This window comes from Protopterus annectens, chromosome 5.part1, assembly GCF_019279795.1.
Source record: "Protopterus annectens isolate FY-2018-M chromosome 5.part1, PAN1.0, whole genome shotgun sequence".
Classification (NCBI taxonomy): Eukaryota; Metazoa; Chordata; order Ceratodontiformes; family Protopteridae; genus Protopterus; species Protopterus annectens.
This window is the reverse complement of record NC_056736.1, coordinates 108,209,896-108,281,984: the sequence shown is the minus strand read 5'-3', so window position 1 is coordinate 108,281,984 and position 72,089 is coordinate 108,209,896.

Genomic DNA, 72,089 nt, shown 5'->3' with positions numbered 1-72,089 from the left:
CGATATCAAGGTATGCAGAATACTAACTGTATGTATAGTATGTTCCGTATTAAGTTATGTCAGTGTATGCATAGCCTGGTTTGCAGTAATTAAAAGTGTCCACCATGCATAAAGTGGGAAATGGTATTTATGTAGTGATGTCTTGCTGATCGTACTAACGCTTGTAGAAGTTGTGCATCCAGCAGTGGGCCACAAGGTAAACAGCACAGACACCACAAGGGATGCAACATGACGGCTTTAAACAGAACAATGTCATACGACCCACCGTCAGTGGCAGGGTATGTCCAACAAGTACGTGCCATAGCAGGGGATAGTATATGTGGATATACTGTAACAGTACGCATGTGTATGGGCATATAACGTCAATGACATGTCTAAGGTGGTCCCGCTGTGCAAGTATGCTTTGAATTATGGGATACCATGTAACATATGTGTAATGTATAGTACAGTAGATTGATATGTCAGATATGCTACACAGGAGAACAGGCATATGATGCATACCAAAGGTATCGTATAGTGATGTGAGTAGTATGTAATTAATTTATGTATAAACAGTTATGATGAAATAAATAATGTAATCCACTCTGTGCATTTGCAAAGGACGCAAACATTACTCCCATACTAGAATAGCAGAAGAGATGTAACAGACAAAGAAGAACATGAATGGCGTGTACAATAACAGGATATATATGGCCTGTAGTCACGGGACATTGTAATAGCGTGACAGCTAATCTAAATGGAAGGGCTATTCCAGTAACCATGCACAGAGGACATGTAATAGCTCCACAGGTTCATAGTGGGGTACCATGCAGTCTGGCAAGTCTATGTGTAACAACAACTACAGTGTGCACACCAGTGGCACCGCTCTAGGGTAGTATCCTGTGAACAGAAGAGCCATGTGTAACCTGCATCTCTGCACAGTACATCCACTGCAGTGATCCCTGGCATGCATGTGTCCACCATCCACCAAGTGAGGTATCACATGAACACTACTACTGACTGTCCATGTGTGATGTACAGAGGAAACTTGTCCCAAAGCATGGTGAGTGTCCGGTCTGGGAATGCAACCCCCAAGCACATCCCACACACTGTCGCGTGTGTGCACATATCCATGAGCATCATGCTCACAGTGGCTATTGTGTATGTCGCGTATGCGGAGTATATCCATTAACATATTTGCAAACATGGGCCCTGTCTTTGCAGCAGAGGTCACCCCTGAGTATGTAGTCCGCAAATGTGTACAGGTGTGGTGTCTGTACTTCAGCCGCAAACTTTAACTGTCGTAGCTCAATAAACGTCATGGCGTTTTAATGTTGAGTGATGTAAAGCTGTAGCTGTTGTGTAAGGTACACCCTAAGCGGGGTGTTGTACCCATGGATGTGTGTATAAGTCCGGTGTTCAGAGGTACAATAGGTGCCTATGTACTAGCTACACACCCAGTACAGACAAGTGTGGACACGTAGAAGGATATCCACGCCACAGTGGCAATGTGGTAATCACAGGAGAGTGTGCGACATACATATGTAGTATGAACACGTACAATGCAACATGTATGTAGGGGACTAACACCTATGTGATAACCAGTGGGTGGATGGTGTACTGCAAAGGTGATGGTCATACCAAGTTTCATGCAGGTTGAGGCCATGATGTTCATATCAGGTATCTGTCACAGTGACACCCGTATGGATGGGGTGTGTATCAGCTGGTGGATCAACAACGGCACTTGGTATGCAGTGGTCTGTAAAGCTAGGCAGGGAAGTCCCCTCAGTGGTAGCCTGTACCTCAGGGAAGCATATACCGAACATGAGGGCCCCATGACTGAGGACTGTGGTATGCCAAGTGTAACTGGAATGCAGTATGTGATATGGTATGCCACCCTCAGTGTGTGTGTCCCGTCCATTAGCCACGTTGCATAACATCCTGAGACATATGTTTTGATGTGCAGGTGGATGTGTATGTTGTCAATACCAGAATGGAGAACGGTGCTGTAAGGCAGTGAGAGGACAACGTAGGCTGTGTGGACCCCCATGTCGTCATCAACTACTCTGGTGACTGTATGAATGGTGCTCAACAGGTGTAGGAGGCATGCTGTGGCCCCAAGACCAACCCAGCTGGCATCAAAGGACCGGAGCACAACAAAGACTCAGCTAATTATGTCCATGATGATGTGCCCTATAGCCGTGCAGAACAGTCCAGTGAGGTGTGTAGGGCAATAGTCCCAGTCGTGCATTGTGGCACCACCTGTGTGGAGTGTAACTGTCGCTGTGTGCCAGTCAGGGGCCACAATGTCTGGTACAAGGCTATTACTGAATATGGTGTCCCAATGGGGAGACATGTCATTCAGAGGTCTGTGGACATCACAGCCTGGGATTTTGTAGGGTGACAAGGGGCCAGTGTCCTAGGACATATAGAGTGCAGGTCAGTACTGTGTAGGTGTGACCACAGGTACACCGCAATGTTCCTGCAAGGAATGTGGCCCTGTAGGGAGTGAGAGGGTGTAATGTTAGCATTGAAGCCATCAGACAGCATGTTGCCAACATCACCAGTTACTGTCATGTTCCAGAGTGACAGTTGTATGTGTGAGCAGATGTGGGTATTGCATACGACTACTGACATACCACCATAATGCCTTGTGGTACATCTCGGAATGTGTCACAGTAATGTGTATGTAGCTGGTTATGGAGTATGTGATGAGGGATCCCGTGGCCCTACCAAGGCTGACCAGTGAGTTACCCCACCCATGGGAATGTACACCACTGTGCAACAGCCCCCACCTGTTGTAAAGTATGTCCATGGCACCGCACCCCCAGAGTGGCATCTGTTATCTGGTGTGTACCATCATGGCTCTGTGTGGAATAGCATGATCCATATTGTTGTGTATGTGCTAATGAAGTGCACTGGGGTATGTCTCAGCATTTGTATGTGCATTGTCCACCTGCACGTGTGTCATGACGTCAAGTACCGCTGTCATACGACATCTGTAACAGGTGTTGTAGTACTCAACTACTGTGTATGCCGTGAAGTATGTGGTGCCGGTACATGGCTAACAAGGGTGAGTACCATATGTTCAGACTCCACCAATGAGGGGATAACCCCAGGTGTGGAACAGCAGTCACATGTTGGTAGTGTCCATGTCAAGGATATTGTTGGTCTTGGAGGTGGTGTGTATGGGTCGAACCAGCCTTGCGGAGGTTATGACTCACGGACAGCGTACGCCTAATGTGTCGGTACATGTGCGGCTATCACAGTTAAGTGTGGGTTACTGTCAGTCTCACATCAGTAGCAGCAGTATGAGCCCAACTGTCCAGTACACCATGAAATGAGGTCTGGTAACCATGGGGTATGTTGAATCTGCAGCTGGTAATACTGTGAATAGCAGTTCCGGATGCAGTTAGTTGCATGTGGAACACCTGTGATGCATTGTGCTAAGTAACCAGCCGGGATGTGTGTACAACATAGTGGAATATGGGGACACCTCAGACGTGGGTGTGCCAGTCCAGGTACGTGCCTGAGAGGTACGGTCTGTCTATAACCAGTCATTGCAAGTGTGCTCTGCAGAGCCAAGAGGCAGGTCCCAGTCACTGCAGAGATATTGAAGTGGTGCAGTATCAGGTGTGCCTTGCCTGCGTGCATCACAGAGGATGATGTCAAGCATTGTGTTACATAACCACATGTTTCGCTAACTAGTTCCCATTCTGGTGGTGACTGTTACTGGACACTGTTGAAGACAAGCAGTATAAAAGCAGCAAGAGTCCAACGTGTGATCCGTACTCCCAGGGCTGACAGGTGCAGGTCAACTGTGCCACAGCATCATGTTGTTTGACCAGGTCTGTCAAAGTGGACGTATAGCAGATGCCTGTGGAATGACAGCAGAAGCATGGACAACTGTTGGGAGTGACACAGTCGCTCGTTGTACAGTGGTAACAGGTCCTGATGACCACAAAATGCTCCCCAGGGCTCGGACCACACCATCAGGGCTACAACACTGGTGTGCTATTGCATGTCCCTGCACATGTAGTCTGTGCCCTGAGATACAACCTCAGTCACACAAACATGGAAAATGACAGTCACATCGTACCTGCTGAGTTGTGGCATGTGTGCACAGGTTATGTTGCAGAACCAGTTACCTGACAGCAGGATGTAAGTGACTATCGCCTTGTGTAGCCTGCTGAGTAGAACAGTAGTGTGACTGCCGACAGTCACCTATGGCAGGTGTGTTGTGTATGTTATGACACCCTATTGGCTGTATGTGATGGGCACACGTGTCTGTGGGCTATAGGTTGGTGGGGTTGTGTTTGGTGATGTGGGCTGCCATTGGTGCCCACACAGAGTATGGAGGGGTACAGTACAAGGAGTCTCCGTATGTGTGGCCTGTGTTGGGGATCATGTGGGACTATGTGATGAGTTGGCTGTGTTGCGAATGTTGCACATCCCCACATGACTGTCAGGTGCAGTCAGGGTTGGTAACAGTATAACCCCCAGCAGGGCTGCATATGTGCATCCCTCACAGGCTGTACTGTTGTATGTTGGGAGGTGTGCATTGACTGTGTACATCAGAATAGCTCTATTGCCACATGTACAACATAGTCATCATAGTGACAGGCAATAGCACTGGTACGTGCCAGTTGGACATGCCTGGATATAAGTGGTACGTGCCAGGTGGACACACCGTATAAACCACCATGTCTCACGAGATATGTGAGTGATGTATGTAAGACAGCTGTTGTACTGTAAGCAAGCTGAAAATGTATGGACAGACAGTGTACCTGTGAGGACTGGTGTGAAATGTGTGCTAAACTAAGCAGTAGCTCATAACATGCCAAGAAGCTCTGAACAAGTGCCGAGCATGCCCATACAATACAGATAGGGTGTTGGATAATATCAACCCACACGTGTTGACGACAGTCATGATTGGTGGCGCCGCATCTGAACACTGCCGGGTATGGTCTGCAAGTCCATGAATCATTATCAATGTAGATGTCAGCAGTACAGATGTACAAGACAGTACGGATGTTTGACTACAAATGCCTTTGTATGTCACAGGAGTGTTCTACTAGTGGCCTGTTGACAGACTCACAACTACTAAAGGTGCTACAGGGACATGTGCATATCACACGGTGTCAGCGACAGTAAACCAGGGTTAATGTGCTGTACCCCACCCGCATTGTAGCCCATACCACACAGACAAATGTCAGCCATCTGTGTATGTGAGGATGTGAATGGCCATGACCTATGGGCAATAGTTGTCACAGTGTTGTGAACAACATACAGAATGGGCTGTGTGTGTGAGGTGTGTGACATATGTGCACATTCTGGTGGATGATATCAGCAATGACACCACTAGGGGAATACCCCTGTACCCATTAAGTAACACCTAGGCTGTGGTCAACATTATGGACACTGTGTTAGGGATGGTGTTGTGCAGTACACCACCCTGAGCTGGAGACGTCTCCCTGGCCCTTTAGGTAGTCATACGAGGTACCTATGACATGACAGGGTGGTATCCATGAGCACGGAGATCATTGGACAGGCATACACAGCACCCATGTGACCAATATTGGAACACATTATCACCCACCAGGGGTAGGGCCCATGCGTGGATGGCCGATACCAGCTTCCACAATACTCACCTCCAGTATGCAGCATGCTATCCACCTTGCATACAGACATATGCCACACTATGCTGTTGGACATGCTACATGTCCATAGCCTGATCTGAAAGACATACGTCATGGACAACCACCGTCCTACGACTAGGATGGCCACATGCTGGACAGATCCCTGTGCCATACCTGTGACATACTCCCGCCATACCATGCAGCCCTGTCCACATAGCTGCACATATCATCCCTGTCATACATGGTGTGATGGCCATATGGTATATGTAGTATCAACTATCTGGATCAGTAATGTGTCACTGATGCCCCTCGCGGTGGCGTAATGGGTGTCGGATACAGCTAGTAAACCCAGCCCATACATGCTATAGCTGACAACCTTACCTGAGAATGACATCCGACTAGCCATTGTCCCATATCTATCTCATGTGCAACACAGGCGATCCATGGCAGGATGTTGAACAGCTGTACAGTGCAGTGTAGATGTCTATGGCAAAACAGATGCATGTACAAGTTTCCATGCGTACTTGGTGCATTGTCACTGCCCAAGTCCATTAAGGCTGTGTCTGTGCTGATATGTGACATATACACAGCATCAAGGTCAACAGCATTACCATGGATACATCCAGGCATGTGCAGATAGGTAAGAACACCAGTACAGGCAAACAGACATGCCCACATGAAGACAGATGTCACATGCAGTAGGATCACTAATGAGGTGACACACATATATGGGGATGATATCCAATGCATAATGGGTGTTACATGTGTGTGACACATACATGCCAGTCGTGTTAGTGTCATGTTGATTTGCAAAGATAACTGTGCAGATGTACTAGAAATGTATGTGCAGCAGTATCACTGTACATGTCTGTAAATGTGACCTGTCACCTTCATGTCTTACAGATAATGCCTCGTACACACCTACCAGCATACAGCCAACAGGAGGATGATGTCCTAATCCCGTACCTCCATGAGAACTACGAGGTGTTACTTAGCCATGTGCCACAGCACGCACAGCAGCGGGACGACCTGTGGCAGGATCTATGCAGGAGGGTCAACGAAGTGGGTGGCCACAACCGCACCTACCAGCAGGTGCGCAGGCACTGCACGGACTTGATACGTCATGCAAAACAGCGTTCCACTGCAATTGCCAGGGAACAAGGTGGAAAAGGTGGTGGGCTTTCAACCTAGCCCCCACTCACACACACAGAGGAGCTACTGGCCAGTCTGAGGACACCCTCGGAACAGCTCCCACAAACACTAGCTGCCATCGTGGAGGTGGGTGTCTCACAACCAATGAGCCTGGAGTTGCCTGGTAAGTCAGTACTGAACATATGGCCAGTATATCCCACGTACGTGCATGTGTCAGTGTACATCATATAATGTAACAACATATGCAAGGTATGTGGACACACATGCTGCATGCTACATTATGCTACCTTGTGTATGCACCATATCTCTGAACTGTACAGGTATTTGCAGGATGTCCAGATGTCTGCCTCATATTGTCGGTGTGTTCCCCTTGATATCTGTCCCTTTCTGGCAAATAGCTGAGGAATGGAGTCATTAAATGATGAAATACATTTGTGTTTACGACTGCACATTCCGTGTAAAAACCATGTGCATGCAAACCTATTAGTCTAGCAAATTTCTAGGTTTGTAAGAGCAGTATGTCACAGTTGTCCCCATCATAGTAGGCTTTGTCCACATTTATTGTTCTAAGAGGTTGAGAGGTATGGTATGCACACATGTGCTTACTATATGCTATTGTACAGGCGAATGTGTTAACTTGCACTGTGCACCCTGTGGCTGTCATACAGTCATGGATAATGTTCATACTGCTGTGTCACCCTATACAGGTACCTCTTGCATGTCGCACAGACAAGAGTCCATTACAGGTGAGACTGTCATCAGTATCAGGCATGTCAAAGCATAGATCTATTCGCCATGTGGCCAGTTAATACATGGATATAAAGGTTGCATCACCCATCATCCACACAGGCCACCCATGTGCAATATATACAAATGAAATGGCACACAGACATGACACCACAGTATTTGTCATTGCTACATGTGTGTCCAGCTGTGCATACAACGGTGGAGGTGTTCTACAATGGAGGCATATGTACTATGCAGTGGAACAAAACATGTGGTACACAAAACAGTACCGCACAGTGAGCAGTGATATGGGCAGACCACAGGCGTCACCATTGTGTTATATGCCCCAGCAATGGGTTCACACGTTGTGATGTTCCATCCGACATGCCTCAGACACGTAGCGTTTTGGTTGCAATATTGTCACACTTTCCCATAACCCATACCCCACATACCACACATACACCTGTTGTCTGCATAGCCCTGTGGATGGTGACATATCCAACATCTATGGGTGTATGTCATATGGGACAACACAGACATGTGTGATAGATGGCCATCACATACATGACCAACACATGTGCACACATGGCCATGGGGGATGGCCGGAGACACGTAGCCACACAGTAGATGGGATGTGGATACACCCTGTCCCACTTTGTCCACACATGGTCCAATTACAGCCGTACTAGACCGATTGTACAGGTGATGTGGTACGCTGCACATCTTAAATGCCTGTGCACAGCTAGTGGAGGTGTCAGTGACATCTACCTCATAAGATGTGTTGAACATGACATCTGTGTCATAGCATGACAGTAGTCACCTTTACAGATTCCATTGACAGTGACACCAGGCCACAGATACTGTACTTTTCCCTTGCTGCCGTAGGACATCACTGTTAGCTGTGCACCTTGTGTGCGTGGTACATCAATGTCATGTGTAAAATGGTGACGTGACAGGTCCGCTATGTGTGGACATGGTTGCCAGGCAGCTAACACTCTGTAGCCATCGTGAAGGGGTGTCATCTGTATGTCCTCCAGTGACCTGTCACATGACATAGCATGGTTTGGTGTGGTGTGTATACACCTCAGCATCGTGGGTCACAATCCACAGGTATGTCATGGGTATGCATGCAGTTCTGGATATGCAATGCGTACATATCATGCACTGTTTAGCAATATAGACGCCTCATGATGCCATGCAATGGCACAGTGTCTGTACTTCACACTGTACAGCAATGTAGACAGCTCACAGTCCCCTACCATGCCCATGCACATTTGCTCAACATGCATTCTATCTGTAGGGCATATGGACAACACCGCAATGTGATACCCAGTACGACGCTGTACATGTGTCAGGACACCATTGTGTCAGGCATGCATGCATGTTAATGCACACGTCAGCAGATTACATGTCAGGGTCACGTCAGCGATGTGTACTGTTATCCTGTTCTGGTCCACATGGTGTATCATGGGGATGCATGCATACTACCATGATCGTGTGAATTGCATGGATAATGATATGACACCTGCCTGCTGTAATGCGCATTCCAGGGGGTATGCTTACAAACACTAGTGATGTCTGAGCTGCATACTGTCAGCTGTATCACAAGCATGCTGCATGCCATCTGTCATATCACATGCAAAGTGTGTCAGTGTGTGTGTGTGTGTGTGTCAGTGTGTGTGTGTGTGTGTGTGTGTGTGTGTGTGTGTGTGTGTGTGTGTGTGTGTGTGTGTGTGTGTGTGTGTGTGTGTGTGTGTGTGTGTGTGTGTGTGTCTATTGTAATTTAGAGTCTTTCTTTGCATTCACAGGTGATGTAGGTGCGTTACCCTCCTGCAGTCCATCTGATAGTGTCCCCACAGATGCTAGCAGTGATGAACATATGCATGAGGTACAGGCAGGGATGTCAGGGGCTGAATCTGTGCCAACGGTTGCCATCCCAGCTATGTCCCCCTCTTCCCCGCACACAGTTCAGCTGCCAACACATACCGCATCACCAGTGGCCATAGAGGAAGGACAGGCAGCGTCTGTTAGCGTTGAACAGGAACGTGTGGTGGCTTCAGAAGGTGTGTCGCCACACCATGGTGGCAGTGTACTGACTGCAGATGTGCCACACAGGCATGTGGCTGGTGCTGCTCATAGGAGGACCTCTGGCAGACATGCACCTGCAGGACATAGCGCAGCAGCTGGAATTACCAGACGCATGTTCCAGACTGTAATGGTGGCACAGGCACGTGCCGAACAGCAGAACAGAGAAGGGCAGAGGCTGCAGAGGGCTGCTATACGTACCCTAAACAACAACATCCAGGCATTGGCAGGTGCTCAACAGCAGATTGCCAATTTTCTGGACAGGCGATTGGGTGACATGGTCAGAATCCTTGACCGTGGCATGGCAATCCGCGAGCGTGAGCTGTCTGTGCTGGAACATCTGGTAGGGGTGAGGCGTAGGCCATGTGGATGTAGGCCAGCTACACGACCTAGTGCAGGTCAACGTGAGCGTGCCACCTCACATGGCCGCTCCCATAGTGCCGGTAGCAGTAGCAGTGCAGCTGGTGCTGCGCTGTCCACACCAGGACACAGCAGGCCATGTGGACGTGGCCCTGGACGTTCCCGGCGGGGACATGGTTCCAGTGGCCATGTGTCGTCAGACAGTAGCCATTCTGTACCTCCGCCTGGTAGTGCCCGTGCAACCCGTGGCAGGCACAGGACACGTGGCCATGACCGGTCACAGTGAGCTGTACAACCTGGTATGTACAATCTGGAGCTGTCGATAACACCCTTGTGTAGGCCTCACAAATGACAGAACTGTGTGCACACATACACGCACACAGCAAACACAACTGTAGGGCTCCACAACACCCACATGCATACAGAACAGACATGTCCAATCAAATCACCGGCCCTTACCCACACACATGATATCATCCATTGGTGCAGCCTATGCCCCTGGCAAACAGTATCACCCTGTGCATATGATGAAGCCTGTGCCGCATCCCTGTCATCCACAGCATCGGTGCAGGGATATGCTCAAATGGTCTGATGCACAGGGTGAACAGAAAAGTGAGAGGTGTATCTAACATTACTTGTGTATGCATAGTGAGGGATGTGTATGTTGCATTGGTTGTGTGTGAATACTGAGAGATGTGTATGTGACATTGGTTGTGTACTGTCGACATGCACCAGTCATACCATGTAGTCCGGGTGCAGCATGCATTGTGATATGTTCACAGTATGTGTCTCGATTACAACAGTAACAGCATATTGGTAATGATGCCCTGGTTCCCTCCTATGGTGTACTGGCATGTGCCTACAGGTAGCAGTGTTTGCAGTCCCCCATGTGTAACTGTGGAGTACTCACAGGCACGTATGGCAATATCAGCATGCTAAACGTACCCTCAACCTGACTGTTGGAAAGTCTAACATGACACAGATGTCCGCACATATACTGCACCTGAAGCATGTGGTCAGTTGAACAGGCTACGGTGGACAGAGACGTGACATACATACCAGGAAACATTACAGGTATGCTGACATGGTGCAGGGGTTGTACACAGCGGTCTGGCCAATGATGACGTTAGAGGCCACTTGATAGCATGAGGCCACACTGTGTAGCAGTAATACCCTGTCACATTACAGGAACATGGCCACATTCACGGGGTCTACACCACTATAACGCACACCCCATAGTGTTGAGGTGTGGACCCTTGCCTATGTGGTCATAACCCTCGCAGTACTTTGCACCCACATGACGTGACACAGAGAAGGAACATGCACAGGTAGCCAGTATGGCTGGGACCGATGGCATCAACAGGGTAGTAGACTGCATCACCATGAGGGGTTAGTGATCCTGTTTTGACTGTACGGTAGCATACACCCTCACACCAAGCACCAGACAGCCATACATACATACATACACACACATACACACTGTGGTGACCAGATATGTGTATACGGATAGCCGATGTGTGTGATGCACCACACCTGCCGACGTCATGCTTACCACACAGCAGTATGTACAGATCTCTACAACTGTGTACAGGGATGTGTAACAACTGGGAAGTAATCCCCACCATATATGGCATATGTGGTCACACAAGCGGACACACATGGCAGTGCTGGGAATGATACACCTGCCATATGATGAGACGTTTGATAGACATGCAGCGGTATTGTCCGCATTATGTGTACCAACGCTATGACTGGCAATTGTGCTGCTATATGCACATGGGAGGATGTAAGTGTTACAGGTGTCATGTGACATACAGTTGGTAACACCTGACCGCTTTGTATGCGTTATGGCATCACCATCAAGTAACAGTGACATAGTGTACTGTTTGCACATGGCATGGTAGGATGGCATGTGACACACCTGTGAGCCATCCCCGGCACACATACATATACACAGGTGGATCACCACTTTATGTACACACATCCCTCCATACATGATGTACAACCAACCATACTGTCTGTATGTCACCATATACAGGTGTCAATGATGGGGCTGCATTGCAACTGCATGTTGTAGTTAGGCGCAGCTGTGTTACGGACATCGGCCACTGCACATGCATGGTTGCTGCATGCACAGTACAGATTGTACATGTGTGTTGGTCCTACATGTGTCTCCTGTAGCCATGCTTGTATGCATTGCTATTGGTGGACATGTGTATTGACATACATAACACATGGACTGTGGTATGATATCACGGGTGTCATGGGCGACTAGTACAGGGGAATGTGTCCTCGGTCAACATTGCTACCTCCTGTACTGTGAGCATTCAACAGACATGGACCCGCCTTCCATTTGCGTGCGTATGATTGCTTAGGCCACTGTTCTGCACGGGGGACAGCAAAGGCTATGCTATGTGCATATGTGTTGTGTGTGTGGTCCATGCACACATCCACTGCAATCACATGTATGACATATCCAAACATGTGTGTTCGTTGGTGTACAGCAACACTCATCTGTCACAGCTGTGTAAGACCCGGGGCCCCTAGTATGTCTTGAGCAGACCTGGTCATGTATAGTGGTATCATTGCAATGCATAACACCTGTTGGAACCCTGTCGGTACATGTGTCCTCTGCACAGTTGCTGTAGACCTCTGTACAGTCCACTGGTCATGTGTCACACGGTGTTGTGGTAATGTATGGCTGTGTATTGCTGCACCAACGACATGGTGATGTCTTGAGGGCTACAGTGTGGACTGCGGTGTGTACGTCTGTGATCTGCACCTGTGACAGCTGTGATGGCAGCTGCATGTGAGTGACCGCCCTGTGCGTGGGGACAGTTATACCTTACTGTGCCCTTCCGTGTTTAGACTCTGTCTGCATGCAAGACGGCCCACCCTGTGCATGGGGACAGTTATACCTTACTGTGCCTTTCCGTGTTTAGACTCCATCTGCATGCAAGATGGCCCTTTGCAACTGCTAAGTGTGTGAGCATGCCCAGTACGCTGTTGTGTAGATGGACACACAGGACAGTCCAAACTGAGCCCTTGCGTGTTGGGACTCCGTCTGCATGCAAGACGGCCCTTTGCAACTGCTAAGTGTGTGAGCATACCCAGTACGCCATTGTGTAGATCGACACACAGTACAGTCCGAACGGATGTGTATTACTAAGCGTGTGGCCATGGCCAGTGACACCTTGTGTCGGTGATGTCCCCCTGTGCATGGGCATGGCCGTTGACATCCTGTATAGCCATGGTGGTCATCCAGGCAACAGATGTCCATTTTCAACGTCATGATGGATGCCTACTGAGTACACACTGGTCGACTATCTTGAAGGGTGTACTGTCTGTGGCGCATCCTGTGTCTATGTATTGTTGTTGTAGTGCTCCGTAAATCTTTAGTTGCCCCGATTACAACACTGTCGTGTGTTTGTCTACCTCTACCGTGGGACAGTAATATGTCTGTATGCTTTCAGACTGATCACTCTCTATAAAATCCCTGTCAGCGTCCTTGTCTTTGCTGATGATGACACACACCTAGAAGTATGCCTCTGGGACCGCTGTGTTCAGTAATCTCGGTAGCGCGTTCTGTAAATGCTTCATGCTGTAGTGTGATAGGGTAGTTAGGTGTATGTTCGACTCCCAGCCCTGCTAAGTGTGTGTGTGTGTGTGTGTGTGTGTGTGTGTGTGTGTGTGCGCACATGCTCCCGTCCACCTGGGGACTCAGTCATGCTTTTAGATGCCTCACATCACAGATATTACCTCTTGGCATCTTTGCCTTTGCGGATGATGACACGCACCTAGAAGTATGCCTCTGGGACTGCTGTGTTTAGTAATCTTGGCAGCGCATTCTGTAAATGCGTCATGCTATAGTGTGATAGGGTAGTTAGGTGTATGTTCAACTCCCAGCCCTGCCAAGTGTGTGTGTGTGTGTGTGTGTGTGTGTGTGTGTGTGTGTGTGTGTGTGTGCGCATGCTCCCGTCCGCCTGGGGACACAGTCATGCTTTTAGATGCCTCACACCACAGATATTTCCTACCGGCGTCTTTGCGGATGATGACACGCACCTAGAAGTATGCCTCTGGGACTGCTGTGTTTAGTAATCTTGGCAGTGCATTCTGTAAATGCGTCATGCTGTAGTGTGATAGGGTAGTTAGGTGTATGTTTGACTCCCAGCCCTGCCAAGTGTGTGTGTGTGTGTGTGTGTGTGTGTGTGTGTGTGTGTGTGTGTGTGTGTGTGTGTGTGTGTGTGTGTGTGCACGCATGCTCCCGTCCACCTGGAGACTCAGTCATGCTTTTAGATGCCTCACACCACAGATATTTCTTACCGGCGTCTTTGCCTTTGCGGATGATGACACGCGCCTAGAAGTATGCCTCTGGGACTGCTGTGTTTAGTAATCTCGGCAGCGCTTTCTGTAAATGCATCATGCTGTAGTGTGATAGGGTAGTTAGGTGTATGTTCGACTCCCAGCCCTGCCAAGTGTGTGTGTGTGCGCGCATGCTTCCGTCCGCCTGGGGACTCAGTCATGCTTTTAGATGCCTCACACCACAGATATTTCCTACCGGCGTCTTTGCCTTTGTGGATGATGACACGCGCCTAGAAGTATGCCTTTGGGACTGCTGTGTTTAGTAATCTCGGTAGGCATTCTGTAAATGCGTCATGCTGTAGTGTGATAGGGTAGTTAGGTGTATGTTCGACTCCCAGCCCTGCCAAGTGTGTGTGTGTGTGTGTGTTTGTGTGTGCGTGCGCACATGCTCCCATCCCCCTGGGGACTCAGTCATGCTTTTAGACACCTCACACCACAGATATTTCCTACCGGCGTCTTTGCCTTTGCGGATGATGACACGTGCCTAGAAGTATGCCTCTGGGACTGCTGTGTTTAGTAATCTCGGTAGCGCGTTCTGTAAATGCGTTATGCTGTAGTGTGATAGGGTAGTTAGGTGTATGTTCGACTCCCAGCCCTGCCAAGTGTGTGTGTGTGTTTGTGTGTGTGTGCATGCATGCTCCCGTCCGCCTAGGGACTCAGTCATGCTTTTAGACGCCTCACACCACAGATATTTCCCACCTGCGTCTTTGCCTTTGCGGATGATGACACGCACCTAGGAGTATGCCTCTGGGACCGCTATGTTCTGTAATCTCAGTAGCGTGTTCTGTTAATGCGTTATGCTGTAGTGTGATAGGGTAGTTAGGTGTATGTTCGACTTTCAGCCCTGCCAAGTGTGTGTGTGTTTCCAGCTGCATGACAACAGTACATTGCTTTTACAGTATTCACTCTCCATAATATCTGTGCAGCGTCTTTGCCTTTGATGCTGCTGTCTGCAGGCTAGCCATATGCCGGTGTGAATGCTGTGATCTACTAATCATGGTAGCGCGTTCTGTAACTGCGTAATGCTGCTGTGTGGTACAGTGGTTACATTTGTGTTCTGCCCCCAACCCTGCCACATGTGGTTTGTGTGTGTGTGTGTGTGTGTGTGTGTGTGTGTGTGTGTGTGTGTGTGTGTGTGTGTGTGTGTGTGTATGTATGTATCTATCTACATATATATATATATATATATATATATATATATATATTGTATATAGATATGTATGTTGAGATTATCACTCTTGAATGTGCTGCATTATCTGTACGTGATCACCTTGGATGTATGTACATCTGCTATGGCTCTGTGACAGTGAACATACTGTGTGCTGTAGTGATCGTGGGTTATACTTGCATAGTGACTGGTTATTGTGTTGCTGGGTATTACAAGGGGCATTGGAAACAATGTTAGTACAGCACCTTTGAATGGTCGTATGCACATCTCGGCAACAGTCAGCAGTGGTTATTACTTTGGAGGGTGAGTATGACTCATATCCGTATGTAGTAACTGACATTTCTGTGCAACTCAGGTTAACATTACTGACTCACGTTTATCCACAGGTTGTGGTACAGATCCCAGGACTGTATGTGTATACATTGACAGGTGCAGGACTGGGTTAGTGTTGGATGCATGGAGGGGTGTCCATGGCCAGTAATGGCAATCTCTACAGCCTGGCAGGTACGGTCTGTGACTGTCCCACAACCTCCTGTATATGGCTGACACATGCTGTACCTGTGTATATGCAGACACACACACTTACCACAAACAGCTAGGGCTATCAGATACACAAACCCATTGCATCACCATTGGGCCATGCAATAACCATTGTCCCTCACACACACACACCTACGTGTAAATTGGATGGCTCAATGACAGCTCTGGTAATGTAACACCACACCCTGTGCATATGATGTCACCTGTGCCACCACCTGTGATGTGTAACATTGATGCAGGATCAGACTAACCTGGTGCTGATGCACACGGTGGCTTTATTACACTGTATTGATGTTAGAATGCTGTTAACACAAAGTGTGATACTTCCATGTGTATATCAGCAGACATGATGTATTGCAGCTATGACCATCACTGTAGCATAGTTTACAGCACTGTTAATTCTGATTATGTATTCTCCATCCATGTGCTATTTCACTGATGTGTGTAGTATTGGCAGCATGTGTGTCTGAGTGCGCAGTACGTGTGTGATGTGTGTAGTACACATGTGTACATGCTTACAAACGTGTACACTGGCATACACGGCATTACACGGGGCTTCACCATTCGTACAGTAGCTTACTCGTTCTTCAACACGCGCACACGGGCTGACACATGCGCACACATGCTTACCCGGGCTTACTGGCGCGCACACACTGTGGGCGGGTTTGCAGGTAACATCGGTGGTATCCATGGCGTACACCGTCAGTCTCCTGACTTTCCCTAGGATAGCTCATAACACGCCTCTTCCACTGAGTACTGACAGAAAACATGTGACACTGCTCTGGTAAGATTACAGTGTTTTATACATATACACTCATGTTGTCACCTATCTTCTACTCTAATAGTCCCCTTATCCTACACTACATTGTAGAGGCTTGGCCCATATGGCATGACATGTGATTCACTATCCTCAGCCTCACTTGCATCAGATTGCCTACAAATGCTTTTTTACATCCCTGACAGAGCGCTTCCACACATAACAACCAGTACGCAGTAGCCATGTTGTCTCCAGCTTGCCATTCATCTGCATGGCGTACAAACATCTAACTAAACCTACATTTTGTATGTATATTATACATATTTGACTTGTTTTGAAGCGCAGCACGTTCTCATGGTGCTGCGCTATGCTTCCACACCGGTGATCGGGGGAGGACAACTACAGTTTTATGGAAATCCACTGGTCAATAATGCCACTGGCCTTAGATTTGGACACTGGCATGCTTCTTCGACTGTATTCATACTGTATTTGCAGCTGTCATTGCTCCGTTTGGCAACGTGCAGCACGTTAGTCGCCTAACATCCGGGTACATTTCTGCACATAACTCTGCTCTTGCACGGACAGCTTACTGTTTCATGTATTGCATATTTACATCATTTGCATAGCTTTCACATACAAATGGGGTATGTTGCAAATCCCAACATTGTCCGTGCAACGTTCGTGTTACGGGCGGTCTTACACGCCCCTACAGGTGTTTGCTGAATAGCTTGGCAGACATCTTTCCTTGCTGTACTCTCACTCTACTCGTACACGCCGGAGGCTTCGTGTATCATGGCCTAGGCTTTGCTGTGTGCTATGTCTATTTGTGGTGTATGCATGGCTGTGGGTATGTCACACTGTCATCATTTGTAAAGGTGACTGCCCTATAGGTATGTCATGTAGACTGCTGTGTCATTTGACATGTCAGCACATACCTGCGGCCAATACTGAACTTCCTACTGCAGCGCTTGTCATACCTTCTGAGTTATCTTGCAGTCGATAATGCTGTTTTCTCAGACATGTATCTGTTTCTGATCATACCTCTCAACCTCCTAGAGCACAAAATCTGGACAAAGCCTACAATGACGGGGGGACAAATAGGGGCAGATTTTAAATATTGCTCTTACAAACATAGATAGTTGACAGAATAATAGGTTTTGCATTAGTATGACTTTTCTGAAGGATTTGGAGTCTTAAACTCAAATGTTTGTCATTATTTAATGACTTCAGTTCGCAGGTATTTGCCAGAAAGGTACAGATTGTAAGAGGAACACACCAAACATATGAGGCAAACATCTGCACATTCTGCGAAAATCTGTACAGTTGTGAGGTATGTTTCTGATACAGGATATCAGGTTTCTTACACCAATAGACACAATATTTGGCGGTATCACAGGCCAGATGCCATTACATTCCTATTGCAGGACACACCCACCCAGAGGGTTGTATTCCTCACAAAGGCCAACAGGTGCTTATCCACACTACTTATTCTATCATGTACCTTATGTGTACGTCGGTATTTGCGCTTTCCATCAGTGGCAGAGCTCACGTACGAGTATGGGGGACTGGACACTGTATCGGTGACACTGCATGACACCCTGAGGGACACATTTCTTTTGGGTATATTAACCTTCCACATTGACTTTCACAGGGCATACGTTGTCATTCACATTTGTCAAAGTACATGCTTTTGACTTGTACATGTTTTGTCATTTGTCCTGATGTCTTTCTTCTCACCTGTCCACCTAGTATCACTAGTTCTGTACATTTATTTAGGACGGGTTACCTTCATACCTCTCACCTTTACACATTATGGGTAAATGCCCCGAAGTTTGACCTATGATTTTGTTACATTTGTCATAATAATGTGCCTTTCTGGTAAATTACTGGCAAGACATGACGGACTGTGAGGTTAGATAATAATGACTGACATTTCTATTTCATGATTACTAACCCTCATAACATTCGTACTCCTGACTACGCCATTATTCTATCAACGTTCTTACTTTGTCAGGGGTATATTTAATATAGTCCCTATTTGTATTTCATGTACTATGCCTTAGTCTAGCTGTCTTATTCTGACAGTTTGGGAGGTATGGTTACCATCTTGGTCGTACGCATGTCCATCCATGATAATCGCCTACATGACACTGATATAGGTCCCTACGTCTTCCCCCAATGGTTTACACAATATCCAGTAGATGGGTTGAACCTTTTTGGAGAATGTAGGCGTGTGCTATACCCACATAGGTATATTGATCACTCCCATGGGGCGGACCTAATAAATCTGTGCCAACCAACACCTAGGCCCATTTCTGCATACCCATGGTTCCCATACCTGACACCCCTCCACAGTACCCATTAGACATGTTTAATGTGAGTGATAATAAAGTGTGATGACACTTCTAAGCACTCCCCACTCTCCGGATATCAGGTTGTACGTCATACATTCTATCGACACGTGTTTTTACCCTTGCACCTGCTACTGTTGCATGTACAGCTATATCGTAGTTGCAGCTGTGACTTTCTTTGCATCGATGATGGTTCTCACTTCATACGGGATCAATTTTTGGGGTCCTGCAAAGGACACCTATATTCATGTTTAAAGTGTAGAACTTGCAGGCCTGTCACACTGGTACTTTCCGGGCAATGGTTTGGAAAGCAGCAGTGTATTCACCTTTCATGCATGTCTGTCTGTCTATCCAGAATAGCTATACCGTGACCTATTTATGTACATGTGCTATATCTATAGGGACATATGTCTGTTGTGTATATATCTATTAATGTATCGTGTGTGTATAGATATATATATGTACATATATACATATGTCCATATATGTCTGTACATTCCTCATTTCATATTTAGCTTTGGTTTGGTTTAAGTCTGTGGATATATGTGTATACACAGATATATATATCCATATCATTCCTTTCAACTGTACAGATTTACGCTGACTGTACAGCTGTTTGCCTCTTATCTTTGGTCCGTTTTTCATAACCTTGTGTCTGTCTGGCAATTTAGTGGCATATCATTAAAGACTGATGTTGGACAATAATGACAAGCATTTCAGGTTACAACTTCATACCCTTCAGAGAATCCATGCTAGTGACACACCTGTTATTCTATCCACTTTCTATGTTTGTTAGGGTAATATCTGGGGATTGTCCCTATTTGTACCAGTTGTTTTCATGGCTTTGTCCGGTTTCGTACTTTACGGGGTTAACAGGTATGAGCCATGTATATATAACGTGGAGAAAACAGCATTCATTTGCTATGCTGTGAGCGGATTACACACGCGCAGGTGCACTTGCATATCCTTATTGTGGGTTACATATGTTTAATAGATATTTGTGCTTACGTGGCCTTTCATAATTCTGACCGTAACAGTTACATATCTGTATTCCGGTTTATGGACTGATGCGAAGCACATGTTCACCTTTACATATTTAAATGTGTGTACAGCACGAACGCCTTCATTACACTTTAAAGTTATATATGCAGTGGTCGTAGGTCAACCGGGACTGCATTCATGTTGGCCGGATGCCGGAACCACTATTCTGTTGGTGGTCTGCCTCATTGATATGCATACCCATAGTACTTAGCTACATCAACATATGCCTCACTGCTTCACTTACAACACAGGCATCCATTCTCCTGCTGGGAAAAACGCGTTACTGCATATTACACATTCTCTATTGCCTACTGCTGTGGACCCCAGCTGCATTGTTAATCACTCCAAGGATATGCAAAACACCAAGGCATATAGTCCTGGCACATACAGGTCTTTGATTGTCAGGGTGTTCATGTAGTGATCTGGGTTTAGGCTTGTCCACCTGGTGAACGGAACTTCCCTGGCCGAATTCAAATGTCAGACGAAGCATATGGACGGGGAGTTTCTCCCTATTATGAATTTTTACCTTTGTTTATAGACACAGGTGTTTGGGCACCTGTCAGCAGCTTATTCTGTTGGCAATACATATTATGGGTGGGGTTGTTACAGTCCATACTCCACGGTGAGGGGTGTTCCCATTCACATTTGACTATTACCTGTATTCAGTCATACGGGGATTATTAGTTTGGACATGACGTGACTACAGGTATGCAGTTGTACATTACACAAATTTGAAGGGTTGTTACTGTAAATATGTACGGACCATACCTCTCAACCTCTTGGAGCAACAAATCTGCGCAAAACCTACCTGATGGGGGGACAAATAGGGACACATTTTAACTATTGCTCTTACAAGCTTAGAACGTTGTTAGAATACTAGGTTTTGCATTAGCATGACTTTTCTGACGGATGTGTAGTCTTAAATTCAAAATATTTCTCATTATTTAGTGACGTCAATCCTCAGCTATTTACCAGACAGGTGCAGATTGTCGGAGGCACACAACAACAATATGAGGCATACGCTGGTCATTCTGCGAATATCTGGACAGTTGAGTGGTATGGTACGGACCTCTGTAATACGCTGTTGTGTTCTGGCACAGCAGTAGCTCATCATTAAAGACTGAAGTCGGAACGTGCTGACAGACAGTTGGGTTTCAGACTTCATACTCCGGACATTAATGCCAATGTGCAAACTGTTATTCTATCATATGTCTATGTTTCTAAGAGCTATCTTTACAAATTGTCTGTGCTTTTGAACCTTTGTCTCACTTGTATTCACGGCTCTGTCCAGACATCTTGCCTCACTTGTATTCACGGCTTTGTCCAGATATCTTGCTCACACAGGTTGACAGGTATGGTCGGTCACGCCTGCACACAGTAAGTGTCCCTCACACTTGATCAGGGTTATCCTGTTTATGTCAGTGTCTTCCCCACCCTTATGCCGTTTGCCACTATGCGAATGTGTGCAATATATTCTCCCGCCTATTCGTGTCGGGACACGTGCATCACGGGAAGGTGTTTTATCCTGGGTAGTAGGTTATGCATGATCACGTAGGGCTGGACAGTGTCATGGACCTGTACTGCACGTTCTGGTCATCATGTCGTCATACTCATTCTACTATTTACACAGGTTAGTTATCCCATGAGGGATATCCCAAAACAAGGCAGATACCGAAGATTTTTGTGGCTTTACGAAAATGTGCAGGGGCTTTTACATGCAGGGGATACATGGTTTGCAATCCTGACACTGCCTAGGGTGACAATACCTACTACATATGCGTAGGGGTCACTATGTGTAGCTGTGTCTGCAACGAACCAGTACACCAAGTACGGCTGGATTTGGTGGACGTTCTGGTACGGGGGCGGGTTGTGTGATGTGGAAGGTATGCTGGGAAGGCCATTATGCATCCAGATGTGTTGCATTTGTTATGGCCAGTTCCATCAGGACCAATCTGTGGGTATGTGACGGTGACATATCTATACATTTGTATCACACATTTCCATAGTCATATGTTTGTGGGATTGTGTTCTACACTATGGCCTGTCTGCTTGTCTTGCAGCTGTTTCTACATGTGTTTGTGTTTCTTTCCACTTCACCCGCTGCCCCCTCGTACACCTCCAGTTCACCTTTTCTGCATACGACACAGTATCGCCTTTGAGGATTTTACCATTACCCATCCACCCCTCGCACGCAAATTCCTCACACCCCATAGATCACTACTTTGGTTGTTGGCCCATGACACGGCCAGAGTAACACATTGACTACCCTACATGTGTCAGGTACCTTTATGGTTGTGTGGACTACCCTGCCATGTTTGCTTTTCACATGCTATACCTCACGCACATAGGTACACGCCCATACTTCACTTTCATTACTTGGTTGGTACACCCGGGTACTACCTGTTCGACTGTGTCACATACAAGTTCGGCTTTTACCGCTGACTTCTGGATTTTGCCAGCCTGTTGTACTCGTTGGTAGGATGGCACCTTTTCCTATGTCCAAGCTATTCCTTACACATATCCGACTGTTGTGGACAATGCCTCCCCACAGTCGACGGTAGTGTTTCCACCTTTTCAATTGGCCACAGTGTGACATTTGCGGTGAACACAGCACATTTTACAGGCTGACACATACCCACGGTCAGTTCGGCAGATAAAACGTACAATTCTTGCCTATATCTAAGCTTATTCTTGTAGCATTTTGGTGGCTTATTCTGTTTCTTATGACATTTATGCAATATACATACAGAGAAACACTGTTTAATGCAACTATTACATGACGTCTAAGGTATAATTATGTCCTATAATCTCTGGACATTTGCCATTTTTACAAGTTTGTGTCAGGACACATCTGCCCACAGAGGGACTGTCGCTCGCAAAATGGGACAGGTGGTAATCTTAGTTGACGGTACGGATCATACTGTTCCTTTCGGCCTACATGTGTCCTTATTGTTGTAGCTGTTTATACGCTCCTTCTGTTTCGTTTACATGCATATTCTATTTCCTATCACATTTGGTATGTGAAATATGGACATACCTTTTGTATGTGACTATTACATGCCTTGTGGGCTATAATTCGGACATACGGTCACTACATATATCTACATTTCTCCTCGTGTATTTTGTTATGGACACATCTGCCCAGCTATGTACCCTCCCTCACATTATGGGTCAGCTGGTGACCCTCTCCATTGGGCTGGACGTACCTACTGGCGGCGCGCTAACATATGATACGTTTCACTTCCACATGGTATAGCTATCAACACTATGTTGGACTACGGGCACACGGTTTTCATGTCATTTGTTCAAGGGTAGGGACCCGTTATTCCCTACCGTGCATTTCTGTTTGCTTCTTCATTTTCTGTTCACAGGGACTATCTTGCATGCTTTGCATACGTTTCAGTATCCACAGACACTGATAGGTGCAATTACTATTGCAGGCGGAATATAATATTCAGCAGTTTAGGTTGCTCATCGACAGCCAACATTGACATGCCTCCGTGCGCAACTTCAATACGCCCCATGCACTCATGCACGTTTCCTATGCACGTGGCTGTGGCGGCTGCGCACCTTCATTAATATGCATATGGCGCAACTACTCCATATATACGCCGCACGGCTGGCGCAAGCCTTACGCCAGCCTTGCGCCGAGCTTCACGAATCCTGGGGTGTATTATTGGATATCCTTTCAGCACTGTATTTCCATGCTTATTTGTAACCACCTTGGGCAAATGTGGTGACATTTTCAAACCAAAATCATAACAAGAGAATACTTTTGCTTCTTAGATGTTTGCAAAGCTTGAAAGATGTCAGTGGCACTAAGAAACTGAAAATAAACAAGCCTTGAAGGATGAACATGTGGAGGAGGGCTTAACAGCTCTTTCTACCTTTACGTAGATTCTTTCATATATTTTTGTAACATCTGGTTCATCTGTACTGTTGCTTTATATTTATGCCAGATCTACAGAAACGTTTAAGGTTTTCCTCAGACCTACCTGTCATTTTATACTATTTTTAAAGTCACAGTTTAACCTGGGTATAAATTATAATATCACTCATAGTCTTCTCTAGACAGGAAATTTGTTTATCTAGTCCTCATTAGCCCTCACTGAAAAATTTAACACATATCACAGTGGTGGATCCAGGAATTTGCAGAAGGGGGGGGCGCAGTCTCGATAGTTGACTACCGGGGTGGAAGCAAGAAAGTGGGACACAAAGCTCTGATATCACGTCTGGAAAGACATCACTTTACATTCAGTTACACATGATTTTACTGTGGGTATGGTAGGAGGAAAAAGTAATTCCTACACAGCACATCTATTTTCAGTGCATGTCTGGAAAAAATTGTTGACCATACCAACTCACATTCTCCTTCCATGGCATAGTGGGCATATGGACTCAAACTTAAATTCTGAATCCCACTGAAGTTGCAAATAACCACAGTGAAGTCTACTTTGTTGTTAAACATAAAATATACACCAGACATTAGGATAAATTAGTAAAAGCTTCATTTATTGATGTACCAAATAAACTAAACTCATAAAACTTTCCTTAGCTGACCATTATGTTTTTGTATTGTTTACTGTTCTTTCTCTTGGTTTAAGCAGAACTAATTTTCTTTAACAAAAGTCCTACTGTACCTTCTCTTCTTTCAACAAATTCTGGAGTGAGTAAAGGAGGGGGAGGCAATGCTGGTCTCCAGGAGTTCAAAAATGCTGGCTGTCTTCTTTCTCAAGTCAAAGTTCAATGAAACAAATTGTTTTTAGGTCAATGGTTTTCCAAGTTCATGGCCATCTGAATTTGCGTAATTTCTTCTTCCAACTCGTGGTCTTTGACAGTGAACTTCTGTCCTGTTGAACTTTCACTGAGCTTGGATTGCAGTCACTTCAGCACTGGGGAAATAGTTCTAATTTGGAGAATGCAGTACTATCTACAACTGTGTTTTATAATTGGAATAGTCTCTGTAGCAATTACCATTTTTGGGAGTTGAATATAAGCGGACAATTTCCAATACAATTGCTGCTACCTTGTTTTCCACAGCTGCTGGCAATTTAAATGCAGCAGTGTTATATTATCATTTTGCCAGATTTTTTAAAGAATTCAACAGATGGTTCAGCCTTAAGAAAGCTTTGTGTCCATTTAGCTTCACTGTTCAGGAGGTTTGGCTGTAGTTAGAGAACACCATCATCATTACATGTTAGTGATGTTGGTGTCCTGGTTAACTTTTGTCTTTGGAGCAAGTGAGTTCTGCTGTGGTACTACTTTGAATTCTGTGATCATTTCTCTTCCGTTTGTCAGGTTTTCTACATTTTTTATGTCCATTTGTATCTGCAAGTTTCCCTTAATACAACTCATGTTCCTGAACATCTGTTCACCTTTTGTTGTCTTCCATTTCTTTGCATTGCTCATGTATACATCCCTCCTGAACTTCTCTTGTTATCATCTATCAAACTCTGCATTAAAGTTTTACATAATGTACCCTGCTCTCATCTTTAGAGAGCCTTCTTTCCTCAGCCACTTTTAAAGCCTTCACAGACAGTCATTTTGCCTTCTTAATCTTTTTTCTATTTAGAATTAATTTTTTGCAACTTCCTGGGTAATATTTCAAACTTCTGTCCATAGTTCATGTACTCTGTCCAGCATGCCTATTCCCTGACTACTGGTACTTCTTACATTGTATGCTGCCTGTGGAGTAGAGGACTTCTGTGATGGTAGTGCTCCGACTACTGGTACTTTTTTACTTTCTATGTTGCCTGGGAGTAGATGACTTCTAAGATGGTAGTACTGACTTCTCTGATGGTACTTCTATGAATTTCTATGTTGCCTATGGAGTTGATGACTATGATATTAGAGCTTTGACTGCTGGTACTTCACACTTTCTATGCTGCCTGTGGAGTAAAGGACTTCTGTGGAATTTCTATGTTGCCTGTGGAGTGGATGACTTCTGATGGTAGAGCTCTGACTAATGGTACTTCTTTTACTTTCTATGCTACCTGTGGAGTAGAGGACTTCTGTGATGGTAGTGCTCTGACTAGTGGTACTGCTTACTTTCTATGTTGCCTAGGAGTAGATGACTTCTATGATGGTAGTACTGACTTCTCTGATGGAACTTATGAATTTCTATGTTGCCTGGGGAGTGGATGACTTCTATGAAGGTACAGCTCTGACTGACTACTGCTACTTCTCTTACTTTCTGTGCTGCCTGTGGAGTAGAGGACTTCTGTGGAATTTCCATGTTTCCTGTGGAGTGGATGACTTCTGATGGTAGAGCACTGACTACTGGTACTTCTTTTACTTTCTATGCTGCCTGTGGAGTAGAGGACTTCTGTGATGGTAGTGCTCTGACTACTGGTACTTTTTACTTTCTATGTTGCCTGGGGAGTAGATGACTTCTAGGATGGTAGTACTGACTTCTCTGATGGTACTTCTATGAATTCTTATGTTGCCTGTGGAGTGGGTGTCTTATGATGGTAGAGCTCTGATTGACTATGTTGCCTGTGAAGAACATTAGTGGTATTTATCATACTTTCTATGCTGCCCGTGGAGTAGAGGACTTCTGTGATGGTAGTGCTCTGACTACTGGTACTTTTTACTTTCTATGTTGCCTGGGGAGTAGATGACTTCTAGGATGGTAGTACTGACTTCTCTGATGGTACTTCTATGAATTCTTATGTTGCCTGTGGAGTGGGTGTCTTATGATGGTAGAGCTCTGATTGACTATGTTGCCTGTGAAGAACATTAATGGTATTTATCATACTTTCTATGCTGCCCGTGGAGTAGAGGACTTCTGTGATGGTAGTGCTCTGACTACTGGTACTTTTTACTTTCTATGTTGCCTGGGGAGTAGATGACTTCTAGGATGGTAGTACTGACTTCTCTGATAGTACTTCTATGAATTCTTATGTTGCCTGTGGAGTGGGTATCTTATGATGGTAGAGCTCTGATTGACTCTGTTGCCTGTGAAGAACATTAGTGGTATTTATCATACTTTCTATGCTGCCTGTGGAGTAGAGGACTTCTGTGATGTAGTGCTCTGACTACTGCAGTTTTTACTTTCTATGTTGCCTGGGGAGTGGATGACTTCTATGAAGGTACAGCTCTGACTGACTACTGCTACTTCTCTTACTTTCTGTGCTGCCTGTGGAGTAGAGGACTTGTGGAATTTCCATGTTTCCTGTGGAGTGGATGACTTCTGATGGTAGAGCTCTGACTACTGGTACTTCTTTTACTTTCTATGCTGCCCGTGGAGTAGAGGACTTCTGTGATGGTAGTGCTCTGACCACTGGTACTTTTTACTTTCTATGTTGCCTGGGGAGTAGATGACTTCTAGGATGGTAGTACTGACTTCTCTGATGGTACTTCTAAGAATTCTTATGTTGCCTGTGGAGTGGGTATCTTATGATGGTAGAGCTCTGATTGACTATGTTGCCTGTGAAGAACATTAGTGGTATTTATCATACTTTCTATGCTGCCTGTGAGTAGAGGACTTCTGTGATGGTAGTGCTCTGACTACTGCAGTTTTTACTTTCTATGTTGCCTGGGGAGTGAATGACTTCTATGAAGGTACAGCTCTGACTGACTACTGTTACTTCTCTTACTTTCTGTGCTGCCTGTGGAGTAGAGGACTTCTGTGGAATTTCCATGTTTCCTGTGGAGTGGATGACTTCTAATGGTAGAGCTCTGACTACTGGTACTTTTACTTTCTATGCTGCCTGTGGAGTAGAGGACTTCTGTGATGGTAGTGCTCCGACTACTGGTACTTTTTACGTTCTATGTTGCCTGGGGAGTAGATGACTTCTAGGATGGTAGTACTGACTTCTCTGATGGTACTTCTATGAATTCTTATGTTGCCTGTGGAGTGGGTGTCTTATGATGGTAGAGCTCTGATTGACTATGTTGCCTGTGAAGAACATTAGTGGTATTTATCATACTTTCTATGCTGCCTGTGGGGTAGAGGACTTCTGTGATGGTAGTGCTCTGACTACTGGTACTTTTTACTTTCTATGTTGCCTGGGGAGTAGATGACTTCTAGGATGGTAGTACTGACTTCTCTGATGGTACTTCTATGAATTCTTATGTTGCCTGTGGAGTGGGTATCTTATAATGGTAGAGCTCTGATTGACTCTGTTGCCTGTGAAGAACATTAGTGGTATTTATCATACTTTCTATGCTGCCTGTGGAGTAGAGGACTTCTGTGATGTAGTGCTCTGACTACTGCAGTTTTTACTTTCTTTGTTGCCTGGGGAGTGGATGACTTCTATGAAGGTACAGCTCTGACTGACTACTGCTACTTCTCTTACTTTCTGTGCTGCCTGTGGAGTAGAGGACTTGTGGAATTTCCATGTTTCCTGTGGAGTGGATGACTTCTGATGGTAGAGCTCTGACTACTGGTACTTCTTTTACTTTCTATGCTGCCCGTGGAGTAGAGGACTTCTGTGATGGTAGTGCTCTGACTACTGGTACTTTTTACTTTCTATGTTGCCTGGGGAGTAGATGACTTCTAGGATGGTAGTACTGACTTCTCTGATGGTACTTCTAAGAATTCTTATGTTGCCTGTGGAGTGGGTATCTTATGATGGTAGAGCTCTGATTGACTATGTTGCCTGTGAAGAAAAGTAGTGGTATTTATCATACTTTCTATGCTGCCTGTGAGTAGAGGACTTCTGTGATGGTAGTGCTCTGACTACTGCAGTTTTTACTTTCTATGTTGCCTGGGGAGTGGATGACTTCTATGAAGGTACAGCTCTGACTGACTACTGCTACTTCTCTTACTTTCTGTGCTGCCTGTGGAGTAGAGGACTTCTGTGGAATTTCCATGTTTCCTGTGGAGTGGATGACTTCTGATGGTAGAGCTCTGACTACTGGTACGTTTACTTTCTATGCTGCCTGTGGAGTAGAGGACTTCTGTGATGGTAGTGCTCTGACTACTGGTACTTTTTACTTTCTATGTTGCCTGGGGAATAGATGACTTCTAGGATGGTAGTACTGACTTCATGACTTCTAGGATGGTAGTACTGACTTCTCTGATGGTACTTCTATGAATTCTTATGTTACCTGTGGAGTGGGTGTCTTATGATGGTAGAGCTCTGATTGACTATGTTGCCTGTGAAGAACATTAGTGGTATTTATCATACTTTCTATGCTGCCTGTGGAGTAGAGGACTTCTGTGATGGTAGTGCTCTGACTACTGGTACTTTTTACTTTCTATGTTGCCTGGGGAGTAGATGACTTCTAGGATGGTAGTACTGACTTCTCTGATGGTACTTCTATGAATTCTTACGTTGCCTGTGGAGTGGGTATCTTATGATGGTAGAGCTCTGATTGACTCTGTTGCCTGTGAAGAACATTAGTGGTATTTATCATACTTTCTATGCTGCCTGTGGAGTAGAGGACTTATGTGATGGTAGTGCTCTGACTACTGGTACTTCTTACTTTCTATTTTGCCTGGGAGTAGATGACTTCTCTGATGGTAACACTCCGACTTAATTAGTAGTCGGACTTTGTCAATGTTATACCATCTAAGCATATGTATAAAAATATTCACGGATGTCTTTCTGCAAATATGGATTACAGAGGAGTAGTCTATCGGGATGTCCCTATGCATGAACAGCAACACTAAGCTGTTAAGGCGCTCTTGTCCCATGGTACTCCGGAGTTCAGACTTTCAGTTTTAAGGCTGAATTAGCCCTCTCTATTCCAGCAGTTGTGACTGGAGTAAGCAAGAGTGTATTTAATACAAACAAAATGTTTGGGAACATTTTGACATTTGTTTGTGAATAGGTCTGCTTCAAATCATTTAGCAGTGCAGAATTGTGCGATATAGCCTCCCATGTCCTTTTCCACAGTCCGAGCTCTTGGTGGAATGTTGTTGAATGAAAGTCAAAAAAATGTTTAAGTGAACTCTATCAAATGTTAAACTGTTCAAGTTTGACAGAATTAGGTAGAGTCCTTGAATAGCTGTTGATGCCATTGTAGTGAGTCCTTGAATAGCTGTTGATGCCATTGTAGTGAATTGTCTGGACAGTTTATGAATGAAGTGATCCAGAAAGGGAATAAAAATTGCTCTTCACCAGTACTCTTCTGAAGTCTCTTCAGCCACATTGTTCCTCAGTCTGTTTGCTACAGACACGTGGAAGGGGTAATTCAGCATTATCGCAGAAGCTCCCCATTTCTGACATATCTCTGAAGATATTCCTAAACTCATTCTCAATGTTTGCATGAACAGCCTGCAGCTCATTAAGCACACAGCTGACATGCTCATATGCATACAGTATGTCTTGTGACGATCCTTGCAGAGGTTTGCTAAGGGGCTTACTAAAGCCAGACAAGAACCTTGCTGACTGAAAGAAAACAAAGCAAGACTTAGTAATTGAACTGTAAAGTCCACTGGCATCTGTCAAAGTTTTTCCATCCCAGTGTGGCCCTCTGTTATTCATAATATTGTCTAAACAGTGAATGAGTGCTTCATACATATGATAGAAGTCAAAGGCTGTATGTCTCTCCACCCATCTGGTCTCACACAGCAATTTCAGCTTTTGTTTTTCTATAGGTTTTTTGCCACTTGCCTTTTGCTGTAAGTTTATGTACTGCACTGATTCCTCTAGACATCTTTGCCTTTTTGGAGAGTATTTGAAAAACAAACCAACTTCCTTCACTATATTTAACATTATTCTTACTTCTGCAACTTGGCAAGCCTTTGAAAGTACAAGGTTCAACTGGTGGCTAGCACAATGGAAAAAAATAGCATGTGTTACTTTTTCTTGAAACAAAGCTGCACATCCTTTCTGTGCTCCAGCCATGTTTCTAGCACCATCAGTGACTTCATCCGAATGCTTTTTACTGACTTGAATAACAGTACTTCTCTCACTTTCTATGTTATCTGTTAAGCTGCTGACTTCTGTGACAGTACTTTTTTCACTGACTTCTCTGATGGTACTTCTATGAATTTCTAGGTTGCCTGTTGAGTGGATAACTTCTATGACAGTAGACCTCTGACTGACTACTGGTACTTCTCTTACTTTCTATGCTGCCTGTGGAGTGGATTACTTCTGATAGTAGAGCTCCGACTACTGGTACTTTTTACTTTCTATGTTGCCTGGGGAGTAGAGAACTTCTATGATGGTAACACTCCGACTTAATTAGTAGTTGGACTTTGTCAATATGTTAAACCTTCTAAAGATATGTATAAAAACTATACATGACAGGAGAGAAAGTCTAACAAAATTTTTTGTTAGTAAAACACTAAGCATTTCATAAGGGCCTCTGTGGTCATACCGTACTGTAGTACATGTCACAAGCTTAGTCATACTACTGTTAGATTCTTAATTAAGCGGATTAATAAGTAGCATTCTTCTTGGATGTCTTTCTGCAAATAAATTGATTACCGAGGAGTAGTCTATCGGGATGTCCCTATGCATGAACAGCAACACTAAGCTTTTAAGGCGCTCTTGTCCCATGGTACTCCGGAGTTCAGACTTTATCAGTTTTAAGGCTGAATTAGCCCTCTCTACTCCAGCAGTTGTGACTGGAGTGAGCAAGAGTGTATTTAATACAACCGAAATGTTTGGGAACATTTTGACATTTGTTTGCGAATAGGTCTGCTTCAAATCATTTGGCAGTGCAGAATTGTGCGATATAGCCTCCCATGTCCTTTTCCACAGTCTGAGCTCTTGGTGGAATGTTGTTGGTGAAGGCAAGTCAAAAAAATTTTTAAGTGAACTCTCTCTATCTAATGTTAAGCTGTTCAAGTTTGATGGAATTAGTGAGAGTCCTTGAATAGCTGTTGATGCCATTGTAGTGAATCATCTGGACAGTTCATGAATGAAGTGATCCAGAAAGGGAATAAAAATTGCTCTTCGCCAGTACTCTTCTGAAGTATCTCCAGCCACATTGTTCCTCATAGTCTGTTTGCTACAGACACGTGGAAGGGGTAATTCAGTATTACCGCAGAAGCTCCCCATTTCTGACATATCTCTGAAGATATTCCTAAACTCATTCTCGATGTTTGCACGAACAGCCTGCAGCTCATTAAGCACACAGCTGACTTGCTCATATGCATACAGTATGTCTTGTGATGATCCTTGCAGAAGTTTGCTAAGGGGCTTAGTAAAGCCAAACAAGAACCTTGCTGACTGGAAGGAAACAATAAAGCAAGACTTAGTAATTGAACTGTAAAGTCCACTGGCATCTGTCAAAGTTTTTCCATCCCAGTGTGGCCCTCTGTTATTCATAATATTGTCTAAACAGTGAATGAGTGCTTCATACATATGATAGAATTCATCAAAGGCTGTATGTCTCTCCACCCATCTGGTCTCACACAGCAACTTCAGCTTTTGTTTTTCTATAGGTTTTTTGCCACTTGCCTTTTGCTGTAAGTTTATGTAATGCACTGATTCCTCTAGACATCTTTGCCTTTTTGGAGAGTATTTGAAAAACAAACCAACTTCCTTCACTATATTTAACATTATTCTTACTTCTGCAACTTGGCAAGCCTTTGAAAGTACAAGGTTCAACTGGTGGCTAGCACAATGGAAAAAAATAGCATGTGGTACTTTTTCTTGAAACAAAGCAGCACAGCCTTTCTGTGCTCCAGCCATGTTTCCAGCACCATCGTACCCTTGAGCTTTGCAGTGCTCAAGATTCAATGTTAACTTTGTTAGGCATGTGACCAACTTATTGCATATCTCCTCTCCAGTCACAGATTCACAGGCAATAAATTCTATGAATCTCTCCAAAGGATGGCCATTCTTCACATATCGTAGTACTACTCCAAGTTGTTCCCAGTTGCTTATATCTGCAATTTCATCTGCTTGGACGGAATAAAAGGGTCCAAGAGGCTGTTGCTTTATATCCTTTATTATCTGCTGTTGAATGTATTCTTTAATACAGTCTAGCAATTCATTCTGTACTGTTTTGGAAATATATGTTGCATTCTTTTGGCATGTCTGCAAGTGGGCTTCTAACTCTCTATCACCAGCATCAATTCGGAAATCAACTAGAGATCTGAAGTTTCCTTTGTTGGTTGTACAGTCAGATGTGCAGTCATCTCTATGTCCACGGAGTGCTATCCCTTGCCTTCCACAGTACTCCAGACACTTTATAATAGAGGTCAGTAGAGCTCTGTTTTTGGCCACCTGCAGCTGTGAAGCATTTGAAATTGCAAAGTCCACTCTTTGACTTAGATTGTCACTTGTGACTCGGAAAGCATGTAATTTTGCCTCAGATTTCTTGTGGTAATCTAATTCTGAATGTCGCTGAATATCAGCTTTGGCATGCTTCCAATTACAATATGGCTGCTCAATGAATAACTTTGCACGTTCTGTCTGTGCTGGTGTTGGAAATAACACACAGGCTAAACAATACAGCCCATCTTGTTTCACTGAATATGCCAGAAAATGAAACTGGTCTAGCCATGACAGCTGACATTGGCAAAGGGAACTTCCTGATTTTCTTCTTTTGTCTGTGAAGGCTTTGAGTGGGAAACGAAAACCGTCATGTGGTTTGCGATGATTTAGGACAATGACTTTCTCCTTATCTGGAGCATTAGTACATGTGATGTACTCACTAATATCTGTCAGTGAACACTTTGTGGCACTGACTTCATCAGAATGCTTCTTACTGACTTCACTAACAGTAAGTCTCTCACTTTCTATGTTATCTGTTAAGCTGCTGACTTCTGCGACAGTACTACTTTCACTGACTTCTCTGAAAGCACTACATTCATTTACCATGTCTTCTTTGCCAAACAGACATGACTCTCTGACTGCTGGTTAAAAAAAAACAAAAACAAATATCAAGGGGAAGATAACTTCTTTAACAGTACAACAAATACTTCTTTAACAGTACAACAAATACAACTACATTTGCCTCCATTGAATAGCATACTATTACACACACACAAAAAAAGTTTCACTAACTTAAAAAAAATAGGGAAATACTCTATACACTAGATGCCTGCAAACCCACAAAAGAAATGCAAAGTATAAAACATGGATTATTAAGATGTTCTATCTCACCGATGAGCTCCTGCCTTCATATAAGACTTTTAGAGTACAGTACCTTTCAGTTCATTTTCCATTACATATCTGACTTTCCTTTCAAGACTAAAATCAGTAAAACTTAATACCCTCATTCATAAAATCTTAGACAAATACCCTCATTCATAAAATCTTAGACAAATACTTTACAACAGGAAATAGTGTCACACACATCTGAACTATGACAATCATCCTGATAATAGGACATAATTCTGTACTTTACCACTACTCTCACCCACAAATGACTTACCCTCAGAGACTGAACCGTCTCCGTGTTTTATGACCTTTCTGAAAAATTTGAAGAGAGACTGTTGATGTAGTTCTCGCTTGGCTCCTGAAGACATAGCACCAGTTTCTGCTGACATACTGCAGCTCATTTCAATAGACAAAATAACTTCTTTGGTTATCTAATGTACAAAATAAAACAGTGTCAAGTACTGATCACTTGGCTAATGGCCACAACAACATGTGTTCATTATGCTGAACAAAGAACGCATATAAAACGCTTCACAAATGAATGCACAAATCTGTTCTTTGCTTTGGCATGTTGCAATTGCTTTACAAAACTGTCTGTCTGTGGGTGCTATACTTCTATTAGCCTTCACACATTCTGGCATTACACAACATTTTCAGGACAAATAAAGGGCCTATGATAGGTCAAAACTATAAGCATTTTGTAAGCAATGAAAGATCAGAATGTACAAATAGCCTGAACTTTGACTGCCACGTGTCCACAGTGGTGAGAAAGATATTGTATGTGGAACAACTTAAGTAAATGTATGGCATCCAGATCCAAGGAAATTATAACCCCACTGTATTCAACCTCATTAGACCAACAATAGAGTATAATGCACCATTTGACATGTACTTGACTAGGCACTTATTTTCCATATAATGGAGTGGCTGGCATGCCCTCAGAGGTTCCTCAAAGAGCATACAGGGTATAAACAACATGTCTTATATGAATAGACTAAAAGGCCTATCCCTTTATTCTGTATCCTACCGATTATTAAAGGGTGACCTGTGCCTGCTCTACAAGGCACTCACAAATCCTGACTTGGTGGAGCTGCCACACATCTGCAAGTCAAACAGCACAAGGGTCAGCTGATCACGGGATCTAAACTTAGTCAACCAAAACATGCAGGAGAGACAGCTATGTGTCTCAGAGATTGCCTTACTTTGGAAGAACCTTCCACAAGGGTAACGTGAAGAGACAGCAGAGAAATCTCTGAAGGCACCGAAGAGCTTGCCATAATGCCAGAAGCTTTATAAACTACACGTACATGTTTAAGTCTGCCTGTACTGCCACATAGTCTGCATACAACAGATTTGTTGCTCTGACCCCTCCAACATGTTTGCTGATGTAGTCCATTACCACTATCACAACCCTGCTGTGGAGCATCTCAGCCTATCATTACAGGTCTGTCATAAACATTCAGTGTTAAAAAATTAACTGATTAACTGATATCAATGGTAAATAATAATGGATCTCATTAATGCATCAAATAGGTTTTTACATGTATAAAGTAACATGTTTTAACAATCCTTTAAACTTCCTAGCTGAAGTTAAGCTGTTATCATGTGTTCCACATTCTGCCCATTTGCTCCACATAAGGATAGGTAGCGTTTCACATTTTCGGAGCTATATTTGGAGCACTTTATTTAAAAAAAAAAAAAACTGTTCAGTTAATACAGGAAGAGGGTTTGTACTAATAAGCATTTTCTGGAGAAAAAAGTACTCTGGAAATATAATGCTTATTATGTATGTTTATCACTGACTGCACAGTGGCTCTAAATTCACTATTTCATCACAAAAGTGTCATCTGTTATGAAGTACAGACGAGTAAGCTAATGTTACGGTAATCACCTCCTCAAGAGTTTTAGACTGTAGTCCTGAGTTTGAATCACTCACTGTCCACTTCCAAACTATGATTCTGTCTAAGTTCATTAACTAGAGGTTGCTTCTTTGTCATCCCTGATGAAGTAGTACAGCTTACCCGATAAAAAATAATGTAAACAAAAATCAGACAGGTCACTGAGTTAATGTATTTATTTCTCTATACTAGGAATTTTGCTAACTATTTGAGAAATCACTCATGCTACACTCATTGCTTTTATTTATATGCATTTTAATAAAGGTTGCAGATTTTAATTGTTGCAGCGGATATGTGCTACTATTTAGAATTAAAGACAGTGTTTTATTAAATATGACCCCCTCCACCTTTGTCTGCATATCTGTCTCGGTCCTTCTATATAAGCAACCATTTCCAAGGAACATATCTGTTACTACCAACTTAGACTCATAAGGTCACTTTGTATATAAAATATACACTGCTATATATTATAAGCTCTGTAAATATACAGGCACCAATTACATATTCGTGTACTCTGTAAGTTTATGTGCACAGTAATTGGAGACTGAGTTTAAATATCGTGTACACTGTAAATACCTAGATATTGTCGGTACACTGTAATTCTATTACACACACACACTTGGACTTCTATAGTTATATATCAAATACAGTCAATTTTATATCAGCCGGATTAAATAAGGCAATATACATATACACACACAGACAAATATCTAGATAGACAGGCACACCCATTCAGCCGCTTTTTCCAATCAGCGTAAAGCCATGTCTACACCGACAAGTGACTAGATGTGTGTGTGTGTGTGTGTGTGTGTGTGTGTGTGTGTGTAGCAGATTTAGCCAAATAATTGCATTTTTTTACTCACAGGCTCACTGCCCCCAACCAACACACATAGTATAGATTTCAATTGTTTCTTCTAAAAGCGCTAAAGGTACTGTTTTCTGAAATCAATCCAAGTACAGCTGTAGACTTAATATGAAATGAAAACAGATGCATTGTTTCTAAGGGATGTCCAAAAATATGTCCTGTGTACAGTACAAAGAGTATGCTTGTCTATATACCCACACTTAATAAGACTTAGTTGTTGCTATTCTTACTAATACATTCAGCAGCACCAGGTAAACTCCCATGGTGAATTAATTTCATTTTATTCCATTACCAAGTTGTCACTGTAAACATCAGTGTACAGGAAGAACTAAAGGTTTTCTAAGGTCATTTGTGAAAAACTGACTGCCAAGATATGTCTGTGTGTTAGTGTTAGCAAGTTACATAAAGAAAAAGAATAAACAGATAACAGGGCTGCTCCAAAGCAGCTTGTTTAGCAGCAAAAATGGGTTCTTCATCTGAAACCCAGTTAAAGGCTGAATGTCTGCCTACTGCTGTTCAGTGGGCCAACTGTCAACATGGAGAGAATCTTCTCAACAAAGGACCATTTCGAAAATGAACAAATTAAAAGTGAAGGGCACAAAAAGGCCATGTGGAAGAAAGCAACTTCTGACATAAGAAATAGGTTTAAAGGACAATTGTCATCCATAGTTACAAAATCACCGTGCAGTTTCTCCATAACAGTAACTGAAAAGCAATATCTCCTGTGCCTGTAGCTGCTAAAATCTAATGTAATATATAGTTATTTTGATTTAATGTTTACTGATCTGTAGCCAGTTTGAAACATCAGGCTTTTAATTCCATGCCATATTTCTAGCTGCAAGTCATGTTATGCAGTTGTTTTTATCTTCACTATGTAAAATTGTTGAATATACTAGATAAGCAATAGTCTCTTGAAAAGACTCTCTAGGTTAGAGGCCCATGGATCAGTGGCACTATATGTTTTTCTTGAGGCATCGGGTGTTTTAGAATAATATTAAATTTTGATGTGTCAGAAAACACTATGTAATAGCAACGCACAGTAGAACTGGGGGGGGGGGGTGTCATCTACAAAGTCCTAATCAAGCTCCGATAGTGAACCTTCAATGAGTTCTTACTTGCAGCTAAACAGCTTTCTTTCAGCTTTCCCCAGACACATAACTTTGGTTTCTTCAGAAGTTCTTTGCTTCACTACATTCGTTCATTTACAATGACTGTTTTCTGATAAGTGTCTGAAGATGTTTTAACAATAAGAAAAGTGATCATTTTTCTGACACCGCCCCGTGATTTTTCACGCTGGTGCTATAATAATGCTCAGAGGCTGAGCTACAAGATTGGTGCTAGTGGGCATTTATTAACAGGCAGACATTTTAGCAAACTTAGCATACTGAATGTAATGGTACGATTGCTGTCAGAGGCAAGTGTTAGAGGACGCAACTTTCTTATGTTCATTATAATTAATGGGGTTGTCAATTCCTAGTTCGTTTCTGAGCATATGGCTGAAAGGGTCTAAGTTTTTGAGTTTCTATAATCATGAATAAAAGAATTATTTTTAAGGCAGTGATACTTAAGTTAAAAAAAAGACGGGAAGTACTTAATGTGGTAATTTTCAATTGTTTTCTTTTTTTAATCAAATGACGTGTATGTCCCTCTAGTTATCTATATTCTTTGTGTAGCACGTGATAATAACTACGTAAGACCTGATAAGGAACAGAAGCAATCCATATATTTGAGTTTTTAACTCTGAAGACGTCATTTAAGAGAACCTTCGTTCTGGGCTTTCTCCCGCTGTCAAAAGAGTGGGAACAGTTTATCACGAGCTTCATTTCAAGGTTTGATGCTCTTCACTAGATTGCAGTGGCATTGACAGGAATGACGGAACGAAAAAAAGGCTACTTAGAAGCTGATATGATGTTTTACAGAAAAACTGCATAGCGTCAGCCATCTTTGTCTCACTTTCTGAAGGTAGGTGGCCAGTGAAGTAAATAATAAAACAAAACGCACACACGCTATTCAGTTATTTTGACTGATGGAACTAGGAGAATAAAGTTCAGTCTCGCAGTTCAACGTTGCGTCATCGTTTTGTGTTGTAATCTACAGAGCTTGTCTGGATGCTTGGTATTAAGTAAAGAAGTGATAGTCAGTGTGTTATTTCAAAACCAGAGAAATGTCAATAGTAATGAGGGGCGAGTGCTCAAAATCCTAAATGTTTTATTTACTGACTAAAATGGTGTGATTGTGCACACACGTGTGTTTGATATGGAAGAACAATCGTGACAGAGCTACCCACCTAGTGCAGTGAACATAGCATGCATTTTCTGAAGGGTATGAAGTCTGAAACTCAAATGCATGTATATTTAGTGACTTTAATCTTTAGATCATCCCTGTGACTTGTCAAAAACACAATTTTATGAGGAACAGACCAAAAACATGAGGCAACATATAGGCATTCTGCGAAAATTTGTACAGCTGAGAGGTATTTACAGTTCTCCTGTTAAGAATTGCCAGACCCTTTTTAGATGACAGCATATTGTCCTGTCTTCTGTGTATAGTAAAAAATATATATTGTTGGGTGACAGGTGACAAGCAGTGAAAGTATATTTGCTTGTGAAAATGTCAGTTTGGGGTTGACATTAGCGGACTGGAGTTCCGCTGTGGCGACCCCTAACCGGGAAAAGCAGAGAGTCTTTCTTAGACAACAGCAACATGAGTCTTCACTGTGAAATTCATTTTGTGCCTCCAGGATGTTTTGATTTTTGGTGCTGCAATAAGGTTGATGGGAACCAAAGAATAAAGTACAGATTGGGGAGAGAGTGATTAGTAAACATTTCATATTTTTCATGAATTATAAAATGACTATATATATATATATATATATATATATATATATATATATATATATATAGTCCCCCCTAAAGGAGAGATAACTATCCCAGCAGAGTGTAGCCTCCCAGACATCTCAAATGCGCAGGTGAAAGCTGCTCTCTCTAAAGCTAAAAACATAGCATCAATGGGACCGGATGGTGTCCCCGGCTGTGTGCTACACTAGCTAAATGAGGAATTAAACCCGCACATAAGGCAGCCGTTTAATCTCAGCCTTACCACAGGATACGTGCCCAAGGAGTGGCGTACGGCAACTGTGGTCCCACTCCACAAAGGCAGTGCCTCTACGTACCCTGGTAATTACCGCCCCATAAGCTTAACAAGTCTAGTCTGAAAAGCTATGGAGAGGATCATAATGGAGCTCATAAACAAAGATATAGGGGACTTGCAGACATTGGACCCGACCCAGTTTGGCTTTGTCAAGGGCAGATCATGCCTTTTGAACTTGGTCGACTTCTTCGAAACAGTCACCAAGGCCATTGATGAGTGAGAGGCAGTCCATACAGCCTACCTTGACCTTGCAAAGGCCTTCGACACAATACCCCACTCGGGTATTGTAGAAAAACTTACCAGCTTAAATGTAAACCCATATGTCACAAGATGGGTTGCAAACTGGCTTAAGGACAGAACCCACAGGGTTAGAGTTGCTGGCGCTATGTCAGACTCCAAGCCAGTCACACGTGGTGTCCCACAGGGCTCGGTCCTTGGCCCCCTATTGTTCGGCATCTACTTCTCAGAAGTACAGGCCAACATGGGAGGACTTTGGCTGACAAAGTTTGCAGACGACTGCAAACTGGGCGCCATAGTGGAAAGTGCATCGGACACGGATATCCATCAGAAGGGACTCACGGAAACAGATAGCTGGTGCCAGAGCCATGGCCTGAAGTTAAACTCCAAAAAATGTATAGTCATACCCTTCGGGAAAAACAAGGTAACCCCAAGCTACCATATAGGTGGCAATCCACTAAGCACAGAAGAGGTTATCAGGGACCTGGGGACCCAGGTTGACAGTGGCCTTTCTTTTGACACTCACGTTGCTAAAGTGGTTAGAAAGACCTTCTACATTGCCCACCTGATCATGAAGGGATTGGATTCACATCCAGATCTACTGAGGTCATTGTTCCCCTATACTCTTCACTTATCAGACCAATGATAGAGTACAATGCCCCATTCGGGATGTATCTCACCCGACATCTGCAGCAATTGGAGAGACCCCAAAAGTTCCTCACCAAAAGGATAAAGGGACTCCAAAATCTGTCATATGCTGCCAGATTGAAGAAACTCCAGCTCTATTCAGTTGCATACCGTCTGCTCAGAGGTGACATGTGCCTGACATACAAGGCCATGTCCAACCCGGAATTAATGGACATGCTCCACCTCAAAAAATCCAAATCCACCAAAACCACTAGAGCAAGTGACTTAAACCTTAGCACAAATATAAATAGGACGTGCTGGAGGGATAGATTTATCACTCAGAGACTCCCTATGCTGTGGAATAAAATCCCGATCCATGTGAGGCAGAGCACCTCGCTGGCTCTGTTCAAGAGAAATCTTGACCTGTGGATGGGAGATCGTAGGGTTATCCCGGGAATCATCTCTGTGTCACTGCTGGACAGAGGCACAACAAACTAATGGGCACAGTATTTTTTCATATAAGGGGTGGTGTAAGCCACAGAAATTTGGGCTAGGCTTATAAATGCCTTAGGACAGATAGCCTAGTATAAACCTATGAACCTATATATATATATATATATATATATATATATATATATATATATATATATGTGATTTTATTCCACAGCATAGGGAGTCTCTGTGTCACTGCTGGACAGAGGCACAACAAACTAATGGGCACAGTATTTTTTCATATAAGGGGTGGTGTAAGCCACAAAAATTTGGGCTAGGCTTATAAATGCCTTAGGACAGATAGCCTTTATATATATATATATATATATATATATATATATATATATATATATAAAGGCACACACACGCCTACAATTCCACAGCATGTGTAAACCATTTGTAGAAACGTTGCCCTCTTGAAGTGGCTTATTAACTATAAATCTTCTGTCCCTGCTGCAATAGCGCTTTTCAGAAACTCAAGGAACGAATGCAGCGCATAGGAGCATGGAGCGAGAACTATGGTTCAACAGGGACATTAAAATCACCTTTGTACAAGCACCCACACAGATTCGGAGTATTCAGATTTCAGAGAAGAGTGTGTGAAACCTTTGTCTTTAGCTATTTTGGTCGACTTTTGACCAAATGTAAGTAATGTCCCTCCCGATTTTCTCAGCTTGGTGGTGGTGGTGGTGTGGGGGGGGGGGGTCAACAGATACATTAGAAATCACTAGGTATGAAACTTAGCAAATCCAGCTTTACTTAGGAAATGAATCGTTATCTAAAATTTAATAAAAAAGGGTTAAGGGGAAGCCTTTAAGAATGGACATGTCAGCGAGTTACCGTTAGTGACCTTTTCTCAGAACCTAGTACTCTGTGAGAGTTCATTAACAAGTGGAGAAAAAGTTTCCAATAGAAAGGATTAGGATCCCCGCCCCATGGCGACCCTTAGCTTTCCATGGTTGCTACTTATTGCTCATACTTTGCCTCGGTCAATTCATTGCCGCTACTTTCATTAAAAAAATAAAACTGGCACTTCAAAAAGTTTGGACAGGAGAGTAGTCTGCAGACGATATTCAGCAGAGTTTTTTTTATCCCTGAATATATTGTTTAACGTGGATCATAGCTGTGGACCTGTAAGGTTGAACAAGAATATACATTTTCTGAAGTAAAAGAAGTTTATAATTCTAATTACTGACATTATTTATTTAGTGTAATTCACTAGCTTATCTCTAAGTCAACAGTTCTGGGGGGGGGTGTTAAGAAGGACAGTTAAAATTTGAGTCAAAATCAGGGACGTTCCTAAGAAAACAAAGACAGAGAGATATTTAAACAGAAGTGGAATTTCTGCTTAAATTGATACAAATCACTGTCCCTTTTTACTGATCCGAGTATAAACCGAGGTTTTACCGGTACACAAAAATAACGGAATAGTAGTGTTTCCAAAGCTTCAGTCAAAAATAGTTCAAAAAGCAGATTCAAAACTCGAATGGTTTCACTAGCTGCAAGACTCAAACAGCTACCAATCTAATATGTAATCGACGGTTGGAGGAAGACCGAATCTCGACATTCATCCTGCAGAGGAGCAGAGCTCCTGTTTAGAATAACATGGGAATCTTAGTGTCCCTGCAGCCGGCTCTGGTAAAACCTTTAATGGTACTGCACACTGACGTGATCTATTAATGGTGTTTTTGCCAAAAATATTTATTTTTTATTGGCAACAGAAAACGGCCGTGTATTATGTGTTCAGATTCTGATTTAGAAACTCTGATTTAAATTTTTTTGGTATTAGAAAATGAAACAATTACGTTTCCAAGTTTAAAAGTCAGTAATTTCTAAGTTAAGATATAGGCCGCTGTGAGTTCATATGAGGTAGCTTTGCTTTGTCTGATAAAAGTGATGTTTTGGGTACCAGATTCTTAGCTGTGATAGTATGTGCTAAAATGTTTGCATGTATGATTAACAGATATGAAGCCTGTTATGCATATTTGTTCAGGGTGTAGAGCCTAGGAATTGGGTAGTTTGCATATTTCTGCATGTCTCTACTGACTCGTCTTTGAAACATAAAGACATAAAATTCAATTTATGTATTTTATTTCTTGTTCTGTGTAACATGGATGATGATGTACTTTAACATAATTGTTTATGCCAGAAGTCCATTTTCCATTAAATTGGTGCATTCAGATTCCAGGATGTGTGGGTGAACATTTTCATACTAGCTGCTTCAATACTTTAAGAAACTAGCTCCAGTCCTGACACTTTTCCTAACTTTTCATACAAAATAATTAAGGATAGCATGAATGCGCAATCATTTGCTTTGCCTACCTGAACTCTGAAGAGCTCTGATAATCATTGCATTCACTGATATTCTAGGAGGCTGGAATTTGTACTGATTGTTAGGACATGTTTATGTTGCTAGTCTACAAAAGCAACAGTGAACTTCAGGTTAACATTTGAACTGTGGCCACCAACCCCCTTACCTTTATATCCTTAATAAGGTTTCATGTGGAAGGTCTTCACTTGTGGAGTTAACAGAAATTGTACATTATTATAGTAATCTGCAACTTTCTACTTTCAAGACAAAATTACAAGTGTAGGGAGCAACTTGTCTAAGGATGATATAAAAATTAAGTTTAATAACTGTTCGCTGAATTGGCTCATGTGGCACATGCATTTTCTTACATGAGAAAATGAGAACGAGAAAGGGCACACATTTGCATAGCACATGTAGGTGAATGCGCGCGCGCACATACACACACACTTGCATGCACGCAAGCGCACACACACACACGCGCTCTCATACATGCACGCAAGTGCACACACATACACACACACTGTACAATGAATTGTTGAACTGAGGGCGTCAAACAGCTGTTTTGTGGTGTGAAGTAAATGCCTTCAAATATGAACGACTTCTGAATATCCGAAGAACTTTAAAAGAATTGAGTTATACTATGGAAATATTCCAAAGGTGCACCAAACTCTGTCAAGAAACCAATGCGGTTGCGATAATAAAACTCCTTTATTGAAACAAGTGGTACCAAAAACAGTAAGCGCTTTCACGTTCTTCCAACGCTTCTTCAGACTTCAATTGGAGTTTTATTATCGCAACCGCATTGGTTTCTTGACAGCGTTTGGTGCACCTTTGTATTTGTTTTTCTACGGAGTGTTGTCTTTATCCAAGGTGCTTAACTCTACAGGAATATTTTACTTTCATATTATGGAAATAAACAAAGTCACCTAATGCAAACACATACATCAGAACCAAATGCTTTGAAAGAGCTGCCTGTAACATGTATATGGAATGCCTTGAGACGGCAAAGTTACCTACACCATATCTTCGGACAAGTATTAAAAATAACGGTACGAAGGAGAGAAAATATACAAGAAGGGTAATCACTGTTTAATACCAAATAGTGATCGAGAATGTTAGAAAAGTTGTTGTGGTCCATTATTATTATTACTTAGCATTGCTTTTTTATGCCACCTGCTTATTTGGGTAATGTGAAAGTCAAATTTCCTTGTTTATACCAGTGACGTTGGAAAGTCCAGGGAATATTTGCTTGATTAGGGTACAGCACTCGCAGTTCAGAAGGTATTATTAACCACTTTGGAAGTACTACTGAAGGCAAAAATAATTAGGGAAGCCTACACAGAAAATTGGAATGACTTTTCTGTGAACAGTTGCGTTCAACTTCTGTTACAACCGTCGCAACTTTGAAAGTAACTCGTTTAAACTGATAATCAAAATTGTGACGGTTGTAGCAGAAGTTGAACGCAACTGTTCACAGAAAAGTCATAAAAATCAGATTTGTATACAAAAGTGAAAATTTTTAAAGATTTTTCCATCTAATATTTATAAAATCTCATCACAACAAAAAAGCGTCGCAAATGCTTTAATTGGATTTATGTACAATTTAATTAAGAAGATAAGTCACAACACATTATTTCACAATGCAGCTCCTACTAATATTCTAGTAACCTAAACACCCCACAACACAAACGAATAAGGTTTATTATAAAACTGTTTATTCTTCAGCAAATACATTAAACTATTGTGGAAACCAGGTGTTGTGTTTGCCTTCCCCTTCCTTGTCTGTCCTCCGTTACTTTTTAATGAGAAGTTTTTGACCAGCTGGGCTGGAATGAACCTAGAGGAGCACAAAGGTGATGTGAATTAATATTTCCAATTGAATAAACACAAAATGAGCAACCGTGTCTCTTGAGCAACTTTTTGATGTGGACTGAAGAAGGAAACGGGACATAAAATGGAACAGAAGGAATATGAAGAGATATCAGAACCGGGAGCAGCTCCGTATGGCAATTTCATTAATTATTATACGTTCAATCCTCCCGAGAAGCGAGTCAGTCTCATTCCAGAACAGCTGTCACATCAAATTTTCGGGGGAAGGGAGCATGAAAGGCAGCTGTTAGGGCTTGATGTGGGCTGCAATTCCGGGGTAATTGCATTTACTTTTTTGGCATGACGGAGGAGTATGACAGGCTTCACATAACTGGTGGACCATCGGGTTTTATAATCGTTAGAATTTTGCTCGGTGGTGAGTGCAAGCCAAAAAAGTGCATTCTCAAACTAGTACCTCGTAAACTTTGGAGAGTGCAGAAATGTAATCAGATCAAACAAGTTGTCTACAGTCATTGTTAGGAATGCTACTGTTGAATTAGAAATAGCCTAGTATCATACTATGTGGAGACTTGTATTAATGTGTGGCGTTTTATTCCCTTACCCGCTCTCCTCCCTCTTTGTATTGCTGCGGTCCATTAGTAGCCTACATTTGTGAGAAAAAAAGCTTAGTGTTTGTGTTGGCTGTTTTTCTAAGCAGATATATTGTGGACTAAAGCATTTGGCCACTTTATAGTCATTGGCTTTGTTGTACTTACTAGCATGCAAATGACGTATGATTGACATGCCATGCAGATTTGCCTGTGACAGCATGAGAATATTCATTGCACAATCATAGTTTACCCTCTTTCTCCATGTAGTGCGATCTTGGAGTTGGTATATGGAAGTAGTGGGGGTGCAAGGGGGCATGCACACCTGCAAAAGCGAACGGAAACGGGCGTTCCTGCTTAGTCTTCTGAGCTCTTGCATATTATTTGTTTTGAGTGATTGGTAGTTACATTAATTTCCATACAGGTGCATTACTTCATAATTTAAGTGTGTCATACCTTTCTACCTTTAACAATATCATCTGTAGTTTAGTTTTGGAGTAATTCCCTTTTAATGAAGTGTGAGTAGTTTCTCTTACAACTCGTTTTGGAAAGCAATGAGTTCTCCGTTGTTGCAGTGGCATGGGAAGTTGCACTGTGAATTGCATTGTGCTGTTTTTCTGACTTTATGTTGATCTGGTGGAGATGGGTGCCTGGGGAATGAGTTTTACTTTAGGGCAACTTAAAACTCAAAACAGTTACAGAAATTGACTTCACGCAGACTTCAAAAAAAGCACGTGTTTTACTGAGCCTAAAAACTTCATCTAAATTCAGTCATAAACAAGACTATATCTTAGTTCTGAAAGCATCATGGCAGGTTTCTGACAGTTTGTCTAAGTAGGCGGCTGCACACAGTCAACGTGAAAATCTTTGCTTGCACGGTCAGTCAGGTAAAACATTGACTTTGCCTCCTATACTTAATTCTGAAGCTTATAGAAAGTATGCAGGGAGGATTGACATCTCCATGACTGAGCAGTGCTGCACGTGGGGGAAACTGCAGATCATGGCGCCATTTTAACGGCGTCTACAATGCCATTATGGCGCCATGATAATAAGTTAGTAAAACTAATCTTGGGCCAAATTGAATCTATACTGTGGAATTCAAATTTATTATAATTATAATACTTTAAATTAAATAATAATATTTAAATATTATAATAATATATAAATATAAATATATAAATTTTATACTGTTCAACTAACATGCTTAACTTAATCAGTTATAAATTAATAAATTTAACCAGCTACAAAATGGCATTAAGCTTTACACCGGAACACACAAGCCACTTATCTACGCTAAACTAAACAAATACTAAAACACAGACATTACAAAAAACACCATTACATGTAAAAGCACCACTTTAAATGTAGGCACTAAACACACATACATTTCCGGAACACTTTAAACTAGTACCTGACAAGTCTTTTTAAATTTTTTAATTTAATATCAAACTAGCTAAAAATAATAATAAAAAAAAATACTTCTCTGAGAGACTCACTTGCTGAAGGGAGTTTGCTGGAGTTCCAGTCACTAGTGCAGCTGACTAAAGTATAGTGTATATCGTAAAGACTTGAACAACTGTTTACCAAAACGCGCCTAACTCAACTACAATGGAGAATTATTTGGAGGAGCAATTATTGAGGAGATTAAATCACCTGACTCTGCAAACCTCCAATCGCTTCTCCAATGTATTTGAGTTAGGCGCGATTTTTCACAGCATTGATTGGTCAGGTCATGAAGCACCCAAACTGAAAAAAAAATGTACGGTACTCTGTGACAGTTTAAAACTGTTTTCTTATTGTGTGGAGAGAATTAAATATTACTAGGAACAGTGACTCAGTAATATATATATATATATATTATGCATGTCATAAAAAAAAAAAAAAAAACGTAATTTACTAGTATGGAGAAAAGGAGGTGGCGCGCGCCCCTGCGCCCATGCCTAAATCCGCCACTGTATCACTACTATACATAACATGGTAGATATTTTTGAGGTTAAATACTCTGATGAAGATATTGGAGGGGGGATTCAGAAAGGTATTGTAACATGTACACCTCTGTGTACATGTCACAGTACCTTTTGCTATTCAGCAACTGTCTTAATCTGATGCTGCACGGTACTCTACCATGAACACATGCAGCACTATGTGGGGGCTAGCCCTATGCTCATGCTGAATGCTAAAGAGGCATTCCAGGGAGGGGATATGCTAATTAGTCACATGCTCTCTCCCCATAAACCACCTCAAGGAAGGCATCTACACACCAAGCAATGATTCCCTTGGCCATGTAGGTCAGCATGGTCATGTTCATCACATTGAGGTACTGAATATGGTCAAAGGATGGTATTCAACTACCTACCAGAACTGTAGTACTGGGATTGGGAGTTGGGGAAGCCACAAGACATCAATGATACATTCAGGCTAAGTGCTTTAATGGCACTGGCATCAGTACAGGGATTAGGGAATGGGGGGAACACTAGACACTGTGGATTGTTTTAAATGTACGTAATTTAACAGCACTAGTATCGAAAGGGGAATCAAGGGGTAGGCGGGGCACTAGACACCAGGATTACTCTAAATGTAAGTGCCATAATGGCACTGATAGCAGTTTGGAGATTGGGGATGGGAGTCACTAGACACCATGGAAATTACATAGTTAAGTGAGTAACAGCATCGATATCAACACTGGGTGTGTGGGTGGGGGTATTCACCAGACATTAGTGCTGTGCTGAAAAATCAGTTACAGTATTATGATAATCAGGGTGGTTGGGATCACACTAGCCACCAGACATTAGTGCTGTGTTGAAAAATAAGTTACAGTATTATGGTAATCAGGGTACTTGGAATCACACTAGCCACCACATCATAAAAGATACGTGCCATAATGGCACATCAACTATTACGAGTTTCATGGGTGGAATGAATCACTGGAGGGCAGACAGGTGAGGGACAGGTATGGGAAATGTGGTGTGTGTGTGTGTGTGTGTGTTTTGTATACTTTTGTGTGAGGGAATGTGAATGGGGGAGAATACCACTGTCTATGTGAGCAGCAGTTTACTATGGCAACATGCAGATCAGCAATGATCTGAACATTGTGGAAGTAACTGCAATTCAGAGATATACAGTTAATTTATAATGGGGTCTTACTATATCTCTGAATCACAAATTACCATATTATGGAAGCAGGGCTTTCCTACAAAAAGTCTTACAGCTCACACTAGGCCCTTTAATAAATTCCTGGGATAAAGACAGTTTTTTTCATGTCTATAACACATAAACTAAAGCACCTTAATTTCATTTTTATCAGACAGAGCTGGAGATCCAAAATGAACCTCTAATCTTTTGACTATTAATCTCATTTTATCAACCAAGGTTGCATATATCATTCTAAATCATGTATTTTGTATTGTCATAAGGTCTGTAACTTAGACAACATGTTTTGCTTCATAAAAGTGAACAATGATCCTGTGTATTAGTGCCAGAGCACTGAGAATTCAAGAGGAAAGCAGAGAATGAACTGACCATAAATCAATTATTGCTCATCTAGCCATCATGTGCATCACAGGAACCCTGCTGTCTTTGAAGGTCTTTGTTTCCCTGAAGCAGCATTACTACAGTAGCAAGGAACCTAAGTGGGCAGCTGATGTAATCCCTGTGAAATAAACATTTGACAATATGAAGGCATGGCCCATGCTCACGGGTACTGTGTTATGTCTTTGGAAGACACAATATTTTAAAGTCTTGCACAAAAACAACGTATTTGCACGCATTGTTTTTTTTTTCTGTTGTGAATATATTTCTATCACTTTTCCAGTGGAAGACTGTTTGGGATTGCTACATTTACCAGCGTATTCATCTTGATAAAAGAAAAACTTTATAAACAATGGAGTTAACTACAAAAAAGGACATTTCAGGTTGTATGCAAACTCATTTGAAAGGAATAAGTTAAAAATAATAGTGTAGCTATCCCGTGCTGCACAAAGTTATTGTTGCCTCTAAAACTGCTTCCTTTCTCACATATTTGCCTGTAATTTTGTATTGTGTGGTTCAAAAGTGACTGTATCACTGCATTTACTAAAGTGCAACTCCTGATCTTCATTCATTCCAGGAATAAAATGCATATTAACTAAAGCCTTTAAGGAGATCCAATTTTAGGACAAAAACAAAGATATGTACTGCCGCTAAGTATACAGCAGAGATTCATTACAGTCTATAACCCATTGTCAGGAAATGTTTAATGAAACATAGATAATCTACCGCCCATCACATTCTCCTGTTCACTGACCCATATTGGCACATGAATAGATGGTACTCATAATTTGTGATGAGGTCTAATAGAGTTATAGTTATTTGCTGGTTCTTATCAACGAGGACGGCAAGGTACTTATTAAAAGGTTAGTATTTTGATAGAGGTCATGTGTCACAGTATTACTGGTCAAATAACTACTAGTAGTCATTAACCTTTGCTATAACAAATCTATCATAATTTCTAGCTGCTGGTGCTTGTGAACCATAAGGAAGATCCTGATTTATATGTATTTCCTGAAGAATGAAATCTAACTCAAATGTATGGGGCTTCTCACTGCACCGCCTAATTTTGTAGGTCAGTGGTTGTGTTGCCTGCTGCATTCATTCTGAGATGGGGTTCATGAATAATGAAAAACATTTCCCATTCTCTTACAATAGTAACTTTATCTTGCATAACTTGCACAATATTGTGCAGAAAATATTTACCTAGTAAAGCATAATCAGGGCATTTTTATATTCAGGCAGGTTAAGCACAGAGAGAAGTAAACCTACAGTGAGAAGTAATTGATATCATACATTCCATTTTGCTGCAAGAGTAATTTAACAGATTCATGATACAATAAGTAAAAATCAAATCCCAGAAACTTTAAGGATCCTGGGTTACCAATATATCATAGTGATGATAGTACTTAGTCAAATACACTTAGCAATTATATAAACTATTTATATTAAGAAGCAATTATGCAGTTTTAACATGCTCATTTAATTTTTAATGCATTTATTAATAGTTTCCACAGATTTCTGACACAAATGTTGTAGTTATCTTCTCCAAGACAGAATCTACACTTCATGCCAACACATACACACACAGATATACTCCTAGTTAAATATTTACCAATGGGCAATAAAAACATTTGGACACTTGTCAGACTTGTCAGATTCAGCAAAACTGCATGTGCCAGCATTATAAACAATTCTTATCCAAAGTGGGAAATTTAATTTTAATGACAGGTGTGTCTGATTACAACAGCATGTTCAAAACAGTTTGCTTATTGATCTTAAGCATAAGAGGCTGCCTTCAAATGGCTGCTCAATATCTGCTGCACACCTGCAACATGGTCAGTATCAGTTCATAAACATGAATAGTAAAGGCAGTAGCAACTGAAGCAAAATATATAACTGCATACAAAGAAACAAAAAGACACGACTGATAATGTTCATTAGCAGTCATGTCTTCTAGCTGCTTTGTAAGAATTACTTATTTTGCTATGGTCAACATCAGCACTTTTTTCAGCAGCTCAGAATGTGGCACTGTTGGTGCTAATGCTACTAAGATGAGAAGGCTACGGGTTCTATCCACATGCAAGGCACATGAATTCATACAGATACTGCCACTGCAGTGCTGCATGAGGAGCTACTGAAGTCCTGAGGTGCCATCTCATTGGTAAGATATGTTAAAACAAACTTCGGATTAGCCCAGCTGCTGATAGATCAGGTAGAAGTTAGATATCCTAATGCACTTGTTGATAGACCACAGGGAAATTCACCTACCCTGTAAATTGCTTCTCTAATATCCCCTGACAAAATGCCATAAGCCTAATAACATTTATCTAATCCACAAACTGAAAATAAAAAAATGTAAGCACTTAATTTTGTGCACTGTCTACATTCAGTGAGAATGGGAAGACATAGCTCTGTGATGTGAATTAAATGCTATCACATTTGCCACATCAAAGTGAACCTCTGAAATAAACATGGACACTTTCTTGGATGTACCCTAACCCACATTACTGGAAATGTGCTGGAGTCAAAATACCCTTTTACACATTAACCACAAGCTGTCCTCGTGCACAGATGTACTGAAAGATAAATATTCAGCTTTGGCAGCAGTGATCATTTATACAGGTATGGTTATTTAATATTACTAGTATCTTTATATGCATTGCCTTGCTATATACACCTCAGTCTTCTCTTGCTTTTGTGGGTTACTAAAAATTTCATGTTATCTTTCAATATGATGTGTACCTTACTGTTATGTCATCATAGCAAGACCGTTTGTCAATGTATCTCACCAAAGCTGCTGTCATCAAATTAGTTCTTTGCTAACCTACAGGATATTCAGACTTAAAAAATAAAATGTAAATACATATCTGATGAACTACTAGTAATTATGATCTCATTATAAACAAGCATTCTGGTTATTATTTTAACACAGGTCTTTCCCCTGTTGTATCTGAAGTAAGTTTATGCGGCTACAAAAGTTACTATCAATAATTACAGAGAAATCTTTCAAACCCCATGTATTTATAATCACTGCCTTTTTCCTATTCTTGCAAGAAAATAGAATGCATGGGATCACAAGGAGGTTAAAGGTAACAAGATTAAATGTACAAATTATGTTACTTGTGGGTTTACAAAACTAATATTAAGGATTGCCCTCTTGAGACATCTGCTATAGTTGTTGTGCACTCTCTTCAGTGAAAATCAATCTAAAAATATTTAGCATTGTGCAAATCCTGCTGGAATAGCTACATAAAGCTTTATTAGCTAGCACCAATATTTACAGATTCTGAAAAACCCATTTGTTACCATTTAATACCCCTGAAGCCTGTAGTGGCTGGTATGTTAGAACTGAAATATAAAAGCTGCGCATTAGGGGAATTATTTTATTTGCCCTCTTGACTTCTGTTGTTACTAATACAATGGTCATTTTATCACAGCACATCATTATACTGTCATAAGTGCATAAGCCTTCGATAAATAGCCCCTGACCCTATTCCGCTGTGGAATTTAACTTCTTTTTGTCTGTTGTCTAATGAATGCTCATAACCAAAGTATCCTACATAACTGGACAAATTTAAACAGCCAGTTCTGTTTTTTAGCATTAATATTTTTTGTCTTCTTTAATTTCTCCAGCTACATAAATGAATTATTAAACTGAGTTATTAGAAATGCCAGAAATATTTTCAGTATGTAAAAATGTGTAATGCATTGTTTAATAATACATATAATGCTTTGTAATATAAACTATTCTTGGAGAACTATGTATTTAACAAATAAGCAGTAGACAATACTGTGTTTTTCATTCTTTAAAAAAACATTGCAACATAGTATAGACAAAGTAACACATATTGAAAGTTATGCTAGCTCCATGGTGTAGATGACTGAAGCACCAGTACGTTCAGCTCTGCACCGGGAAGCTGAAGAAGACACCTGAAAAGGGATAGGAATGATGAAGGTGAGTGTTCATTTCTTTCAGAAGGCAAGTTAGAGGCATACACCCCTGGATAAATATCTGCCTGTAAATCCCTGGTGGAGGCTGCAAATGAAACATGTATCTACCTGAAGAAGAATGGGAATTACTGTGGTAACATTACACGCAAAAGTATGTGGAAGAGTCATTATTTCATCCCATTGCACTCCCATCCCTTAGGCTGTTTTAGCCATGCACAAAGGAAGGGTAGGTCTTAAACAGACCCCCCCCCCCATAATGGCTTGCTGATAGTGGTCTGAGGAGAAAGTATATATAAAAATGTGGATACTTTGAATGCCTTCTTTAATAATATGATCCCTTGATAAAAGCACTTTAAATAATATTCATCTTTTCTCCTTCTGACAGAAGGTGAAAGGAATGATGGAGAGATTTTAAGTGTAGAAGACAAACCTCAATTATTGATTGCACATTAATCTACCTCTTCTCTTTCAGTGCAGGCATTCACCTTGTGAATCCTTTATACCTCCTTCCATACACTACAGAGGATGTTTCCCGAATCCTTGGTTGGTCCTGGAGGTAGGTAGAGCATGTTTACAGTAGATGGGAGCACATATTTGTGGCTTGTCCATCCCTTATTGATAAAAATATGCTGCAAAAAAAGATATCTTAAGTAATATCTGTTGAACTTGTGCAACAAACAGCAGCATGACTACTCGGCAGTGCCATATTTGCTGATATTCAGAAAAGACAAAATAATGGTTAACATAAACGATCAGATGTACTAATCTGGCAATGTAATATGGTAGAAATGATATGCTGCACTAATTATAAAAGAAAATACAAATGCACAGTGGCTGAGTCTGATGGAGTCTTAAAGCCTGTGAATAAATAGAATATTTCTAGAGCTGGAAAAAATGGAGGAATGAATTAAAAAAATAGACACTAAAGTACTAGAATAAACATCAGGCTTTTAGTGCCTTTATATATGATGCTCAAAACTGAAACAATCAATAATATAATATATATGGGGCTTGCCCCTCTGCAAAAAAATGTTATTTTTTGCATGCGCCAAGGTTATATCTTGGCACATGCATGGTAATATATAAACATTTATTTTGTCAACATTTTTGTGGTCAGATCTTCAGAGGTCGATGTATGGATTACTCAGTGAAAGTGAGTAGATGTGTGTGTGTGTGTGTGTGTGTGTGTGTGTGTGTGTGTGTGTGTGTGTGTGTGTGTGTGTGTGTGTGTGTGTGTGTGAATCTTTTAGCAGAGTGCCAAGTTTATTTAAACAGTATGCAATAAAATGAGTGAGAATATGGTGATGAGATGTACTGAAGTTTCTCAATAACTCTGAAGCTATGCAATCTCAGTCTGTATTAAAATACATTAGAGGTTTGTTACCTACTCCCAGTGTTTTATTGTTGTTGTTCCAGTTTTTTGTTGAAGCTAGTCTAGTGCATTGTCATCTTACATTTTTCAGTTATGTCCATTGAAATGTTTCACAGCTCATTTGTTAATTACAAACACACATATATGTAATATATATAGAAAGACTGAAAGGAACACAAAAAGCAAAAACTGTACATAATTGATTGCTCTTGATATCAGCATTTGCATTATTAATATAATCTGTTATCAAATCTTATGTAAGTTCCATGAAACAGATCACATTGCATTCTTATTAAAAATAAGAAAACAGGATTCAAGCTGGTATTGCTTGTTGAAACCATGGTTTATTAAGTTAAACAAAAGATGAGTGCTTCCTCCCACGTCAGAGCTTCATCAGATCTAAGTAATAAATATGAGTAGCCAACAATATATACTTTTCAAATTTTCATATAAAAAGTTATGTAAATGACAACAAAGGGTTTAATCCAAGTGCAGTTCAACAGTGTTTAAACAAGGCTGTTGTTATTGCCTATTCTTTTTATATGTCATTGTTCCTCTTTGAAAGTGTGATGAGCTAAACATTCCATTCAGCCACGACAGAGCTTATCACTCCTGACAGTGATGAGTACTGTTCTATGAAAACCTATAAACCAATAAATGAAACAGCCAATCCCTGGCAGTAGACACTGTGGTGTGGACTGTAATACATAGTACAGTATGACTTTAAGAATACCCATAAGGCTATTGCATACCTCTCAAATGTCCATGATTTTCAGAGATGTCCCTGATTTTGGCTCATCATTTTGCTCTGATCCTCCACCCAAAACTGGCAATTTTTTGAGAAAAGTGAAGGACTACACTCAGTAAATAATGACAATAATTATAGTTACAGATTTATTTTACACCAGAAAATGCATGTTAATTCATATTTTTTCATTAAGTCAACTTTCTATATTAGTACAAGGAATATTTAAAAGGTGATGCAAGTTCAAGACTTTGTCCCTTATTTTTGGCTTTATACCTAATTCTGGTTCTAAAAAGATGAAAGCTATAGGCTATTGCACACTTGGGGTGTCACATGGTTTTGTCTTATCTTTTATTTGCTGCCACGTTAATTAGAGTACAGACACAGCCAGACCAGCTCCTTAGTGTTTTTGTATTTGCCATCAAATTTAAAATGTCTTTTTCCACAAATACTGAACCCAAAATTATGTAGTTTAAAAGTGTGATATAATACAGAGCTAAAAAAGATCTTTTACAGTGAATTGCCAAAGTATACTGAATAAATAAATTAAAAGCACATTATTTTCTTAGTGAAATGGAATACGATAGATTACTGGCTGAAAGAATTTAAAAAAAATGTAAAATTACCATTAGACTACTGGCAGCATTTCATTGTGCAAGACAGTAAACCCCAAGGTGAAAAAAACACAACACCTAGAAAATGACTTTCAAAATGCCATATCTGACAAAGAAATAACTCATCAAGCCACATGACATCAAACATATATCCACAAACCAAGTATCAGCTAAAAACAAATAAGTAATACAATGAATCAAACAAGCCACAACTCAGCAAATAAAGCTAGTCTTGAAAATTATGCAATTGAAATAATCATTTTATCTTTCAAATTTAGTCATCATTTTGAACTTTCTACAGCTGTTGAGCTTAGCCACAATTGTTTTTCATGTATAACTTGCAAAATCAACATAGCATCAATATCATCACTTACTCTACCAGTAGCATTAGTGTTCCAGGGCAGTTTAGCAAAAGTGGAAGGAGTAGTTCTAGAAATTTGACCTTTACTGTATTTCATCTGGCACTGCTGAAAAGTACGGAGGTGTAAGTTGATACGTTCCTTCACCTAGCTTGAGACAATGCCATTAAGATATATAATAAATGTAATCTTATAAAAGCAGACCTGATTTGTCTATTATCAAAGATAAGTTTAGACAGTACTGTAATAAAATGTAATTGCCAAATATTCATCATTTGTTTTTGTTTTGTTTTTTAACTAGAAACAATAGTTCACAAGACTCTGGTGTAAGTGTGAATGAATTGAGGTACAGAGCAAAAGACTATGGGTTTAGAGAACTGCATAATTCATTTCCAAGAGACAGACATGTATGTGGTAGTAAAATGACAAAGTAAGAAGCAGATCTCTGTCAGAGTCTAAATTAACTTTGGACAAGTAGTAAATGTGTATGCAAATTAAAATGTTAGTTTAGGGTCTAGATGCCAGTGAAATTAAAATAAAGTCATGCTATAGTATAACATAAATGTTCTGGATAATATGGCAACAAAATAAAAAGAAAGAATATGCCTCACTCCTGTCACAGTACGTTATATGCTTTTGTCTCATCCAACAAGACTTCTTCGGAATCTAAAATGCACTTAAAATTGGGCATCTATTTAAATTTCTAGTAACTTTCCCATGTGATCTGTTCACAGCAAATCACAATGGAACCACAACAAAATGCCCATAATTAAAAGTACAATAACACAACTAGACAAAAACAGTGAACAAGAGTTAAATTTCACAGATGTACAATAAATACTAAATCTATTTCTACATAAAATATCAGCATAATATATACATAATCATAGGAATTTGCTCTAAAGATAAAGAACTACCCCCTTTTGCACTGAAATCCATTCAGCTTAATTATGAACTAGATCAAAAATAGGAGATGCTATGACACAACCAAGAGATCATCAAGAGACATTTTAACAATAGAAGAAATCATAAGATATTCACTATCTTGCACCAGTTTTAAGACATTTTTATTCTTTATATTAGAAAAAGTGAAGAGGAATAGTAGACATGGAACATGGAAAAAAGATCAGAATACCAGGAACTAGCATGGCAACTTAAATGAAATGCCACATGTTTATTCAGTTTAAATGATCATATGTCCATTTCTAGCATTTTGAGGCTACAATCTGCTGAACTGCAATATTTAAAAAAACGATTTATTAATTAAACTTCAGTTTTATATAATTATATGTTGTTTTAATAACTGTTCTATATTTTAATCAGCTTTTTATTTATGCTATTGTGCTTTTAATTATAGACATTTCAGTCAGCAAATCAAGTAGGAAAGTTACTAGAGATTTAAATGAAAAAGTCTTGTTGGATGAGATAAAAGTGTTTAATCTATAGAAATATTTCTTTCAAGACAACAGTGAAGTGTATTCTTTCTTTTTATTTAGTTTATTTGTTTATACGCCAGTAAGGTTTCTGGCAGCTGCACATTTTGGTTATCACATAGCAGCAAAGACCTTTCAGTACTTTGAGTTTAATGATACTTTTGAAAGTGGGAGATGTTCAGTTCAGGAATCACTGTGTTGTACTTAAGGTGATTATCAGCATGATACACAGCCATGCCCAAACCTCAACAGAGAATGTGGGAAATGTGAATTGCTTGACCATTTTTCTCATGTTTGCAAGTCTAGAGAACAGTAAAAGGGACAGAAAACAATTTACAAGTGTCTAATATCAATATGTATTTATTTACTTACTTATTTATACAATTTGTTAACTGGGGTAGAGCACTCATCCAACTCCAGCCTCATCCTAGAATGTCAACACACATCAAGTGGAAAAAATAAAAATAATTTCAAAGAACTGAACTTAAAGAGCTCTTTGCCAGTCAGGCTTTGTTACTGACTTATTCTGGTCACAACTTGAAAATATTAGGTCAAAATGAACTGAGCAATATGCATAAAAACAATATGTGGAATTTAGTTTCAAGTAAGGTCTATACAACAGCTAAATATTTTGGGCAGACTGGCTTGTGAACAACTACATGATTAAGCAGATTCATAGTGGTCTAGTCCATCCACAGGGAACTAGAGGTAATTAATATGGTCAGTCAAGAAAATCAACTGCAGAGTCATAAAAACACATGGCTCATATATCTGCAAAGAAAATAAGTTGCAGACTTATAAATATTAGGATACACATTTGTAAGCAGGTGATTCACAAAATCACAGAGTCGTTATTCTGGACGCTTTCAAGCTAAAGGATTTACACATTTGTACAGAAGAATTTGCTGTGCTATACAAGCAATTTGTGGTGTGCAGTAATGCTAGAAAGCAGAGTACATAGAGATGAATTCAAATGTCTCATTTGATGTTTTTGGACAATATGCTAACTTATTTACTGGAGTTGATTTATTACAAAATATTGAAAAAAAGATTGAGCTGGAAGTGTAAAAAAAGATAAATATTGTGCTGTCAGGATAACCAGATGATAAATAAAATTTCCACTATTCATTCAAATGTGCTAAACTTTCCATGTTGAAATTCATGTGTCAGAAGTATTACTGCTCAAATCCATCAAACTGATTTTGCCAAAATAACTGCATACCACAGTGCTGGAGACAGTCCATGAAGCATGCTTGGGCATTGTCAAGTGCAAAGAAAGGGCTCATTATATAATGTTATGTTCTTGTACATCACATTAAATAGAGCTTACCATAAAAATCCTGTGAAATCTGCAATAAGTTCCACACAAGTAATACTAAATCAACAGTGATACCTCATGAAGTGTGAGACCATGGGATAAATTAGCTTCTGATTTGTTTCACTTCAAGGAAAGTCAGCATCTTGTTCTTGGTAACTATTATTCAAAGTGTCAGTGTACAAGACACCTGTTCACAGTCACTACAACATAACATGGCTTTCAGAGGAGCGGGAGTTTTATAACATTACATCTTCTACACGGTATTCAGTGTCGAAAGCATAACAAAAAAGTGTGTTTCTAGCTCAGCGTAGAATAGCTATCAAGCTCTGCTTTAGTACAGAAATACTCAGTTACAACCATTTAGGATGTCGACCACTCAACTATTAATATAAAAGAAAATAACAACAAAGTTGTTTATCACAACTGCATTACTTCAACTAGACAAAATTTGAAATATGAACTCAATATGACAAAAATTAATCAGAAGCAAAATCATATTATGATAGGTCAGGTAAAACATCTCCATTAAACCATTACTAAAGTTAAAAGCTGCAAAAGTTTGACATAAGCAATTTTGAACACAGCCACAAGATGGCAGTATCCCTTCAAGTCTTTACAATCCCAAATGAATTTCATTACATATATAAATGTTTGAATAAAATTACAAAAAGGTATTATAGGATCGGTTTTTAGAATTTTAAATTTTAAACTTGAAACTGATGTACTCAGACAAAGTTCTTTATTATGAGTATATGTTTTATTTTATTTATTGAAGATGTTAAATGGTTAAATAAACTTAACGTTTTTTAAATGATTGTTATACTATGTACTTGTTAATTTAAAAATGAGAAAGCATGATTGGTTCTTCTACTAATTTATTTGTATATAAAATGATCCACGACCAAGTCACATGTTAAATCTGATGAAGTCTTTGACGAGACGAAAACGCATGGTTTTAATAGCGTTTATTTGTTTTTTACGTGAATAAAGTGTTTAGCTGGCTGATTCTCCTGGGACTTTCTCTTTCTTGGTCAGGTAAAACATTGTTTACTCTGAAACCTGGAGAGATTGCTAGAATCTAAAATCGAACTGGCAAGGACAGGAAGATGTTGTGGTCAATCATACTAACAAATTAAAGTTCTACATTGTAGAAACCAGAGAAATGGTCTAAGACTAAGGCATAATTAATGACATCTTTATCAAACAGGACTGTTTTCAATCCATCCTACTGCAATTTCAGAGAAAATGCTAGTAAAGAACAACTTCAACTCATAAGTGACTCATGCCAGATGAAAGAGACTGTTATTACTTTATCTGAATCACTGGATAGTGCAGACATATCTGAAAGATATTTTTTACTAAACGTTGCAGTTAAACTAAATATGACCTCATTTAATACTAGCCACTCTAGAATATCCAGATATAGAAGAAAACCAGAAAATATAAACTAATGAGTAAAAACAGCACACACACAGCTGGAGAGCAGCTGATGCAGGTAAAAAAGTTAAATGATGTTGCAATGTAGATTTCAAACACAAAGATGTATTCCACACAAAAATCCAGGTTATATGCACAAGCTTTTGTCCCTGCTCAGTCAGGAACTTCTTCAAAGTGATTTAATATAAAACAGTACAACTCCATCAAATCCCACAGCCTTATTGTCAGTTCATAAACCTGCTATCATAGGTAGCAAGTGGTGTACATAGACTGTGAAATACCTGAAATAAAGGCAAAGAAATGGTGAAGGAAGCACAGTATAATTCCAAGCTGTCAGTACAGAGCAGTTGTTAGTGTAATGGTTAAGGCATTTACCTTACAGACATAAGGTATAGGGTTCAATTCTCATCTTTAAGGGATACTGGCTAATCTTAAAATGGCTCACAAAAGCAACTTGCCTCTGTACTAGCTTGTTTCTTTTCTTTGGAACAGCCTTCCTATTCAGATTAAGCAGAGCCCTTCCCTTGCCCTCTTCAAATGCAGTTTGGATCAATGGTTGGAGAATCATAAATTCACACCTGGGGTACTGCCTATGTCCCTTATGGACAAGGGCAATCTGTAAGATACTCAAGTCTACTAGCAGGCAAAAATCCATGCTGTCCTCTTGCCCCTAGGGACCATGTATTGGGTAAAATCAGGATATATTGGCTTGGCTAGGCTAGTAAGGGCCCTTAAATTGTTGACCTAGTAATCTCCTATGAACCTAAGAATGTATAACTTTGTCTCTTAGTTTTAGTATCTCCCGCATAACATTTTTGATTGTTTGATAAATTACTGAGGTTTACAGTCAGTCAATAATGCCAGATATTAGAGTTTCATATTTCTTGTTCTTCTGAAAATGCATGCTAAATGTTGTTGTTCTAATAAATGTATATGTAAATTAGAGTAATATTTAAAAACTGTCCCTGATTTTGGGCCTTAGTTCCCTGATTATTTCTGGCTTTTTCCCTGACTCTTGAGCAAAGAAGGTGAGAGGTCTCTTGCACAGTTTTTCTAGCCACAGCATGGGAATCTCAACATACAGGAATAAGAACATAAATGACCAAATACATATAACTCATCTCTCTGGCCTCAATACATCCCACCTATGGAGAGCTGCCATTCCTGCACTCTGAATCAAGATCCAGAATCAGGATACATCAACAGTGAAGCAATCTACAAAATCATCCAGCCTCCAGCTCTCTCCCAATTCTCACTGGGAATATTTAACCATAGAGAAAGTACATATTTCAGATCTTATCTGGTCACTACCTCACTGTCTGGTACACTGACAGTACTCCAATGGTATACAAGTATCTTAGGTTGGTTTTCCTTCTTACTTAGTTGCTTCAAATATTATATGAAAGTGCAAGTCTGCATCTGTCCTGTGCAGCTAGTACTAGACATCTTAAGAGCGTTTCGTACATTCCTAGAAGTCTTATAGCTCTCAGTGTCAAACTGCACGCACTGTAACAGAATGCAGTCCTGAAAAAGCATCAGGCAGGTTGTCCCCTTACATTTAGATTTTCCCAAGATAAAACTGTTCAGTTTTAAAATAGAGTCACCAATATTTAGATGCTTTCTTTATTCACATAAGTTTCTGAAGTGGTCCTCTAACACTTAATAACCATCTCAGAATGAGAGTCAGTTGGATGATAACCCTACCTGCATGCAACTCAATGTCTCTTAATGAAGCTTGATTTCACCATAATGTTACCTGACTGAATTTCTGCTCTTTCCTATTATCATTTAAATTATGTATTTCCTCCACAAAGAAACTTTTCCATTAAATAATTAGTTGCATGCAAGCTACTAGATAAACATTAGTTTCAACACCTTTCCTCCCACAGTTCCAGCACAACCATTCAATCAAAGACCCAGTCCTGACTTGGCAAGCAGATATTTAACGAATCATTCCATCATTAAACAACACCCTGAAAATAACACTAACAATAATAATAATAATAATAGTAATAATAATAAAATAAAACACAATGCCCTATGTATGCATCATGCCTCACTTTCCGCCATATACTTCCTATACATTCTGTTCTCATTCTAACCTTCTTAATCCTCTATCACAAACCCCCATCCATTATCACCAAGTCACTAACTAATGAATACCACTCCCAAACACTATACGAGATCTGGAAAAATCTGATACCACCAAATTTTCTTTCCTTTTCTCAGAAGATATTAGATTTTCCCTTAAAATGCTTTGTGCAAAAAAAATGCCTCTACCAACTTTTAAAACAGTATAACTCACATTTCTATTTCCACTCCTGTTATTTCTGTCTTTTAGCTGTTAAACATCCAAATTCACCTCAGACCTAACAAAGCATCCTGTTCTACTTTAGTTAGCCACCCACTTTTATCTCTAAAACAATCCCTGACTATCACTTCTTTACTGGATACATCACTCTCAGTGGAATGAAAAATAAATGTACACATTTTGTGGTTTGGACTGTCCACTGCTAAGCAAGTTTAATAGCTTACTCATAATCATGGAAGGAAGTTAAAACTTTTATTCCACAAATCATTTCCTACTATTTAAAGACATAGGCAGCTGATGCAAGCAAGCATCAGGTGCACTATGTCTGGTACACCACCAGGAGCTACTGAGATTCACAGACATGACTGCAGTTGCCCACGGCTGTATACAACAATGCATCCCAGTTCCTTGAACTGTGTACAGGAACACATAGTACAGTGCTGCGCTGTATGCACTCCTTTCATTGGGAGGTAAACACTGCATAATATGGCGGCACTACATACTATGGCAATGACAGGCAAGTTAGTAAAATTACTGTACCATACTGAGCATGTGTAGGTGCTTAGTAATGTTGAATATATATACCTAAGGTATCTTCTAATGCCACAATGTGCTGTGCTGTCACATCTAGGAGCAATTCATAAAAATGTTTCACTCCTTAGGAAGTGAGGATCGTGTGTTGTTCAGATGGAAAGAATATTTTGAGGGGCTGATGAATGAAGAGAATGAGAGAGAAAGAAGGTTGGATGATGTGGGGATAGTGAATCAGGAAGTGCGAAAGATTAGCAAGGAGGAAGTAAGGACAGCTATAAAGAGGATGAAGAATGGAAAGGCTGTTGGTCCAGATGACATACCTGTGCAAGCATGGAAGTGTTTAGGAGAGATGGCAGTGGAGTTTTTAACCAGATTGTTTAATGAGATCTTGGAAAGTGAGAGGATGCCTGAGGACTGGAGAACAAGTGTTTTTGTACCGATTTTTAAGAATAAGGGTGATGTGCAGAGCTGTAGTAACTACAGAGGGATAAAATTGATCAGTCACAGCATGAAGTTATGGGAAAGAGTAGTGGGAGCTAGGTTAAGAAGGGAGGTGAGGATTAGTGAGTAGCAGTATGGTTTCTTGCCAGGAAGGAGCACTACAAATGCGATGTTTGCTTTGAGTGTGTTGATGCAGAAGTCTAGGGAAGGTCAGAAAGAGTTGCATTGTGTCTTTGTGGACTTGGAGAAAGCATATGACAGGGTACCTAGAGAAGAGTTGTGGTAGTATATGAGGAAGTCGGGAGTGGCAGAGAAGTATGTAAGAGTGGTATGGGATATATATGAGGGTAGTGTGACAGTGGTGAGGTCTGCGGTAGGAGTGACGGATGAGTTTAAGGTGGAGGTGGGATTACCTCAAGGATGATCAGCTCTGAGCCCTTTCTTATTTGCAATGGTGATGGACAAGTTGACAGACAAGATCAGACAGGAATCTTCATGGGCTATGATGTTTGTGGCAGACATTGTGATCTGTAGTGAGAGTAGGGAACAAGTTGAGGAGACCCTGGAGAGGTGGAGATATGCTCTAGAGAGGAGAGGAATGAAGGTCAGCTGGACTAAGACAGAATATATGTGTGTGAATGTGAGGGAGGATAGAGGAATGGTGGGGATGCAGGGAGTAGAGCTGGTGAAAGTGGATGAGTTTAGATACTTGGGATCAACAGCTCAGAGTAATGGTATTTGTGGAAGACAGGTGAAGAAGAGAATACAGGTAGGATGGAGTGGGAGGAGAAGAATGTCAGGAGTGATTTGTGACAGACAGGTACCAGTAAGGGAGAAAGGGAAGGTATACAAGAGGGTAGTGAGACCAGCTATATTATATGGGTTGGAGACGGTGGCATTGACAAAAAGCCAGGAGTCAGAGCTGGAGGTGGCAGAGTTAAAGATGTTAAGATTTGCACTGGGTGTGGCGAGGATGGACAGGATTATGAATCAGTATATTAAAGGGTCAGCTCAGGTTGGACGGTTTGGAGATAAAGCCAGAGAGGCAAGATTGCATTGGTTTGGACATGTGCTGAGGAGGGATGCTGGGTATATTGGGAAAAGGATGCTAAGGATGGCGTTCCGGGTAAGAGGAGAAGAGGAAGGGATAAGAAAAGGTTTATGGATGTCGTGAGAGAGGACATGCAGGTGGTTGGTGTGACAGAGCAAGATGCAGAGGACAGCAAGAAATGGAAAGAGGTGATCCACTGTGGCAACCCCTAATGGGAACAGCTGAAAGAAAAAAAAGTTTCACTCCTTAGTTATGATGGCAAACTGGGGTCACTACCATAATATACTAATGAAGGAATCTTGCCAACAGGATAAAAACACATCATCAGTAAGCTAAAACTAATCTGTCTCATGATGGTCTAAACCCACCTCACATTCCCTATTGACGGGTGAACACTCCAATGTTTTGTGAGCACTGCTTCACAATGACAAGAAGAGCTGACATCGAAGGATCAAAAAGCGACACCACTATAAATGCTTGGCTGCCTCAAGTCAGTTATCCCTGTGATAACTTCTCTGACACCTCCTGCTTATAATCCAAAAAGGCAGAAGGATCATGAGGCCCTGCTTTCACGGTCTGTATTCATACTGAAAATCAAGATCAAGGAAGGTTTTGCCCTTCTCCTCCATGGGAGGGTTCTGTACTACCTGAGCTAACCTTAGGTACTCGCATTACTCTTTGACAGGTGTATCACCCCAGTCAAACTCCTCACCTGACACTGACCCTGGAATGGGTCACACCTCGGTGCCTGGGCACTTGGAGTCAGAAGCAAGAACTCCAGAGAGGCTCACATCCCCTCCCCACCTCACTGGGTAAGTGAAAACATGATCAGTATCATTATATGGGGGGGCAGCATAAGTTTGCTTGTAGTAGCAGGTTTGTCATCACCATAGGAAACTCCACTGTCAGTATGGATTTTCCTACCAGAGGTGATTGTTTTTTTTATTTTAACAGCGATAATGTGTTGTTCAGCTCTGTATGCTGAGCAATATTTTGGCAGGGAAGGGGATTACTACACTAGCAAGTGCAACACCATGGGACTGGACATGGCTACTGTCCTGGAGGTTACTCATTTGGAACCAGCTGGTATTCTGATAGTACTGTCACTGTGAAATTCATATGGTCAGGAAGTGTTGTTATTTGCATATGTACTTCCTGCATGGAGCACAGTGCCTTCACAATGGAGCAAGACATGCAAATGTTATTTCCCTATAGTACAACTTTTTTATGATTCACTAAGGGCTTTGCTAATGAATGAATACTTTATAGCATCCTTGCTCCACTGTGTACCAGTGTTTAAGAATAGCACTCATTACTTCTAACTGTCACATATTTATTAACAGCAGACCTGGTAAAAGAGTAGGTATTAGTCCTTTGATCCTCATTTTCCTTAAGTTCCAGAGTAGAATCATTGTCTCATTCCCTCCCACTTTAAATCATTTACAAATTCTGCTTATCATCCACCTGCCTCTACCTAATCAACTACATCTCTTACCACCATAGTAGCATCAAGACTTCTGAAAAACAGTTCCTAAATATTACTTACTTGATATCATGGATGGACCTGCATACCCTCAAGTAAGTAATATTCTTTTCAGTGCACAACTTATTGTGAGTTTAACATCCATCTAAACTTGAGTTTCATTACATCATGCATAACTATTTTCACACAGAAGATTACCCAATATTAGGAGCATTAATAACAAGGTACATGAACTGCATGCACTCCTGGCTGTCCACTCCCCTGAAATTCTCTGTCTATCTGAGACCTAGTTAAAACCTATCACTACTGACAATGAAGTGTTACCAGCTGGGTATAACATACACAGGCTGGATCGTGTTTCCAGGAATGGGGTGGGGTAGCTATACTCTACAAATCTGAGTTGAATATGACCATAGATGTTACTCAACCAACTCAGATTAATAACTCTGAAATTCTTGCCACTAGATTGCAACTTAACAAAAGTAAATGCATCAACATCATCTGTATGTATATTCCCCCCGGGTAATAATACAGCCACACTTGAAGACACCCTACACTGGCTATCATGTCATTACCCCCAAGAAACCCTACTACTTGGAGACTTTAACATAGACTGGGGCACCTGTTCCTCAGAATCCCATTCCACCCACATTAACCTGCATGCATTTACACAAACCATAACTACCCCTACCAGGCTAGGTAAATCTAACAAAAAAGAAAACATACTCGACTGGGTACTCGTAAATAGTAACCCCCAAATGCACACTGCTAGTACTCTCCCCGATGACCTAAGTGACCACCTTCTTACTTACATAGTTAGGCAAAAAGCCATCAATCCTCAACAACCCTTACTCAGAAAAGTTAGAAACAAAAAATACTTTGATCCTGCCAAATTCCAACAAGAACTTAACTCCTGCAACTGGTCTATGTTAAAACACCTCCCCTTAGAGGAGGCAGTTGCATATTTTAACAACAAATTTCTTGAAATCCTTGATTTGCATGCACCTGCCCGTCCAAAGTGAACCAAAGCATAAACTGCACCATGGCTTTCTAAAGAGTCTAGACTAAAAATTACCAGTAGAAACAAATTTTGGGCTCTCTGGCACTCCACTAAAGACCCCCATCATCATGTTAAATACAGGCATGCTGGGAATGAAACTAAAAAATCTATTTTACAAGACAAAAAACATTACTACTGTAATTTACAGACAGCAAACCAGAACAATACTCAGAAGTTCTGGGCAGGTCTGAATAATCTACTTCATCCTGGAAAAACATTTACCCCTATACCCACTGCTACCATTGATAAACCCCCCGAGGATGTTTCAGATAGTTTTAACCATTTCTTTACTGAGACAATTCAAGCCCTAGCTAGCCAACTACCTTCTAGCTCCCCTGGCCCTGATAGTACCGCCCCTATAAACCTAGTCTCGTTCAGCTTCCAACCAGTGTCCACGTCACTTATCTGTACCTTGATCAAAAAATTAAAACCCACCACACTCTCAGCTGACCAACTCCCAGCAGAGTACCATCAAAAATTGGCTGATGCCATTGCCTATCCAGTACTAATATTAATTAATCGTACCATAGCATAGGCTAAAATTCCCACCTTTTGGAAAACATCCTACATAATCCCACTACATAAAGGAGGTTCCTCTACTGAATTCTTCAATTATAGACCAATAGCTATACTTTCTCCACTTGCAAGGATTACGGAAAATGTATACACAAGCAACTCAAGCACCACCTAATCCAGAATCACCTCATGGCCGATACCCAACACGGCTTCCATCCACACCACAGCACGACTTCAGCCCTACTAGCTTTAACCAATACCATAAACAATAACCGTAACAATAATCACATATCCTAAGCCCTCTTCTTGGATTTTTCCAAGGCATTTCACATGGTGGACCACCAAATTTTGATTCATACCCTGCAAACTTTCTGGCTAGATTCTAAAACCCTTCAATGGTTTAACTCTTACCTCAATGGGAGACAGCAGGCTGTTCTCTGGCAGAACAAGCTCTCTAACCTATTACCTAACACCCTTGGAGTACCACAAGGCACCATACTGGGGCCCCTACTGTTTTCCATCTTTATTAATGACTTGCATACTGTCATCCCAAATGTCAGCTGTATCCAATACGCTGATGACTCCACCCTGATTTGCTCAGCTACATCTCCTACAGATTTGAAGTCTGCTACCCAGTCCACCTTTAATACTACAGAAAACTGGCTCTCTAAACATTGATTGTTACTAAATCCCCAAAAAACTAAAATGCTGTTATTCTCACCAACACAAAGGACTGCTGCTTTTACCTTTACCATAAATGCAAAAGATGGCACAATAATCTCCCCTGACCCCTCTACAAAAGTATTAGGTGCCATTACTGATAATAACTTAAAATTTGACCTACATGTAAACCAATCGATCAAGACCATCAATAAAAAACTTGGGTCACTGTATAGAATAAAAGCCTTCCTAACCCCTCCAGCTAAGATTGCCATAGCTCACTCTGACCTACTTTCAACACTTTTATATGCTTCCCTACTTCTCTCTAATCTAAACAGGCCTGTACTTAATAGACTGTCAACCTGTTACAATCACATTGCCAGGTTTGCCATTGGCCTGCCTTTTAGAACACACCACTGCATCAACATTAACCAGCTTGGGTGGCTAGAACTTCCCAGTCTAATCCAATATAATCTTCTGATTATGGCTAATAAAATCCTCTATAATCCAGATAATACAACAGCTCTTAAAAATATTATCACCCACTATAACAGTCTGAGACTGATTCAATCCTTGAACAGACTACTAATGCAGACAATCAAAATTAACAATGCAGCCTGTGATTCCCTCTTTGCAAACTCTGCAGGCAGAGCCTGGAACTCACTTCCAGCTGATATTAATTTGCTCTCCTCCCTAGGCCAATTTAAAACTAAACTCAAACAACATCTGGCACTAAACTGGCTTTCCCACTGCAACAAGCCTGGCTAACTCTCATTATGAATGTGAATAATCTATTAATCAAAATCACCAGGGGCAACAATATCCGAGACCTAGTCATTACCAACATGAGTGACCGGTGTTCCACACCTGAAGTCAACTCCTCATTGGTCAGATCCGACCATAAGCTAATCACCCTAGATATCCGCATCCCACCCCCACCCACCATTAAGGAAACTACGGTAAAAAATTTCTCCAAAGCCAACATCATGCTTCTTAAGACAGAAGTGGCGAACTTCATGACACCCATGCGGATAGATAATACAGTTACGACTGCTGAATCCTACACAAATGCACTCTATAAGCACTTACACGAGCGCATGGATCGTGCTATCCAAAACAGAACCAAGATGCTATCCTCCAAAAATAGGAAGTCAATCTGGCGGTCCCCTGCCATAAACAAACTCTACAAAAGAAGGAAGAAACTGTTGCAAAAGAGAGTAAAATCCCATGAGTGGAGGAGCTCCCTTGTCAGCCTCAGTAAGAAGCTTAGATTACTTAAACGATCCTCCAAAGCTAGCTATGAAAATAAAATCGCCACTGATTATAAGGGCAACCACAAAGCATTCTATAGCTATGTCAAGAATCTCAATGGCAACACCCAGATCTGCTCTGAGTTACAGCACAACGGCACGAAAATTACAGAACCAACTGATATTGCCAACATCCTGGCAGATAGGTTCAGTGCTAACTTTACGCCCCTCTCACCCCCTAAAGGGCCCATATCTATACAGGAAGAATGCAGAGTCCCTGTAATTGCATCTATGCAGGTAAAAGCTGTACTCTCTAAAACCAAAAACACAACATCCCAGGCTGCGTTTTACATGAACTTCAGAACGAACTGGCTCCCCACCTAAGCACCATGTTCAATCATAGTCTCACATCAGGCTTTGTGCCCACTGAATGGCGCACAGCAACAGTTATCCCACTCCAAAAAGGGGGAGCCACCACTGATCCTGGGAAATATTGCCCTATTAGACTGATGAGCCTGCAAGGCCATAGAACATATCATCATGGAACTCATAAACAAAGACATCAGTAACCTCCAAACTCTGGACCCCACCCAGTTCGGGTTTGGGAAAGGCAGATCATGCCTTCTAAACCTGATCGACTTCTTTGAGGCAGTCACCAAAGCCATAGACAAGGGTAAGGTGGTTCACACAGCCTATTTTGACCTCACCAAGGCTTTCAACACCATCCCCCATTCTGGAATTATAGCTAAACTCACTAAACAAGGTATAAATCCCTACATCACAAGATGGGTTGCCAACTGGCTCAGTAACAGAACCCACACTATAAAAGTTGCAGACTCCAAATCTGACTTCAAACCAGTGACAAGTGGAGTACCACAGAGTTCAGTCCTGGGACATCTCCTGTTTTGTATCTACTTCTCTAAAGTACAGGCTAACGCAGAAGGCTTCTGGCTAATGAAGTCTGCAGATGACTACAAACTAAGAGCCATAGTCGAGTCCCCAAATGATGGTGACATCCTACAGAAGGGCCTCACTGAGACAGATGCCTGGTGTCAGAGGCATGGCCTCAAGCTCAATGCCAAAAAGGGCATTGTCATCCCCTTTGGTAAAAACTCTGTACCCATGAACTACCACATAAATGTCAGTCTACTTAATGCCGAATGTGTGATAAGAGACCTTGGGACCCAAGTGGACAGTAGTCTCTCCTTTGATAATCACATTGCCACAGTAGTCAAGAAATCCTTCTATGTGGCACACCTCATCACAAAAGGGTTCTCATCCAGGAAAAAAAGAGGTCATTGTTCCCCTCTACTCGGCACTCATTAGACCCATTATAGAGTACAACGCCCCTTTTGGAATGAACCTCATAAGACATCTGCAGCAGCTGGAAAGGCCACAGAAGTACCTTACAAAGAGGATTACTGGCCTCAAACAGATGCACTACACTGACCATCTCAAAAAAACTCCAGCTTTACTCTGTAGCATATTGCCTACTCTGAGGAGATCTCTGCCTAACATATAAAGCTATGTTAAACCCAGAGCCATTGGACATGCTACACCTAAAGAAATCCCAATCCCTCCAAGCTACATGCTCTAGGGACCTAAACCGTGTCACCACAATAAACAGGACATGCTGGAGGGATAGATTCCTGTCCCAGAGACTTCCTATACTCTGGAACAAGCTACCCATCTATGTCAAGCAAAGTTCCCCATAAGCACTCTTCAAGAAAACTCTTGATGAGTGGATGAGAAATAGGAAATACACCCCGGGGATCACTTCTGTGGCTCTGCATGACAGGGGCACAGGAAATTAACTTTCTTGGTGGCAAAAGCCAGGGAACCTTGTTGGCTAGGCTT